Source organism: Zingiber officinale, chromosome 3A (genome assembly GCF_018446385.1).
Source record: "Zingiber officinale cultivar Zhangliang chromosome 3A, Zo_v1.1, whole genome shotgun sequence".
Classification (NCBI taxonomy): Eukaryota; Viridiplantae; Streptophyta; class Magnoliopsida; order Zingiberales; family Zingiberaceae; genus Zingiber; species Zingiber officinale.
The window spans coordinates 33985345-34055725 of NC_055990.1; the positions used below are offsets into that span (position 1 = coordinate 33985345).

The 70381-nt window shown below is 40.6% G+C and overlaps 6 protein-coding genes across 10 annotated transcripts; 2 read left to right on the forward strand and 4 right to left on the reverse strand.

The window, feature by feature from the left end:
* Window positions 1-1771: 1771 nt before the first annotated feature.
* Window positions 1772-4489, reverse strand: LOC122050335. The gene is made up of 3 exons (XM_042611250.1): window positions 4116-4489; window positions 3743-4022; window positions 1772-3667 (listed from the first exon to the last, which is right to left on the reverse strand). Exons 1-3 carry the CDS (start codon window positions 4487-4489, stop codon window positions 1772-1774), a joined length of 2550 nt encoding a protein of 849 aa, XP_042467184.1.
* Window positions 4490-21998: 17509 nt separating this feature from the next.
* LOC122051703 (heparanase-like protein 1) lies at window positions 21999-24943 on the forward strand. Of its 4 annotated transcripts, none has more exons than XM_042612932.1 (10): window positions 21999-22119; window positions 22216-22263; window positions 22531-22745; window positions 22840-22876; window positions 22965-23148; window positions 23345-23493; window positions 23573-23806; window positions 23914-24103; window positions 24170-24295; window positions 24359-24943. In XM_042612932.1, the coding sequence occupies exons 3-10, from the start codon at window positions 22533-22535 to the stop codon at window positions 24807-24809; spliced, it is 1584 nt and encodes a 527-aa protein (XP_042468866.1). In that variant the 5' UTR covers window positions 21999-22119; window positions 22216-22263; window positions 22531-22532; the 3' UTR covers window positions 24810-24943. The 4 variants fall into 4 exon arrangements, with proteins under 4 accessions (XP_042468866.1, XP_042468863.1, XP_042468864.1 ...); XM_042612929.1 differs by having other exon boundaries at window positions 22000-22119; window positions 22355-22745; XM_042612930.1 differs by having other exon boundaries at window positions 22000-22119; window positions 22358-22745.
* A 112-nt stretch (window positions 24944-25055) lies between these two features.
* On the reverse strand, window positions 25056-35525 carry LOC122051702 (probable galacturonosyltransferase 13). The gene is made up of 6 exons (XM_042612928.1): window positions 34917-35525; window positions 33251-33309; window positions 32995-33150; window positions 29587-30174; window positions 27807-28109; window positions 25056-25913 (listed from the first exon to the last, which is right to left on the reverse strand). Exons 1-6 carry the CDS (start codon window positions 35125-35127, stop codon window positions 25614-25616), a joined length of 1617 nt encoding a protein of 538 aa, XP_042468862.1. The 5' UTR covers window positions 35128-35525; the 3' UTR covers window positions 25056-25613.
* Window positions 35526-38068: 2543 nt separating this feature from the next.
* Window positions 38069-40963, forward strand: LOC122051704 (exocyst complex component EXO70E2-like). The gene is made up of 2 exons (XM_042612933.1): window positions 38069-38495; window positions 38586-40963. Exon 2 carries the CDS (start codon window positions 38827-38829, stop codon window positions 40699-40701), a length of 1875 nt encoding a protein of 624 aa, XP_042468867.1. The 5' UTR covers window positions 38069-38495; window positions 38586-38826; the 3' UTR covers window positions 40702-40963.
* A 458-nt stretch (window positions 40964-41421) lies between these two features.
* On the reverse strand, window positions 41422-42726 carry LOC122051706 (presenilin-like protein At2g29900). The gene has a single exon (XM_042612937.1). The coding sequence runs from the start codon at window positions 42678-42680 to the stop codon at window positions 41472-41474; it is 1209 nt and encodes a 402-aa protein (XP_042468871.1). The 5' UTR covers window positions 42681-42726; the 3' UTR covers window positions 41422-41471.
* A 282-nt stretch (window positions 42727-43008) lies between these two features.
* Window positions 43009-47580, reverse strand: LOC122051705. Of its 2 annotated transcripts, XM_042612936.1 has the most exons (4): window positions 47470-47580; window positions 46344-47342; window positions 44152-44522; window positions 43009-43816 (listed from the first exon to the last, which is right to left on the reverse strand). In XM_042612936.1, the coding sequence occupies exons 2-4, from the start codon at window positions 47050-47052 to the stop codon at window positions 43067-43069; spliced, it is 1830 nt and encodes a 609-aa protein (XP_042468870.1). In that variant the 5' UTR covers window positions 47053-47342; window positions 47470-47580; the 3' UTR covers window positions 43009-43066. The 2 variants fall into 2 exon arrangements, with proteins under 2 accessions (XP_042468870.1, XP_042468869.1); XM_042612935.1 differs by having other exon boundaries at window positions 46344-47574.
* Between the last annotated feature and the right edge of the window lie 22801 nt (window positions 47581-70381).

Sequence of the window (70381 nt, forward strand, 5' to 3'; positions counted from 1 at the left end):
GCTCCTCCGGGTGTATTAGCAAACAGCTACACTAAGCAGATTACCGGCGTGAGTTTTTCTTATAGCTTCCATACCGCTTAATTTGGCCTTGTTTCTGATCTCTTTTCAATCACGACTTTCGCAGTTTTGGGTGGACGGTCTGGTTATGAGCCAGAGGCTCGCCTTTGTGGAGGATGAGTTGAAGCGGCTGAAGGAAACCCCCGGCCAGTCGGGTACCACTCATGGTCTGAATGATACTCAGGTGGCTCAGCTGCAGGCTGACTTAGCCAAGAGTGAAGAGCTGCTGGCCGCCGAGTGGGGTAAGAGCGCCGAGTAGGTCGGGTATATTGACCAACTCAAGATAGAGATTTCCACCTTCAAGGGCAAAATCACCCTGGCCACCAACCGCAAGCAAAGGGTTATTGAGGATCTGGAGAAGAAAAATGTGGAAGCCCGGGCTCTCGAGCAGAAGTTAAAGTAGACAGAAGACAAGCTGAAAAATGTTGAAGGTCTGTTGATGTCCGAACGGCAAGCTCACGAGTCTGAAGAGGCCACTTTGAGAAGTCAGCTATCCGACAAGGACGCCGATCTTGCGGTGGTGAAGGCAGATTTAGAGAGCGCCCGATCGGCCTTGGAGGCCTATAAGGAAAGCGAGCCCAGCCGATTCGAAGAGATGAAGTTGGCTTATATCCGGTCTGACACCTTCGTGGATAAGTTCGTTGCCCGAGTTCTCCGACTCTTCGGCTGCATCGTGGACAACATTTTCGATCAACTCAAGAAGAAGGGGCATCTGCCTGCCGATCTACCAGGCTCCACAATTGATCGCGACCAGCTTAATGACTCTATCCCCGACGATGCCCTGACTTATTTGGAGTGAACCTTTTAAAGCGTTTCTGTTCGCTTGGTTTGTTAAGTGCTTCTTTCAGTCGTACTAGTCGGCCATCGTGTGTACCCGGTTGGCCTAAAGTTTTAAGACGTAACTTGCTTCTGTCTTATCTTTGACAATTTTCCTCAATATTTTGATCGTCCTTGAATATGATTAGGCGATCATCTTGTTCTTACTTGTCGCTAGATCATACGAGAGTTTAAGGTCGCCGCTCGACCGTCGATGACGTGAGGGTTTAAGGTCGCCACTCGACCGTCGATGACGCGTTTGATAAGAAGGAGTTAGGAGAGATCCCATTGTTTTCTTCCTGTGTCCAAGGAAATATATATTTATGCAAGTGTACATGAATTCACTCGCTCACCTCTCAGCCGACTCTGTAAGGTTGGAGGTGGTTTGCGCTCCACGGTCTCTCCAGCTTCCTTCCCTCCGCGTCCTCCAAGTAGTATGCACCCGACCGCAACCTTTCTGCTACTTTGAATGGGCCCGTCCATGGGGCTTCCAACTTTTTGACATCTCCGACCGGCTTGACCCTTTTCCAGACTAGGTCGCCCACCTAGAAAGATCTGGAGATTACCCGACGATTGTAGTTTTGCCGGATCCTTTGTCTGTATGCTGTCAGCCGAGCGGCCGCTTTATCGCGCGTCTCATTGACCATGTCGAGCTCCAACCGTCGTCTTTCCCCATTTTCTTCGTCGTAGTGAAGCACCCGATCGGACTCAATCCCGACCTCGACCGGGACGACCGGTCCCCCTCCATTTACTAAATGGAATGGCGTGAAGCTAGTCCCTTCCTTGGGAGTCGTCCGTAGCGCCCATAACACACTGGGCAGCTCGTCCACCCAGCTGCCCCCATGTGATCGAGCCGAGCGCACAATGCCTTGAGGATTTCTCGATTGGTGACTTCAGCCTATCCATTGCTCTGAGGGTAGGCCATGGAGGTAAAAGCTTGCTGTATGTCGTAACCCACGCACCATTTCCCCAACTCTTGGCCCGTGAACTGTCTCCCATTATCTGAGACAAGTCGGTGTGGTATGCCGAACCGGCATATAATGTTCTGCCATAAAAACTTCTTGACCATGCTTTCCGTTATTCTTGCCAGCAGTTCGGCCTCCACCCATTTTGAAAAATATTCAACGGCCACCAGTAGGAACTTTCTCTGACCATTCGCCATAGGAAAAGGGCCGACTATGTACATTCCCCACTGGTCGAATGGGCACGCAACAGTGGACACTTTCATTTCAGAGGTCGGTCGGTGGGTCAGATTGCTGTACTTTTGGTAGGATAAGCAAGTAGCTACCAACTTGTTCGCATCTTTCTGGAGTGTTGGCCAAAAATATCCTGCTAGGATAACTTTCTTTGCTAGTGATCGCCCACTCGGGTGCCCTCCGTAAGAGCCCTGATGTACTTCTTGAAGGATATATTTAGCGTCCTCAGCACCCACACATTTGAGCAGAGGGCGTGAGAAAGCTTTTTTATACAATTGCTCACCCACCGGGGTGAACCGAGCGGCTCTCCTTCTTAAGATCCGGTCGACTTCGTGACCTCCTGGCAAGGCTCCTGACTGGAGAAACCTAATGATGAGTGTCCTCCAGTCTTTCGGAAGTGGTATCTCTCCTGATCGGTCAACGTGAGCCATTAGAGAGACCTGCTCAATGGGGGAAGTGGTGATGATCGGCGTCATCGCGCTAGCCAGCTTTGCCAGTTCGTCTGTCGCTTGGTTCTCCGATCGAGGAATTTTGTAAATAACAACCTCTTGGAAATTCGCCTTGAGCTTTTTGAAGGCGTCCGCATATAACCTGAGCCGAGCGCTATTAATCTCGAACGTTCTGTTCAGCTGTTGGGCCGCCAACTGAGAATCCGAATGTAAGAGCACCTTGGTGGCCCCGACGTGCCGAGCGGCTTGGAGGTCAGCTATGAGTGCTTCGTACTCGGCCTCGTTGTTGGTGGCTCGGTATTCCAATCGAATGGATAGATGCATTCGGTCTTCTTTTAGGGATATAAGCAGGATGCCTATTCCACTACCTGGTCGGGCGGACGAACCATCCACGTATACCCTCCATGTGGACTCTGGCTCAGGGTCCAGTACTTCTGTGATGAAATCCGCCAACGCCTGTGCTCTTATAGCCGATCGGGGTCGGTATTGGATGTCGAACTCATTGAGCTCAGTGGTCCATTTGATTAACCGGCCAGACGGTTCAGGGTTGAGCAGGACACGACCCAAGGCGCTATTGGTCATCACAATTATAGAGTGAGCCAAGAAATAGGGTCGAAGTCTCCAGGCGGCGAGAATCAAGGCGTAAGCAAGCTTCTCAAGACCTGTATAGTGAGACTCAGCATCTTTCAGCATGTGGCTCAAAAAATACATTGTTTGTTGCTTTCCCCCTTTCTCAGTGATTAACGCTGAACCGATAGCATGCTCAGTCGATGATAAATAAATTAAAAGCGGCTCCCCCACAGCTGGCTTGGCTAAGATGGGCAAGGAGCTGAGATATTGTTTGAGTTCCTCGAACGCCTTGTCACACTCACCATCCCACTGGAACTTGGTCGCTTGCCTCAGAATCTTGAAAAATGTCAGGCTCCGATCAGCTGATTTAGATATAAACCTTGATAGCGTCGTGATCCTTCCAGTCAGTCTTTGTACTTCCTTCAGGTTGCGAGGCGGTGCCATGTCTTGCAGAGCATTTACTTTACTGGGGTTCGCTTCGATTCCCCGTTCGGTGACTATATAGCCCAAAAATCGTCCCCCTTTAGCGCCAAACAGGCACTTGGTTGGCTTGAGCTTGATTCCGTAATTTCGCAGCATCTGTCATGTTTCTTCCACATCTGCACATAGATCGACAGATCGGAGTGACTTAATAAGTATATCGTCAACATATACCTCCAAATTCCATCTGATCTGTTTCCGGAACACCTTGTTCATCATTCTTTGATAGGTAGCGCCTGCGTTCTTTAATCCGAACGGCATGACCTTATAACAGAACGTCCCGTCAGCCGTGACGAAACTGATTTTCTCCTGGTCTTCGCGCGCGAGTGGCACCTGGTGATAGCCTTGATAGGCATCGAGCATGCAGATCAGCTCGTATCCGGCCGTCGAGTCGACCATCTGGTCTATCCTTGGCAGCAGGTAAGAGTCCTTGGGGCAGGCCTTGTTTAAATCCCTGAAATCGATGCACTCTCACTATTTATTACCTGGCTTGGAAACCAACACTACGTTGGCGAGCCAGGTTGGAAATTGAATTTCCTTGATGTGCCTGGCCTCTAATAGCTTTTCTACCTCGGCCCGGATAATTAGATCTTGCTCAACGCTAAAGTCGTACTTCCTTTGCTTGACCGGTCGGGCGTCTGGCCGAATGTGCAGCTCATGCAGTGCCACACTTGGATCGACCCCGGGCAGCTCGTGCGCCGACCAGGCAAACACATCGTGGTTCCTTTGAAGGCAGGCGACCAGCTCCTCCTTTTGCGGGCCGGTCAGATCGGATGCTATAAAAGTAGTAGCCTTAGGCCGACTCGGATGTATTTGTACCTCCTCCTTGTTGTCGTATACCAGTGGGGGCGGCTTTTCTCTGATGGCGTTTACTTCCAATCGGGGGCATTTCTTGGTGGCTTTAGCGTCCGCCTTGACCATCTCCACATAACACCGCCGGGCCGCCACCTGGTCTCCTCGAACTTTGCCTACCAGATTCCCCACCGGGAATTTGATCTTCTAGCAGTAGGTCGATACCACCTCTCGAAATTCGTTTAGGGTCAGTCGGCCCAATATCACGTTGTACGCCGAGGGCGCATCTACCACGATAAAATTCGTGGTGCGCGTCCTAATTAGGGGCTCCTCTCCAAACGAGACGGCTAGCCTCGTCTGCCCAATTGGTGAGACTTCATTGCTGGTGAAGCCGTACAGTGGTGTTGCCATGGGCAGGAGTTCAGCCCGATCAATCTGCAATAAATCAAATGCTTGTTTGAAAATAATGTTTACCGAACTCCCTGTGTCGATGAAAGTCCGGCGTATGGTGTAATTTGCGATCACCGCCTTGATGATCAGTGCGTCATCATGAGGGATCTCTATCCCTTCCAAGTCTTTAGGGACGAAGTTGATCTCGGGCCCCTCTGCCTTTTCCTTGCTGCATCCTACTGTGTAGATGGTCAGCTACCGCGCGTAGCCCTTCCAGGCTCGGTTGGAATCTCGCCCAATCGGGCCACCTGAGATCATCCCAATTTCTCCACGGGAGGCGTTCCTTTTGTTCTCCTCTTCTCGCGCCGCATGTCTGTTCCGATCGGCCGAGGCGCGAGTAGGCTTCTTTCTCGGGGATGGTGTTCCCGTGGCTCATGAGCCTTTCAACCCTTGGTTTTTCGGTCGGTTCGACGCTCGGGCTTCCGATCCGGCGTGGGCGACCGACGTCTATACTCCTTTGGCGCGGGTCGATGCACATTAGGGTCGCCTCGACACTCCCACATGTTGTGCGTCCCTGATTGATGGAACTTACAGAACATCGGGGGTCCACTTTTTGCCTTTCTTGAGTTGGGTGGCCTCCAAATGGACTGCATGCATTCTCGGCTCCGGATACGATTGCGACCCTATGGCCCGAGGACCGATTAGAGGCTAGTGGTTGCTAGGTCTCCTCCGATCGGCCATAAGTTGGGGTTCGACAGGCGCCTCTTTCCTTCGGGCTACTTGTGCTTCTTCCACGTTGATGTATTCCGTGGCCTTCTTTTGGAGATGAGCGAAATCTTTCGGGGATCTGCGAATGAGGGATCGAAAGAACTCACCCTCTACGAGCCCTTGAGTGAAAGCGTTCACCAGCACTTCCGATGAGACTGCTGGTATGTCCATCGCCATTTGGTTAAATCGTTGGATGTACGCCTTGAGTGCTTCTCGGGGACCTTGCTTCAGTGAAAACAAGTTGACGCTCGTTTTCTGATGTCGGCGGCTACTCGCGAAGTGGTGCAGGAAAGTGACTCGGAAATCCTTGAAGCTACGTATGGACCCGGTCGGTAACTTGGTGAACCACCGTTGAGATGGTCCTGAAAGCGTTGTCAAGAATACCCTGCACTTCACTCCATCGGTGTACTAGTGCAGAGTGGACGTGTTGTCGAACTTGGCCAAGTGATCATCTGGATCGGCGCTCCCATTGTACTCCCCAATCGCCAATGGGGTGTAGTGGCGAGGTAAGGGGTCCTCCACGATTCCTCGCGAGAACTGGACGTTGATCCTGTTGGTGCAACCTTAGGTCAAGGTTGACCTGGTTGACCCGACTCGAGTTGACGTGATTCGAGTTGTATTTTGATGTTTGACTTGGGAAGATTGTCGGTGCAACCTTAGGTCAAGGTTGACCTAGTTGTGTTGCATGTTGATGTTTGACACTCGTGAGAGAGTTCTATTCTTGATGTGGGACAAGAATAGATGTTTGGGAGATTATTGGTGCAACCGTAGGTCAAGGTTGACCTGGTTGACCTGATTCGGGAAAAGTCCAAGTATGGAGACTTGGCACGGAAAAGTCCAAGCAGGGAGCTTGGCACTGGAAAAGTCCAAGTATGGAGACTTGGCACGGAAAAGTCCAAGCAGGGAGCTTGGCACGCGAAAAGTCCAAGTATGGAGACTTGGCACTGGAAAAGTCCAAGTATGGAGACTTGGCACTGGGAAAGTCCAAACAGGGAGTTTGGCACGGGGAAAAGTCCTGGTGAGTGAAGCCAGGCAGTCGGGAAATCCTGGTGAGTGAATCCAGGTGAAAATCCTAGTGAGTGAAGCTAGGTGAAGGTGAAAGTCCTGGTGAGTGAAGCCAGGCATTCGGGAAAATCCTGGTGAGTGAAGCCAGGTGAAAATCCTAGTGAGTGAAGCTAGGTGAATGAGAAAGTCCTAACTGGGATGTTAGGCAGTGTGGAAATCCTGGTGAGTGAAGCCAGGTGAAAGTCCTGGTGAGTGAAGCCAGGCAAGGGAAAATCCAGATGGATCAGGGATGATCGGACTTCTGGTGTTGGAAAGTCCAAGTAGGTCAAGGGAGTGATCGGATACTTGGCACGAAGAGGAAAATCCAGATGGATCAGGGATGATTGGATATCTGGTGTGGAAAAGTCTAAGTGGGTCAAAGGGATTGACCGGACACTTAGCGGGGAGTGCTAGCAGGTCAAGGGAGTGACCGGATGCTAGGCATGATGTACCAACAGGTCAAGGTTGACCGGATGTTGGTGTGGAAGTCTTAGGTTTAGGGCTGAGAAGTTTGGATCGGACTGCAGACCGATCCAATGATACATGGCTCATCTGATCGGTCTGGTGACCGATCAGTGACCGATCAGTATGCTACTGATGGTTATCTGATCGGTCTGGTGACCGATCAGATACCGAGAAGTTTTCTTGATCGATCGGTCCGTGACCGATCGATTAACAGAGGCGAAAGAAGGCGCCGATCGATCCACGCATCGATCAAGGCCATGTCTGATCGGCGTGGACCGATCGAGACGCAGCATCGCGAGAAGGGAAAGGAAGGATCGGCGTGAACCGATCACCTCCTCTGATCGGTCCACGCCGATCGAGACGATCCACCTTCTCCGATCGGTCTCGCATCGATCGAGTTCTAGCTGCGACGCAACGCTAGTTTCTTCATTTTTCTTCTTGGCGGTATAAAGGTGCTACTTCTTCTTCCTTCTGGAAGTTCTCTCCTGCCTGAAGCTTCTGCTTCTTCTGGTGCTCCGAGCTTTGCTGAGCTCAACCGCTGCTGAAGCTTCGCGTGAGCTTCCCCGACAGTTTTCTCGACTGGCTTGCTGTTGCATCTGTCCGTGGAGTTGCTACTTCATCCGGGACCCCAGTCGACGAGAAGGCAAGCTTGTTTGTTTTACATTCATTTTGTTCTTGCTATTCTCTTGTACTCTTAGCTTGCTGTTGCAAGTGATTGTGGCGAGGTTTCTCCACCCACAAGGAGTTGATATTAGCCGGTTCTCCGGGGACTCATCCACCGACGGATTGATAGGGCTCGTCCACCTTACGGACACGCCGAGGAGTAGGAGTATCATCTCCGAACCTCGTTACATCCTTGCGTTGAGGTTTGATTTCTTCTCCTGTTTTCTTTCTACATTTAGTTTCCACTGCGCTAACCTAATCGTAGGAAGAAAGCGAAAGATTGGGGTCGGCTATTCACACCCCCCTCTCTAGCCGTACGAAGGATCCTAACAAGTGGTATCAGAGCGAGGTCGCTCTTCATCGGATCAACACCCGTGGGAGCAAAGCTAGAGATGGATCTCTATGGAGAAGACATCACCATTCAACCCTTCTACGAGTCTCACGACAACTTCACATATTGGAAGGTAAGGATGATGTATTTTCTTAGAACTAATATGTTAAATTGGTTTTGTGTACAAGAAGGGTTTTCCCCTCCGATGGATGAGGAAGGAAAACCTATCAAGAAGAAGGAGTGGACGAAAGAGCAAATCCGACAATCCAAAATCAATGACGAGGTAACAAAAATTATTGAATTTTCTTTACCTAATAATGTTTTGTGCAAGATAGATAGGTACAACAATGCCAAGGAGTTGTGGAACAACTTGGCCAAACTCCATGAGGAGAGCTCCACTTCAAGCCATGAAGAGGAGCCTAGTGAGCCAAGTAGCTCACATCATGGAAGAAGCGAATTGGGAGTTGAGGGCTACTCAACATCCAAGGAAGAAGAGGAGGAGAGTTCTTCTTCAAGTTCGGAACAAGAAGAAGAAGCTTCTACCTCCGGGAGGGATGAAGAAGAGAGCTCGCATCCACCCTCAACCCTAGGTAACTCAAGCAATTTAAGTTCAATTAAATTACATATTATGTGCTTTGAGTGTAGGGAACGTGGACATTACAAGAGTAAATGTCCAAAGAGGGTAAGAAAGACTCCACCGGCGCCAAAGGTCAAGGAAGCCGGAGTCCCGAAACGCAAGGGCAAGGAGCACATCGTGTGCTTCCAATGCAAGCAAAGGGGACACTATAGGAGCCATTGTTCAAGGGGGAGGCAACCTCATAAGGGCAAGAGACCGGGCACATCGATAGGGGGAGCTAAGGCAAACCCTAAGGTATCTTTTAAGGCTCATTCGTGCAATTCTAGTAGGATACATGCTAGTAATTTTATTGCATTAGTCAATAATGATAAGCATGTTAACACTAGAAATCAATACATGTGCTTAGGTGCTAAACATGTCAACCTAGATAGGGATACTACTAGGAATGCTAACCCTAGGATTAACACTTCTAAGGTTAAGGAAAACCTAGGTAGAAACCCTAAATCAACTAGACACATGCCTAGGAACACCTCAAGAAAGAATGACAAATCAAAACTTGAGGTATTAGAGAAAGAAAATCAAGCCTTAAGGTCAAGACTTGACTCTCTAGAAAAGGCTCTTAAGGATTTGACTCTAGGGTCTAGGGGTCAAAAACCCAAGTCCAAGGACAAGAAAGGTTTGGGTCACAAACCTAAGTCCCAATTGGTCAAGCCCACCTATCATAATGTTCCATTCGATTATGGAACAAAACCTAGGGCTAGGAAGACCACTACCAAAGTCACAAGGGAAGTCACCCCTATAGTTGACCTTGATGAGACCTAAATGACCAAGGCTTTAAAGCCTAAGAGGGTCATTAGGAGGGTTGCTAGGGAAGTTATCCCTAGTGAATATTTAGTGAACCCAATGAGCTCTAATAGGTATTGGGTTCCTAGGAGCATCTTCTCTACCCCATAGATGGGTTAGAGAGTGTCAACTCCAATAAGAAGGGTAGTTAACCCAACTTTGAGGAAATTGACACTCAAGGAGCATTTTCAAGGTGTTTGGGAACCTTTGAAAATGAAATGGAATAATCTTTGTCATTCACTCCTTGGAAGAGTAAGTTGTGCCAAAGTGAGAATATATTAATCTTACTTTAAATTGACACAATTTTGAAAAACCTAGAGAAATATCAAATTGGGATTTTGATATTCTCTTAGGTAATCAAGGCAATCCGGGCCTTAACTTAGAAGTGCTACTCTTGTAGAATTTTAAATGGTATAAATCAAACAAGAGATCAAGAAATGCCAACTTGGGTTTTGACATTTTCTTGGAGCACTTTGGGCAATCTAGGATTAGAATTTAAGTTAGCTAAGTGATTAAGGATACTTAGATAGGTAGTCTAGGTATTTTATTTGTGTTAACTTACCATGGTTGTTTGCCATATGCCATGTCATGACACCATATTTAGTTTATGATCATTTGAAATGTCATGATAATGCTTAGGTTATTATATGTCATGCTTTATTTAAGTTTTCAAGCTTTATGCCATGACATCATGACATTGGCACATGTTTTTACTTATGATATCATTTATGCCATGTCATCATCTCTTGCATTAATAATCAATGAAATTGATTTAAGGATAAAAACACATTTTGATATTGAGATCAAAGTGTAGTTTAGAAAATGCATGAGAACTTAGCCTAAGTTGACCTTAACCCATATCTCACATCAAATTGACTTGAATGTGGTTTGATACACCTTAGATGTGTGTGAGATATTAGGATCATGAGTTAGGATCAAGGTGCATAGTTCTTGTACCTAGATGAGCCTAATTCAAGAAATGGAGGATCATAGGGAAAGCTTGTGTACAAGTCATGTAGATCTAGCCCTAAGATTATGGTCCTAAATTCAAATGGTTTTAAAAGTATTTTAAAATTGATTTGAAAAACCTTGATGAAGCTTTCCTAGTGATAGCATTCATCATTGAACATTGTGATACAAAGTTGAGTTAAACTTAAACTATTTCAAAATTTTTGAACTTTGTATCAAGATTGAAAAATGGAAACTATTTTCATAGAAAATTATTTTTCCGTGATAGACTATGGTATGAGGAGTGTATCCTCAAAATTTTACGATTTTTGGAATTTTCTGGAATTTATTAGGAGTTTCTGAATTTCCGGAAAGGAAATAAGAAATCTCTGATTTCAGAGTGTGGATCGGTCACCGGACCGATCCAGGGAAGTTCTGATCGGTTTGGTGACTGATCAGTAACGATCCAGTGCGATCAGTGAAGCGTGGATCGGTCTGGGGACCGATCCAGGGGGATTCTGATCGGTCTGGGGACCGATCAGGGCGTGCCGAATTTCTGATTTTTCAGCTGGTGTCTGAAATTTCAGTTATGGAAGTGGTGTTTTTGGATTTCTAAAGGTTTGGAACTCTCTAAGACATTGTTGGTGCAATGGTCAAGGGGGAGTTGACCTTGAGGGGAAGTTTTACCTAATTGTCAAGGGGGAGTTGACTTTTAGGGGGAGTTTTTACTCCAAAAGACTTTTAAGGATTAGTGATATGAGATTATCACTAAGTTGATTGTTGAGTTTAGTATCAAGGAGGAAATTAAGAGTTTCAAATGAAAGGTATGGGACTTTCATTAGGAAGAAACTCTTGACCTTGATACCCTCCTTGTTCTTTTTGATGTGTGTCAAAAAGGGGAGAGTGTTCATTGGAGAATTATCAGAGAACCCAAGTTAGGTTATCGGGTTAACCTAAGTTAGGGAAAGAATGTCAAGGAATGTTCAAGGAAGAACATTGGAATTCTTTTTGATGTGTGTCAAAAAGGGGGAGAATTATTGGAGAACCCAAGTTAGGTTATCGGGTTAACCTAAGGGGAGAATGTCCAGAGAATGTTCAAGGAAAGAACATTGGACATTGGAAGATGATTGAAAACCTAAGTTAGGTTATCGGGTTAACCTAACTTGATTATGGTTTTGTCAAACATCAAAAAGGGGGAGATTGTTGGTGCAACCTTAGGTCAAGGTTGACCTGGTTGACCCGACTCGAGTTGACGTGACTCGAGTTGTATTTTGATGTTTGACTTGGGAAGATTGTCGGTGCAACCTTAGGTCAAGGTTGACCTAGTTGTGTTGCATGTTGATGTTTGACACTCGTGAGAGAGTTCTATTCTTGATGTGGGACAAGAATAGATGTTTGGGAGATTATTGGTGCAACCGTAGGTCAAGGTTGACCTGGTTGACCTGATTCGGGAAAAGTCCAAGTATGGAGACTTGGCACGGAAAAGTCCAAGCAGGGAGCTTGGCACTGGAAAAGTCCAAGTATGGAGACTTGGCACGGAAAAGTCCAAGCAGGGAGCTTGGCACGCGAAAAGTCCAAGTATGGAGACTTGGCACGGGAAAAGTATGGAGACTTGGCACTGGGAAAGTCCAAACAGGGAGTTTGGCACGGGGAAAAGTCCTGGTGAGTGAAGCCAGGCAGTCGGGAAATCCTGGTGAGTGAATCCAGGTGAAAATCCTAGTGAGTGAAGCTAGGTGAAGGTGAAAGTCCTGGTGAGTGAAGCCAGGCATTCGGGAAAATCCTGGTGAGTGAAGCCAGGTGAAAATCCTAGTGAGTGAAGCTAGGTGAATGAGAAAGTCCTAACTGGGATGTTAGGCAGTGTGGAAATCCTGGTGAGTGAAGCCAGGTGGAAAGTCCTGGTGAGTGAAGCCGGGCAAGGGAAAATCCAGATGGATCAGGGATGATCGGACTTCTGGTGTTGGAAAGTCCAAGTAGGTCAAGGGAGTGATCGGATACTTGGCACGAAGAGGAAAATCCAGATGGATCAGGGATGATTGGATATCTGGTGTGGAAAAGTCTAAGTGGGTCAAAGGGATTGACCGGACACTTAGCGGGGAGTGCTAGCAGGTCAAGGGAGTGACTGGATGCTAGGCATGATGTACCAACAGGTCAAGGTTGACCGGATGTTGGTGTGGAAGTCTTAGGTTTAGGGCTGAGAAGTTTGGATCGGACTGCAGACCGATCCAATGATACATGGCTCATCTGATCGGTCTAGTGACCGATCAGTGACCGATCGATATCTCGATGGTTATCGATCGATCGGTGACCGATCGAGATAGAACAGCTCTGTTGATTCTTGATCGATCCGTGACCGATGGCGAACGAGGCGAAAGAAGGCGGTGATCGATCCACGGGCCGTCGAGCCGTATCTGATCGATGCGTGGACCGATCGAGACGAGCATCGCGAGAAGGGAAAGGAAGGATCGATGCGTGAACGATCCACCTCCTCTCGATCGGTCCACGGACCGATCGAGGCGATCCACCTCTCCACGATCGGTGCGGGCCGATCGAGTTCTAGTTGCGACGCGGCTAGTTTCTTCATTGTTTCTTCTTGGCGGTATAAAGGGGAGGGCTTCTGGGTTTTCTTCTTCTTCCTTAAGTTCTCTCCTGCAAGCTTACGCTATACGGTGCTCCGAGCTTTCTGAGCTCAACCGCCTGAAGCTTCGCGTGAGCTTCCCGACAGTTTTCTCGACTGGCCTTGTTGCATCTGTCCGTGGAGTTGCTACTTCATCCGGGACCTCAGTCGACGAGAAGGCAAGCTTGTTTGTTTTACATTCATTTTGTTCTTGCTATTCTCTTGTACTCTTAGCTTGCTGTTGCAAGTGATTGTGGCGAGGTTTCTCCACCCACAAGGAGTTGATATTAGCCGGTTCTCCGGGGACTCATCCACCGACGGATTGATAGGGCTCATCCACCTTACGGACACGCCGAGGAGTAGGAGTATCATCTCCGAACCTCGTACATCGCTGTGTTAAGGTTTGATTTTCTTCTCCTGTTTTCTTTCTACTTTGTATTTCCGCTGCGCTAACCTAATCGTAGGAAGAAACGAGAAAGATTGGGGTCGGCTATTCACACCCCCCTCTCTAGCCGTACGAAGGATCCTAACAGATCCTCTCGGGCGAGTCCCCAACTTGTGGCGCTTTTCCCTTCCTCGCATCCCTTTCGAGTGCCTCATCCGACGAGGAACCTCGGTCTCGGCGGGCTCTGCCTCCTTCATCTGAGGGTGTTCTAAACAATACTCGGTGAAAAGGAATCAACGCGTTTGGTACTGGCACGGTCGTGTCTGATCTCTTGCCTATGCCTGGGTGGGCTATGACCAGGATCTCCAGGCTGATCGGATCCCGAGATGGTTGGCTCCTATGTTGGTCGGTCGGCTAGCATTCGCTGCAGTTGTTCCATTGCTTTTGCCACTCCGGCTTGGATCAACCTCTCCAACTCTTCCGTCGTCAGCGTTACGGTCGTTGATCGTTCGGTGTCTTCTATCCTTTGCTTCTGGGTTCAGGTTGAAGTTCCCACAGACGACGCCAATTTGATCCTGCCCTGAAGTTGAGTAGACGGCCACCGGGTAATACCATGACGTGGGTCTTCGCCTGCGATGAAAGTGTTCCGCTCCTGCAATCACAAGTCATTAGTGCCAAGCCGAGAAGGGGTTTCCGGCGACGACCCTCCGATGATCAAGTCACACAACAGTCGAAGAATAAAACAGTAAGTAAAGAGGTGAATAGTGATGTCTCAAAGACGTCTGCGCGTACCTCCGCGGATGGCCACCTCTCCCCTTATATACAGCCTCGGCGGGCTGACTGCACACTTCCCGGGCAGATGTGCATTCACAAAATTTCCCCAAAAGCTAATATCGAGAAAGTTCCCTGACGTCTTACTATAACGGGGCGAACGCATCTCTGTCAAGGCGGCGAAATCTTCTCCCGTACGATTTTCTGTCCATCAGCGCCGCCGGCCAGCGACATTGACTCCCAAAAAGATGTTGGAACGTATCCCCTGTCTAATTTGTCGGCCGCTAGTCTGATTGAACTTCCCTTGATCGTGCTGACCAGCCAGTTCCCTGACCCCTTACAAATATACCAGATCCGAACGGCACGAATGACTTTGGTTTCAGTGCGCTGCGGGCTAACCCAACCCTTCTTGAATTCTTCCGGTCGATCGGCGAATTCTTCCGGCCGATCGGCCTGTATGGACTTCCGATCGGCTAGTCCTTTAGCTGGCCACATCTTGGTTTTGACGTTCACTTGAGCGTTGTACTTCCTGGGAGGGGGGCCCTCCTAGATTATCACCGGATCACTTGATTTCCAGGAATCGAAGCTCGTCATTGTTAATGGTGGAGTCATCCTTGTGTCGAATCCGAGTCCATATTGGAATTCCATCTTGAAGTTGAGCTCTTGATGAAGTCTTTCACTTGATGAAATTGCTTCAACTTCTTCACCCTCTAGCTTCCTGCCCCTTCCGGCGATGATTCCGGCGAAGAGCGACCTCGCTCTGATACCACTTGTAGGGTCGAAATATGCTAGAGGAGAGGGGGGGGTTAATAGCTCATCACACGCTCGTTGCTTGCTTCTTGGTGATGATGTGCAGCGGAATGAACAAGAAACAAACTTACAACGCTAACACAAGAGATTTACTTGATATCCACCTTAAGAAGAGGTGATTAATCCAAGGATCCATACGCGACACACACTCTACTAATCAAAACACTCCTTCTCGGTCGTAGCCGGAGGCAGAGAAGCCTCGTACAAACTCACACAATGATATACAACACCCACAAGAAAAAAATACAAAAGATACAAATGAAAACTCTTTCTTTTTACTTACTTGTTGCTTGTTGTTGCCTCTTGAACCTTGGAAGTATGACTACACTTGTCTCTAAGAGCCTTCAAGAACTGGCTGTGAAAGTATGGAGAAGCTCACTGAGATCGCACTGTAGTCGCTGGAGAGGAATGCGCGAAGAAGACGCTCGCCAACGGCTATAACCTGTGCAATGGTCAGATCTCAATCGATTGAATGACTCTCAATCAATTGGGGAGACTTTGAATCGATCGACTGATTGATTCAGAGCGCCTCTGTGCTCTTTGGAAAACGCCTGAATTAATTGCCTGATCGATTCAGCCTCTATTCCGTGATTTTCAGCTTTTCAATCGATTGGCTGATCGATTGAAAGTTCAATCGATCAACTGATCGATTCAGAAGCTCACTATTCGCTCAGAAACTCTCCCAATCGAATGACCAATCGATTGGGGAAGTTTTGATCGATTACCAAATCTATCAAGAAGGTTTTTGCATAAAATCACGTCAACCAATCGATTGGTTGATCGATTGAACCCCCAATCGATTGGGAAATCAATTGGCAAGCAGAAAACTGCGTAGAGCTTGAAATGAACTGTTAGGATCTTCGGATCGCGGCTAGAGAGGGGGGGGGTGTGAATAGCCGACCCCAAATTCACGTTTCTTTCTACAATTTTAGTTAGCGCAGCGGAAATAAAAGATAGAAACGAAACAGGAGAATATCAAACCTCAAATGCGACGATATAACGAGGTTCGGAGATGATACTCCTACTCCTCGGCGTGTCCGTAAGGTGAACGAATCCTATCAATCCGTCGGTGGATGAGACCCCGGAAAACCGGCTAATAAAAACTCCTTCTGGGTGGAGAAACCTCGCCACAATCTCTCTTGCAACAGCAAGATCGGAGTACAAAGATAAAGCAAGAAGCCAAGAACAATATGAATGTAAAAACACTAGTTTGCTTGCCTTCTCGTCGACTGGTGATGAAGCAACCACTTCACGGATGCCAACAACAGCAGCAACTGATCAGTTGGAGTCTAGCCGAGGGAAGCTCACACGAAGCTTCAGCAGTGGAGAGCTCAACAAAGCTCAGATCGCAGGAGCAAGAAGAAGTCACCCATCATCTAGAGGCCCTCCACCTCTTGATTTATATGAACCTGTGAAGAAGAAGACACAGACACAGAAATCTAGCCGTTGTGACTCAACGGCTAGACCTGGACCGATCAGGCTCCACCCTGATCAATCCAGGACGGATCTGATCGGTCAGGGGACCGATCAGGCCCTAGGCTGATCAGTCCCCAGACCGATTCCAACTCTCACAGAGAGTTGGTTGTAGAGCCCTGATTAGTCTGTGGACCGATTAGGCCATAGGTGGATCGGTCCACCGACCGATCCCTCCTATTCCTTCTCCCAATCTGTTTGGTTACTGATCGATCACCAGACCGATCAGATACCCATAGTATCACTGGATCGGTCAGCAGACCGATCCAATTTCCCAGCCTTAAACCCTAAAGCCTTCCTGATCTAGAGAACGAGCTACCGAGCCCTCTCTGACCTAGTCCGGAGAACGAGCTACCGAGCCCTCTCCGACTTCCATGTCTGGTCCAGAGAACGAGCTACCGAGCCCTCTCTGACCTAGTCTAGAGAACGAGCTACCGAGCCCTCTCTGACCTAGTCTGGAGAACGAGCTACCGAGCCCTCTCCGACTCCATCCAGTTCAGAGAACGAGCTACCGAGCCCTCTCCGACTTCCCATGCCAAGCTTCCATACTTGGACTTTTCTCCGTGCCCAGCTCCCTGCTTGGACTTTTCCGTGCCAAGTCTCCATACTTGGACTTTTCCCGTGCCAAGCTCCCTACTTGGACCTTTCCGTGCCAAGTCTCCATACTTGGACTTTTCCGTAATCAGGTCAACTCAAGTCGGGTCAACTAGGTCAACCTTGACCAAAGGTTGCACCCACAATCCTCCAAGTTCCTATTCTTGTCAAACATCAAAATATAACTTCACCATTCTTGTCAAACATCAAAATATAACTTCTCCATTCTTGTCAAACATCAAAATATACCTCGAGTCAGGTCAACTCGAGTCAGGTCATCCAGGTCAACCTTGACCTAAGGTTGCACCAACATGAACTTCATTTTGCATCTAAGATCACCTCATTTCGATATTCGAGTCAAAAGTTATGACCTTCGGAAGTTTACTACGTTCGAATTTCCTAGTTCCATACCAACTCCCTATTGGACTTACGACCGCTAAGTGTTTGGTCAACTTTTGACCCATCAGGACTTCCTCTTTGCCAACTTCTCATTGGACTTCTGATCATCAAGTGCGGTCCTCCTTGACACACTTAAATTTCTCCATGACTCACTTGGACTTCCTTCCACCAGATGTTCGGTCACCTTTGACCCATCTGGATTTTCTTGTGTCAAGTATCCAGTCAATCCTTTGACCTACTTGGACTTCTCAATACCAGGTGTCCGGTCAATCTTGACCCACCTGGATTTCCACGTGCCTGCTTCACTCACCAGGTCTTTCCATCTGCCTAGCTTCACTCACTAGGACTTCTCATATGCCTGGCTTCATTCACTAGGACTTTCACCTACCTTCACTCACTAGGATTTTCACCTGGCTTCACTCACCAGGATTTTTCCACTACGCCACTTCATTCACTGGGGCTTTCACCTGCCTAGCTTCACTCATTAGGTCTTTCCACTGCCCGGCTTCATTCACTGGGACTTTCACTTGCCTGGCTTCACTCACTAGGACTTTCACCTAGTTTCACCTACTAGGATTTTCCAACTGCCTAGCTTCACTCACTAGGTCTTTCACCTGGCTTCACTCATTTCCCATCTGCCTAACCTTTAGTTAGGACTTTTCCACTCAAGTATCCAGTCAACCCTTTCACCTACTTGACTCTTCTTCATATCTAACTGGTCAACCTTGACCAGAGGAGAATTATATCAATAATCTCCCAAAACGGACAATTGCATCTGCAGTTTTCATGTATTGTCAAATTTCGAAACCCAAACATCAAGACTCAAGCTTGAGCCAACTCAAGCTTAATCAACTAGGTCAATCTTAACCAAAAGGATATTGCACCAACATTCACATCCTCCCCCTCCTCTAGCTCCCAGAGTATCATACCAACAAAATAACGATCCGAATAGTAGGATCGTATGATCCTACGATCTAGAAGTACTAAATAATTGATCTAAAATTGATTGGATTAGGTTTTTATAGTGGAATTGGAGCAACATCATTGGGACTAAGATCGTACAGAATCGATGGTAACGATACGATTCTATGATTCTACATTTTGAGAGATCATAATTTTTCACTCAGATTAAATTACGGAACACACAATATATCAAATCAAAATTCGTTTAATGCTCTACATTTATTATTGGGTGTAACTCATAATCACCCACTCTTAGGTCCAAACAAATCTTTTAAAATTTTTTCAGAGGTTTTAAACAATTTTATAATTATGTTAAGATTTTAAAATCATTTAAAATATTTATTTAGTTGAAATTATAAAAAATTATTTTTGATATTCATGTTTAAATGAACTAAATTAATATTCAATCTTACCTATCTGATCTTGATCGATCCAGTTCTACAATCCATCTCAAATTTATATACACATCATTTCTATAAAAATTATACGCTGACCCCATATACTATCATCTATAAAGAAATAATGTCATCATATGATTCGTTCGCCCCTAACGTCTCCGTCAATCCGTCCCTAGGTCAACACGGAGGAGGTAAATCACGGATGACTACTAGCTATTAGTACAAATGGCTAAGACATGAAGAGATTATACTCAATTATACCGAATTTTGATCTCAAGACTTCATATAATAACACTTCATATATTAACTATCGCATCATTCCGAAGGAACAAATTTATACGTAGATCATGATCCTATCAAGTATGCCCATGAGTACCATCGTTGTTTATTATTAATTAAATACGTGGAATCGAAGAAAGGGAAGAATGGGTTGGAAGACTGCGACGTGGCCACTGGTTTTGTATCCGAGCCAGGGTCGGCAGCTGCTGGTTTCTCCGCTCACATGCACACGCGACGCTTGTCGTTTGCTCCAAGTTGCTAACTCGATTTAGTTCATCAAACAATTAAATTCTTTTTATCAAAAAAATAAAATAATAAATTGAACCCAGATATAAACAAAAATAAAAAGAAAAAAAAGATAAATATATAAATATTAAAATCCAAAAGAAACTACGTCCTGGAGAACCCGGTTTCGCAGTGCAAACCGGCCTATATAAACCCGCCCATGCCTGTTCTCCCTCTCTCTAATTATTCGGAATCTTTGTTTGTTTTTTCTTTTTTAAAAAAACACACGTATTGAATCATTTTGTGCCGCCATGGATTCCTCCTCTTTAGGCGACGGGACGACGACGCAGCTCCCGGCCGTCACCAGCTGCCTCCGCCTGAAGCGGCAGGAAGCCGAGCGGCGGCCGTCGGCGTCGTTCGACAAGGAGGAGGTGCTCCGGCGGATCCGCCGCCAGAAGCGGATCAACCAGTTCCAGAACGCTCTACGGCCGCCGGAATCAGCCACCGGCGGAGAAGCCGACGCGTGGCTAGAGGATGCTTTCTCGTCCCCTTAATTATCATATAGATTATAATTAAATTACTAGTTTGATAGTGTCTCGTACCATCATTAATAATTAATTAATTCCGCGCACGCATCCACTATATAATTACATATTAATTTATGCAGTTTTGCGTCTGCTTGAGTTTGTTGTTCTTCACTCTCCAGTTTCCTCAAACGTTTTAAATTATTTTGAAAGCCTAAAATTACTTCATTTTTACTAGGAGATTATTTATTGTACGAGCCTCCTCGACTGTTTCGAATAAAGTACTTAAGTTTTTTTTAAAAAAAAAAACAAAAATGAAATTAAAATGTCATGGAAATCTTGGTTATTTACAATTTAAAAATGACTATTAATAATCAAGAATAATCGAGCATTAATTAAGTATATAAGGTGAGTTCCTAACTTTTATCTTTTCATTTTCACTCATATTCCAAATTAAATAATTAACGTTTCTTTAAAAAAAACAAAAGGGAATTTCTATCCAATATTTTATTCCAAGAATACCCTTACTTTCACATCATTATTATAGCTATTACTACTGTAACATACAAAAACGAGAATGCCCTTCCTTTCAAAGTTATTGTAATAATTACAACTAGGTACTATAACATACAGAAATTACTAAGTAGCTATTATAGTACTACAATAGTATTATATTATATTAAATGTTACACATAGCAGTTAATATTTTTAGTAGCAGTTAGTTTTCAAGTGATTTTGATCAATTTAAATTAATTTTGATGAAATTTAAATAAATTAGTAAAGAATATTTTAATATAATAATTTTAAAATTTATGATTTAGAATTTAAATGAACATTCCTTTACTATTTATATAATTTAGGACGTCATTTAATTTTTGTTCATTTTTATCCAAATAAATATCCCTCTGTCCCACGCAGAAAACGACAACCGATTTGTGAGAAACACGTGACGAAGGTGGAAACCAAAAGAGTGATTCACCTATAGGACAATAGGGATCGGTCTGTGGACCGATCCACTTATAGGCTGATCGGTCCACAGACCGATCAGAAGCCTCCCAGACCGATCAGGATAGAGATCGGTACACGTGCTTTTCTCCTTCAGAAAAATAAGGAGATCGGTCTGTGGACCGATCCACCTATGGCATGATCGGTCCACAGACCGATCAGGGCTCTGCAAGGGCCGATCGGCCTAGGGGCTGATCGGTCTGGGGATCGATCAGCCCCTAGGCCGATCGGCCCTGAGCCCTGATTTCCGCTTTCGTCACGTGTTTCTCACGAGTCGGTTGTCGTTTTCTGCGTGGGACAGAGGGACAGGGAGAGTTTCGGGACAGAAGATTTGATCTCGTCAAAGTGATAGGCTCTCATACCATGCGGTGAATGGATTGGGCCTTATTTGACATTAAAACCCAATGGGCTCATATTGGACGGTGCCCAAGAGCCGAATATGGGCCCAAAAGTATTTGTCTCCTTTTCCCCAAATAAAACTAATAAACCAAATAACACTCTTAGGATAAAGATCATAAACATCACAACAAAAGATCATAAACATCACAACAAAGTTTTCTTGGGACGGTCTAGTGACTAGCACATGAAATATTATCACCATGAGATCTAGGGTTTGAATCTCGATAAATCCGAAATAAATATCTCCCTTATGTGTTAGTCATTATTCAAAGGTTAATAGTTGTCCGTGATTTATCTCTTTTGTGTTGGCCCTGAAACGAATTGACGGGGACGCTAAAGGCTGTCGAAGCCTTTCCATAACAATCTTTATGTCTCTAAAATGAGATCCTTTGAAGCACGAATTAGAGTTTTGCCTTTAAAATGGAGTACCCAATAGAGAAAGACTCTGTTGGATCAGACAGACCTGCTTTCACCAAGAAAATTATTGAAAAGTGATTATTACTTTTTATTTATTATTATTATTATTATTTTCAAATGGAAAGTGAAACCTTTAGATAAAGGTGTGACAGATCTTTCTTCCTCCAACAATAATTGCTTAGCTGAGGTTGTTGGTCCACTTACCCCTGTGGAAAAAAGGACCCACTCAACCTACCTTTCATCTTCCACAATAAAGCACAAAAGGATATGACAAATGATTTTGCCACTTTACTTGTCCCATGGCTGGTGCCAACTTACCTTATGTAACTCCAAAGTTGCCCAACTACTCTCCCAGTGCAATTATTAATACAATATATACAGGAATCAATCACAGACTCCCACTGCAATTTTTAATGCAATATATACAAGAATCACAGCTTTGTCCAATCCAATTTGCTCTGTGGTAACCTGAAGGTATTGCCATTATTTTTTCTACTATTAATGAAGATAGAGGAGAACAGTAGAGATATGTACTGAAAGATTTTTTTATTATTTATTATTGTGTCATAGAACAGCAAGTGTGGGAGAAAGGAATCCAATCCTCTGCGAGTTCACAAGGTGCATGTCTCTCTTCACATTGTGTTAATTCTTAGAACCCTAGTTCTTTGCCTTTTGTTTTGGTGCAATTCAGTGAGTTTCTTGTTGCCAGAAGCTCTTCTTTTAGGTTTACAGAGGTGGAAGTTGCTGTACTTTTGATGCTCGAGATGCAAACTAGAATTTCTTTTGCATACTTTTGTATCGCCTTACAATGTATGATCCAAAGCATAAATTCTTGTAACTGAATATTCAATTAACTGTTCTTCCCTTGCGTTGGGGGGGTTAAAGGAATGAAGTCTCGGTTCCTTTTGTTGCCTCTGTTCCTCCATTTCATCATTCAAGCTACATCTCAAGAACACTCCGATGTGACGATCGTAGTGAAGGGATCTGCTCTAGTGGCCGAAACCAGTGATAGTTTTGTTTGCGCAACTCTCGATTGGTGGCCTCGCGAGAAGTGTAACTATGATCAGTGTCCATGGGGAGAATCTTCAGTCCTGAACCTGGTAAGTTCCCTTTTAGGCAGTGACAAATTTGTTTTAGTGTGGTTTTAGAACAATTGTAACAACTACTTTGGCTCCATGGTTTGTTCTTGACCAGGACTTGACTCATCCCTTTCTTGCAAAATCCGTTGGAGGTAATCAACCCCTTACTCTTCTTCTAGTTTTCAAATCATAATGCTCGCGATCGATCCATCATGATCATTTCCTTCTCGTCGAATTCAGCTTTTAGTCCATTGCGGATACGAATTGGAGGTTCATTGCAAGATCAAGTTGTGTATGGCTTTCCGAATCCGGGGAGTCGATGTCTTCCCTTTTCGAAGATGATTGGTGGTCTCTTTGGTTTTTCTAAAGGATGTTTGAGCATGGCAAGGTGGGATGAGCTAAACCATCTATTTCAGAAGGCAGGGTAAGTTCCTTGCTATATGTCAATAGGTTAAATGGAAGCTTGAATTTGGGGAACAAAGCTTTAGGATTAAAAGTTTTAAAGATAAATAGAACATTAATAAGAAAAAGTATTAAAGATAAGATAGATCAATATGAAATCTCTACTTGTATGTAAGTAAGAGTTTTAGGTATTGAACTGATTTGTATTGCGGTTGTAGAGCTGTTATCACATTTGGTCTAAATGCACTATACGGGAGGCACCGCGCGCAAGGCGATAAGTGGGCAGGAGCTTGGAACTCTAGCAATGCTCAAGAGCTCATTAAGTACTCCATATCGAAAGGATACAATGTTGATTCATGGGAATTCGGTAAGATCTTTCTCTACATCCCTAAGATTTGATCGTCAAGAAGACTCACTTGAATCATCATTGATTATGAAAACATCAGGCAATGAGTTGAGCGGGCAAGGTATCGGTGCGAGTGTCAGTGTTGAGCAATATGCCAAAGATTTGATCGAGCTCAAAGCTATCATGAAAGAGTCGTACAAATACAAAGGTTCGGTGGCAAAATTGGTCGCTCCCGGAGGTTTCTTTGATCAGCAATGGTATGCTCAGCTCCTGCGGGACTCTGGTTCAGGCACGATCGATGCCATGACACATCATATTTACAATCTAGGTGCAGGTGAGATGGAAAACATACTTCAAAGTACACAATTCATAATCCGTAGTTTTCCCGCCGCTCGTTGCAATTCAAAAAAATACTAGAAAAGATTTTGGAAACTTTTGCAGGTAATGATTCTCACATACAAGTAAAGATTATGGATCCACAGTACCTGAGTAGGGAAGCGGACACATTCAGAATTCTTCAACTCACTATCGAGAGGAATGGACCGTGGTCCTCTGCTTGGGTCGGCGAAGCTGGAGGTGCATTCAACAGTGGCAATCGGTTCGTGTCCAATAAATTTCTCAACAGCTTCTGGTAGGTCTACATTGCATCCCTTGCTTCGAGTGTAACTATTTGATTTGCTGAAGACGGGCAATTCAGGTACTTGGATCAACTTGGCATGGCATCGAAGTACAACACCAAGGTTTATTGCAGACAGACGTTGATAGGAGGGAACTATGGTCTCCTCGATTTGAATACTTTCGTTCCAAATCCTGATTACTATAGGTAAGACCTCATTATCACAAAAAATGGTTTTGTTATTTTGACCGTATGGTTGATTCTTATCAGTGCCCTACTATGGCATCGACTAATGGGGAAAGGAGTGCTTTCTATCGATGTCGGTGGTTCGTCATACTTGAGAGCCTATGCCCATTGCACGAAAGGAAAAGAAGGCATCTCTGTGCTGCTGATTAATCTAAGCAAATTCACCAGGTTCAGTGTGAGTGCCCTCAATGTTCTCCATGTCGAAGACGACGACGACGACGACTCCGACTCCGACTCCATCAAAGCATCAGTGGAGTTTGGAAACAGAGAAGAGTATCATCTCACAGCAAAAGATGGCAACCATTTGAGCCAAACTGTGTTGTTGAATGGCACTCCATTGGAGCTTACTGAAGAGGGAGGCATTCCACCTCTGAATCCTGTGAATGCTATTGCTAAATCGCCTATTGATGTGGCTCCCTTGTCCATTGCCTTTGTTGTCTTCCCCAACTTGGATGCAAAAGCTTGCTTGAGATAATGCAACCATAAATTGTAGTAAATAGCAGCTAATTACTTTGTCAAATTGTTGTTGTCCAACTCCATATTCATGGAATGAGTTGGATAAGTTTCTCATGCTTTTAAGAAGACATATTACTTTGTCAATTGGTGATTTGACTTGCATTAGTTTACCTGTCTGTAGTTAACAAAATGGGGGAGAAAAGATTAAAAAAAAACACAGGGAGATGAAAGACACAATTGAACTTATTATGAATAAGAATCTGCGTGAAAGAATTAACTGCACATTCCAATATCTTGTGAATTTTAAGACATTTGCTAGAGTTGCCCAATATTCGAAGGGATTGAGATGTTTGAAGTAAACATCCCATGGCCTCTAAATTTAGAGGTCGAATAAAGAACTGGAAAGGGTCTGAGTAAATTAATAAATAAAGCCAAAATAAACTTTTCAAAGGGGGAAAAAGAAAAATAAACACAAAATCTGCATGCCTCCAGGATAATTATCTGTTCAGTATATACTGGTCATGCAACTGGATGCTCCACCTCCACCAAACAAGGAGCAGATTGTTTGTTCCAGACCGGGAATACACCGTCCAGCATACTGCGAAGAATTACCTTTAAGAAGCTCGATACTGAATACTATTTATCTTAGAATGAATGTAATGTTCAGTGATGCCGGAACAGCAGCCTGAAAAGGAGTCTGGGAGGTGCATCCCATTTTTTTGACTGCACCACTATGCAACAAAAATTCGTTTAGATATTTGAGTGAAAAAATGTGCACCAGTTGAGGATTGTAACTCCTTCCCTCTATTTTCAAGCAGTCCAGTTATCTAAGCGTTATTGAGGGCTCCAAGATATGACAATTCCTTATGAACTCATTGGAATAGTTTACATGCCGCGTCCAAAAGGGCTGCAAATGCTTATATCCGATCTCCAGCCAGGGCTTGCACTGCCCATTGTAGTGGATCACAGCGGCCGTCTTCACGCTGTCAAGGTCAGTCTTTTCCTGATAGCCCAGACCTAACAAATGCCAGGATGATTCAATAGGATGTACATGACCTCTGAATGCAATTAGAGCCGGTGGCAACGTTCCCAGCTTCCATAGTGTCAGATTTGACTTCAAATTCTGCAGAAGCCAGTTACGCAAGCAAGTACAGTTAGGGAAACGACTTCGACTGAATCATCTAGGAGGGTATGAAAATAAAAAACAAACGAACAAAAGATCAGTTACAAGTTGAGTTTTCTTATGCATGGGTTCAAAAAAAAAAAAAAAAATTCACCAATAGAAATAAGGTGCAATAAGAATCTGTGGACCTATCCGTGACAAAAAGTCAAAAGGCAATACACTTAGTATGGGCCTAGAGTTATAGGCAATGATATAGTCTCAAGTAAAAATTTGGAGCCTATCTTTAACCAAGGTACATTAAACTGTAACGATATCCATAGAATTTTACAAATATTCCATTTGCCATTGGTGTAATGGATATAAAGAAAGTTGAAAAGTATATGATGAATATTTGTTGAAAACGATGAAGACTAAAAAGCAACAATAATATAATTAGATCAAAGGCATCAATCCTGTATATTCTTCCAGATGAAATTTCATATTCTAGTTACAACTTACAGAACTGCGAGTCTTATTTCATGTATGCTTTTTTAAGATGAATAGACTGGGTTTAAAGATGAATCTGATCGTTAGTTCCTCAAAAACTTCATAATAAACAAATATTATGGGTATTGCTAAATAGATCATATTCCTCCATATATAAGAAGACCTCATCATGGGTTAACCCAAGTCATTTAATTTTTTTTGCTTTTAAATTGTCTTTTCGGTGTCCCTCGTATTCTCGCACATCTAGCTGTAATAGATCAACCAACTAGTTTTGAAATCACATGATCATTTTTCCAATATGTTTGTGCCACATCAACATATTTTGTCTCAATATGTCTACCAGAACTGCAACCAGCTGCTCAATTATGGAATCATTTAAAAAAAACAAATTCTCCTAATAAGCTCATAAATCAATTCAACACGATACAAAGCATTGTTGGTCATACTATTCCTCCCTCATGCGTTAGTCACTCTTCCAACGGTTAGTAGCCACATGTGATTTACCTCATCAATGTTGGCCTGGGACAGGTTGGCGGGAGCACTGGAGGCGAGCGAATCGCCTTTTGGCACCATTGTTGGTCATACTATTGTCTTAGAACTGTACTTTTAACAAAGCACAATACCATGGCATGAACTTCAAAGTCCTCTCCATTTTAACTACCTAGCAGTTATCCTATAAGTTCTTAGATAGAGAGCAAAGATGTATAATTGAACTTCCACTTAAAAGAGGTAGCAGATTGTTTGATTGGCTCCATGAACAAGAATCTAGAACATTATCCTGAAAAATAACTGGTTAATAGGCACCAAAGTTTCAAACCCAAACAAACCCCATTTCCATTGGAAAATTGTAAATACTTGTGACAGTTTTATACTTTTATCTTGCTTCAGAAACATATTGTCAAATACATTCCTATAGTATTCAAGATGCAAGTTAGTAGAATTGAAGGCAAGCAAACATCATTCTATTATGTAGGATCATAACAGAGGTTTCAAGAACAATAATATTCAAGGAAGGTTCCAACCAAATCCTGGAAAAATTAGTTGAAACCAAAACAGGTAGTAGGAGAGTCATGATATTTGGTATCACATTCAGCGTGTCAAATGGCTACACAAGACATTCAATCTTGCTGCCAATCAATGATATGACATCTGTAATCAGAGTGATGCTATACCAGAAAACTAAGAACAAATCCAACGTGCCAAAAAAACTAATTTAGTTAATTTTTTAAGAAGGGAAAGAGCAATTGGAGTATCAAATAATTTAACATTAAAACATTATATTACATGCAAATTGGAGAAGTTTAACAACAAATAAATGGTAAGAATCTTTTATAGTTCTCTCTAGAAGGAAAATTTAGCACATTCATTAGGATGGAAAATGAGATGCCAACTGAGGTTAGACATTACCTCCTTTACCCAAAAATGGTATGTTTCCCGTATATTAGTCTTCCTCCAGGCATTCAAGTCAAAAATATTCATCCCATATGCCCAAGCACATTCATCAGGATCCAATTTATTGGCAATGAGGGGATGCGAGAAGTTGAAATATGTCCTGAACCTTTTACCCATCACCCATGAATCTTCACCTTTGCAAGTTAGGACAGCACCATTTACTTTCCCAGAAAGATCAATTTCCCATAATGGTGACAAGTCATGCTGAACAACAACATCGTCATCTAGAAACACCACCTTGTTGAGGTTGGGGAACAACTGTTTTAAAATTCAGAATGATCACATTATTGCCACAATTCAGGAAACCATTTATGAAGAATACAATTTTGTGCATCAATAGGGGAATGACATGATAATCAAAACCTGACTTAATTGGACAACAAGATGTCTTCTCATGGCCATTCATGAGGTCACAAACATGAACATTAATATAAGACAAACTACTGAAACAATCTCAGAAAATTAGGACAAACATGAAGGGGGAAAAAACAATCCTGCAACAGCTTATGTCAACACAGATCATTTTTATCTTTTATGAGTCTTATGACCATTGTAGACATGTCTCAACTAATATTCTAAGCATAGTAACAGCTTTCGCAACCATAGCATTAAAAAGTCAAAGTCATGTGTATGTGAAAAAACATGTTTGGTGGGGGAAAATACATTTTAATGTAAGACTAACATGGATGTTACTGGTTAATATTGAATATACATCTAACCTTACATGATTTCTGTTAATCACGCTTCACATATGGTACAAAACATATTTGAATCCACTAAAGAGTTTCCATGTAATATAAAAACAACCATTTCTGTTTATAACCTATATATCTGAATCTGGGTAACCAAAACTCAGTTTTAATTACCTTCACACAGCTGCCATTTTCCTAGACTTGAATCTTAAACAAATTAGTTACTATCTGGGGCAATGTGTTTCATTCATATTCTTCTACACTCCAATTTTTTTTTTACTTCAACTAAACATCAACAAAAACTCATTAGGTGGACATTTTTTTTATTTGGTCACTGGTTCACCCTATGTTTTAAGAAGATTTTGACACAAAAAGTTCAAGAAGGATTCATTGGCTGTTCAAATAAGGTTGCCATGTGTCTAATTCAGGCCTTCCAAAAGAATATCAGAATTATTTAAATAAAACTAATTTTTTTAGGGAGGTGCAAAAACACACATACGTATATAATATGCTTGTGGTAATTTATTAAATATTAATGGATGCATTTCAGGAATAAAACAACTGAAAGTCATGGTCTTTGGGGAAACTAAGCATCTACAAGGATGAAAATCTGTGTAGAGCTCATGTGACAAGAAACATTGAATCATACATTTTCCAACTTTATTCTCCCAACCTTATTTTGAAGGATGAAAATCTTGAATGACAGTAACAGCTTGCTATATTAACTTTATCTGATTAAGTTTATAATATGACAATTGAAGTAATATGGGTTAAATCAATGGGTTAACTTCATCTTGAAGGATGATGCACCTAATAACATGGATAATGTATAATAACCTAAGCCAGAAAAGTGCTTAAGATGAAGGTCTGGACCCTATGAGCTGATTCTCTACTCCATACTCCACAGCATAGCAGACAGATTGATAACAAAAGTAGCAGATAACAAAATTCCTCTTACATGTTTGCAACAACATAATTTCTGTGAAATTTTCTTTAATAGTAGAGATGGTATCGTGAGACAAAATGTTTAGTGACTAAAATACCTCAGCCAGGTAGATGCGCAGATGGTTGAGCAAAGAAATATATTTAGGACTTCTAGCTTGCAATTTAGATGCAAAAACCCTAGGAGTATCAGTATCATCGGCTCCCACGATATGATTCCCATGATAGTGATTTCTGACACCATTGTGATTTTCAATAGCTTCAAGAACAGGTACATTTTCTCTTGTTAACCAGCCAAACTGGTGAACACCTCTCACCTCAACAATAGCAAAGGGGAGAGTATTCAATGCAAACCATGAATGCATTCCAGGATAGGTCTTCTTGTCAGTTATGACATGAAAGACTACTCTTTCTGGATTTAGTGAAGATGCAACAACTGAGTTGACCACTACAGAGGCTGCAAGAATGTTATCGGTGGCTACAACAAAATGATGGTAAGCGTTATCAGCAAGCAATGGTAGCAGCTCAGGTGGTGGCAACTGTTTACGTGCTTGTGCATTGGATGAATACTCATCAGCAAGTCGTAATGAGAGACAATGTAAGCCTTTCGGAATAGACGTTGCTGCATAGTGTTTATGCAGTTGCTCTGCTAGTTTAGATCTTTTCAACTCCCTGTCCATGCTTTCCATCTGCACAGAACATGGCAAGTGATAAGAATAAACCTCCATAAATATTGACTCAATGAATTTTATATAAAAATGGTTGATGATCATGATGTGCAGTTAAAAGAAAAATCCTATAGTTTTAACCTAAAATTTTAACTTAAAACATGAAATTCATTTTTCTTCCTTTTATGGTTTGTCAATTATCGATAAGGACATTACCATGCACACAACTTGTGATACAAGATAATTCAAAGTTTCCGACCAATCTGCTGCTCCTAATCAATTCACCAAAAGCTCACATAATTGGACATGAACAATTGTTTTTGACAAATAGACACACTATAATCTGTTGAAAGAGAAAATGCACATAGTAGATTTTAGTAGTAATGGCTAACACAATTTCTAGAACCACAGACTAGAAACCATGAGCATAAGAGTGTAGCTTCTGCTGATCCTGATACTCTGACTCACCAATGATATTATATTTGATGTCACTGCTTTTATAATTGCTTGAATCATTTCAAAAAATTTCTTAAACTGCAAATATATAGGTGAAGTTTTTCATCATAGTGTCTCTAGCCCCTCCTGAACAATCTCTTTAAATGTTGGATATTTTGAGTGTGAGAGTTTGGAAGAAACAGAATTAAGCAAGAAGATGTTAGGGTTTAAAAGTCTTTAAACAACTCAAATTAAACAAAACAATTAGCCTAATTAGACCTTGAGGTTGGACTGAACAATATAGGTTGGTAACAATTGGCATTTAAGCATCTCTCCCGGCATTTACAAGACAAAATGTCAGTAAACCATGCAGCACCACAGTGAAATGCAAGTCCCTTATAGATCAGCAGACTGTCTCTGATCATTGACTGTGATTCTAATCCAAGATCAGAACACCCCTAGCTGCATGGAAAGAAATACTTAATGAAGTTCACAACAACCCCTATCCATCATTTTTTGTTTTAATTTTTGTTTGTTATAACTTAAAATAAGTAAAATACAATTGCTATAATTGAATTGGTGTGGGCCATGTAGTCATGTTTTGTAATTCTATACTGTAAAAGTAGAAACATATCAGTTTGAACAAAACCAATTCTCATCTCTGTACCAGTATTTGTATCAATACATACCAGCTATATTGCCTGATTCCAACCTATGCTTTGCTATAAGTTCAAAAGAAACTCATCTTTTCAAATATATGCATCAATCCCAGGTACTTCTAGCATTAAAACTGCTTAAAATACACCATATTCATTTTGGTATTAGTAAGAACTGCTAAAGAGGAGTCTCTGTTATTGGACTTTGAATAGCCTGATGGCCCTGATCACATATGTTATGGATTTGCTAGAAGTAGTAAAAATAAAATTAAAAAAAAATTAAAGCCAGTAGAAATGAAGAAAAATAAAAATTTAGGCTGCGAATTGTTTTTTAAACAACCTTTTTCTCTTATGAATTTAAGGAAGATTTAAAACTTCTCTTGGTTTTGAGCCTTTGATATTTTAAACACCAGAACTGTAAAGATAACATATCTATTTAGGTTTTCGACTTCAGCCAATATCACTTCCGTATGGTGATGATGTTTGAATTTTTGTATGGCAAACATTGCGAAATTTAAATATACAAATGACTACTACAAAATTATTATACATGGATCCTAACTGATGGTAGTCTAAAATGAGAACAGATGATTCATTATCACACCAAAAGGTTGCGAGCATTACAGATTCAATGATCATAAACATTTATCATTACCAAGTGTGTTGGTCCAGACTAGTTTATCATTATCCACAATCAAATTTAGTCCCAACTATTTTGTTCCTAACACATGGATCACATCCCAACTTCGGAATATATGCATTATGCAATGCTACACGGCTACTAATATTCAAATCTCTTAAACCATGTTAATTACATCAATGAACTTTCCTTGGTCCCCTCTATTCCTTCAACTTCAACTTGAAACAAAACAAATCTGCTTGCCTAACTAAAGAATCCATTAGTCATTTTTTAACATGTTCATGTCATCCTACCCTATTTTTTTTCTAATTCTACTATCTATTCAAGTTAAACCTAACAACTCCAGGATAATATTTGTGAATCTTTTTTCTATTAAAATCATGCATTCATCTTAGCATTGACACTTCTGCTACCTTGACTTTTTGCACCACTTCTTATAAAATATGATGGATTGTGCTAAAATTCCAAAAATTTCCTTTTATCCTAAGGGAAACATGATAATAAGATAAAACTTAAAAAGCTCTTTTCATTTCTCACCTTGTATATTTCTATCAATATCTCCCTTTTAAATAGTGTTCCAATTTTGACCAATAAATGCCCCAATGTGAGACTATAGGATAAAGGTTCGGTTGTTGTTCTTGTTGTATCTTCTTTTTGAATTATTCAAGGTATTTTATAGAAATTCCAGAAAATCCATCCATTTATATTCAAGTAGTTAATTTTCTACTTAACTTGAAATTTTGAGGTTCTGAAATTTCTCTCCACAATTCAAGCTTTGAGCTTAAACTCTACTATATCAAGAAGATTTATCTTGAATATAATCGGTAAACACAAGATTAGTCTCAATTCTTTGAGAATGGCCAAGTATTTGAAACTTAATTGAAAAGAAACGGATGTGAAATTATAATTTGGCTACAGAATAATATCCTTATAGACCCAACAACTGGAAATAGCAACTCCATAAAGTTCAGAGAACCTGTAGCAAACAAGAACTAGAGCGTCTCTAGGTAATTCAACTTATGAAGATTGCAACATGGTGAATATTTTTTTTCTTATAAACTACCATAATGGGCTTCTGGGATGAGCATAAAAGATAAGTAAACAGCATACCGTCGCCTTCAACCTTGTAGCAAATGTCTTGGCATCATCCTGGCTATTCTTCATGTCCGAAAGAAACTCACTGAAAGATTCTGGCAATTTTAAGCCAGCTGAAATTTCCTCAGAGTTTACTTGTTCAATTAACTTGTATATATCTTTAACAAGTTTCTGCATATGCACTTAGTTGATTAAATGTAGGATTTTATTTTCATGCAAGAAAATAATCTGTTAATCATGAACTTAAATAGCAAAGAAGAAAAAATATTACCTCGGAACCATCACCACCCCGACCAAGAAACTTTGGACCTAGTCGTCTTCCCAAACAATCTGAAACAAATAAAGAAAGATTCAAACCCTGCATTGAATTTATGCCTTCTGGCAAGATGATGTTACATTCAAAAGGTAAAGACAGTCAGATACTCTAATTATAACTATTTTGTAAAATATTCACATTCATTAACTTGTACAACATGCTTGTGGAATACTCCAGAGCAATCTAACATGAAAAGTAGTATAGAAAGTTCAAAGAGAAGGTCATAGGAAAACTATAACCTAATAAAACTACACAAAAGGAGACAAACTAAATGCATGAGGGTGAAAATGCCTCTAGAAGTTAAATAAGCAAATTTTCCAGAACAAAGAATCAATAAATTCAATTGAAGCATTTCCATAAGTAATCTCAGTTGTCATGGTGCTCTTGCTTATTCAAAGATTTGAAGTTATTATTACACAACTGCTTTATAAAGAGCAGCAAACTCAAGGAAGAGCAAAGGAAGCATAGAAAGACAGTACAAATGATGAAACAAAAAAATATACGAAAAAATAGTAGTAATCCGACAATCTTGGCACATGCTTTGATCACCCAAACATCCTTATCCACCACAACTCACTGCTAACAAGTTATCAGAGTCTCCAAGTTGAATATTGCTTCGAGCAACCTTAGAGAAAGCTTATATAAGTAGCAATGCTTCAAACAAAAAGAACCATGCAAATATTGATGACTAAAAAAACAAGGAAAATACTAAACATGAAAACTACTTAAGATCACGACATATATGTGGGAAGTTAGAAAGTAGTTATAAATTTCTTCAAGGTGAGTTCCTGAGAAGATAAGTATTTTGAACATAACTAAGATCTTCATAACAATACAAGCAGGAGCAAATTATATGCAGGTTTTTGTTTACTCAATCACTGATCATACAAAAGAGGCAGGTACAGCAATGTGAGGAAACATTTAAAGGAAATTCGCAAACAGTTAACAAATTGTGCAGAGGGTGTTTACACACAAAAAAACTGATCTACATTGTGGTGAATTGACCCAATAAACAAAAGAAAGAGGAAAGGAATGGGATACCTCTGCTCTAACAATTGGAGAGAAGTACAAATACCAGCATATTATGTACATGCACAACTGCTGAACTGTATTTGACCATATAGGTAGAAATTAAGAACACATCTAGATAGGATGAATATTTTTTACGTACTTATGACGAAAAAGAAAAGGACACCTTTCCCCATCAAAATTAGATAGAGGGCGACATGGAAATACAATCAAGTAGATCGAGTTCAGAAAAAGTCTAAACGTTTCACACAATGACGCTAAAGTTTGACCAAAAATGGAATCATACAGCATCCTAGACGGTGGAGCTATATTGAATCCTAGATCTAGAATAAAGAAACGGGATGGATAATTTGTCAAATAACTGATTGAAGGAAAAGAAGCAAGAAAATATGTGAATCCAACAGATGAAAGTCAAATTAATAATCAACGGATTTGAATCGAAAAATGCAGCAATTCACCCAAACAAAAAATTCGAATCGCATGTTTTAGTAACTATAAATGAAAAAAGATCGAATCTTGCAACGAGTAATAACACGAGAAAATACAGATTACAAGCATTTGGAGATCCAGAATAAATGTAGCCCGAACCTACCCAAGGAGGAGCACTTGTTTACGCCCTCGAGGGTGACGACGGCGGTGAGAATGAAGACGAAAGGTAGCAGAAAGGCGAGGATGAGAATGGTGTGGAAGAGGGTCCGGTAGGAGAAGTGACGGGCCGCGACCTTCACCTTCATCAAGTCCAGAAACCCATTGCTGCTCGATATCGTTATGCTTCTCATGCTAGGCGAAAACCTAATCTGCATCGTGGACACTGCGCCAGCAGCGACTCGCCGCCGGTCCTCACCACTGCGGCGTCGCCGTGGCGGCGCCGGCCAGAACAGACTCCGATCCCACAGCACCTCCAAGCAAAAGGCCACGCCACACTAACAAATCGCGAGGACAGCAGGAGAACGAATCAACAGCGCGTCGAGAGGCGGAGATCGGGCACCGGGAGCTGAAAGATCGGGTGCTGGTGGCGCTCATGTGTCAGCATCGAGATTGCGATCGAAATCGCGAGGAAAACGTTCAGAATTCCCGTTCTCGTGGGCTTCGATCTGGCACAAATGATTCGAACGTGGGAACTGTTTCGTGATTCGATCTTCCGCCAGATTCAACGAAGAGAGAGAGAGACAGAGAGATCGATGCAGATCCTCGAAGCAAATGCTAGATTTGTTACTCGTTTGTGAATTTTCTTTTATTATTCTATTATTTATTTTTTTTAAAAAAAAACATCTTTTTTCCTCTTAATTCGATTATTTTTTTTTAAAAAAAATCCAGGACAACATAAATCACAAAAAAGAAAATATTTTAAGCTCATAATTAAATAAACCATCTATAAATATTTCAAAGAAAATGAAATGTGAAGAAAAATTATAAGCTTAATATAATGAATATATATATATATATCAAAGAAAATGAAATGGGAAGAAAAATTATAAGCTTAATATAATGAACAAAATATATATATATATATATATATATATATATATATATATATATATATAAAAGTTAGTAGATATTAGTAATTATTGTAATGGAAGATTTTAAATTATTTGCAGATCGATGCAGATTATTGTAATGAAAAATAATCGAACTAATTGTATGTCATGTTATTTAACTCATCATTACATAAGTCATCAAGTTTGAGTTCTTTATTAGTGGTGTGTTTTGTTATCTTATTTATTTCTTCTATATATTATCACTATCTAATTTATACAATTTATAAGAATTTAAAATAGTTTATACAGCATCTAGCATTTTTCCCAATTAATAAGATACTATTTCAGTCACCGACAGGGATGGCAATCACTCATTATTCAGTTTAAGCTCCTTTATGGTCAAAAATATAATATAAGATGTGGACAAATACGATTTAGAAATATATTTAAATTAAACTCAAATTTAACTGTCTTCAGTCATGTGCTTGAAACCACAAAGAGATAATTAAAGAAACCTATGAATTAATTTTAATGAGAAAGATATATGGAATTATATAATTGTTCTTGTTTTTGATCTAAATTGCTTAACTTACTTTAATGTCTAATCCAACTGAATTGATTAACTTGTCTAAGTTGGTCATTATGTCTAGCTCATCTAGTTGTTTAGATTGCCCAATTAAGCCAAGCAATTGACAAATCAGGAAGGTAGGGTTGATAAAAACTCCTTATAAAGTGATCCGGCAGAAAGATAGAGCCCCCACCCGGCAGAGGGTCTTAGGCCACGTGTGACGTCAAAGTCAATAGTTAAAGTAAAAGTCAGCGGTCATCACTTCAGATCGGCTCGACTCGGGTCCGAGCTCCCAACGTCCGGCGGGTGACTAGCTCGGCTTAACAGCAGGGGACGAGGACTAAGCGGTTTTCATCTCGGCCGAGCGGGAACCATGGCCATCAAGGTTCTCCCGTTCGCTCGGGCAGCGCCCGGGCCGCCGTAGGATTGGCTGAGCAGATGTCCCGCTCGATCGACCGCGACATTAGCCGAACGGTTCTTCCATTCGGCTTGGGACAAGACAAAAGGAGCATGTAACTCTATCTTCCTCGAGACAAGCGTCGTAGACAGACAATATGGTCGGCGGCTGGATCAGACAGAGAATCATACGACGGAAATTTCCACTGTCATGTCAAGGATATGCTTGTACTATTGAGGTATGACGTCAGACACGCTTTTTTGACACACTCATTACAGGTATGCTTTGAGAAACATGCACGTCTCGATAAGCGTGCACACGCCTTCAGGGAGCCCTATATAAGGACCCCCCAGACCCCAACGGAGGTATGCGCTATTCATTACTGTAGCTATAGTTCTCGTCATTCTCTTCCGATTTCTTGCCGCCGGAAGCTGACTTGAGCATCGGAGGGCCACCGCCGGGAACCCCTTCCCGGCTCAGTTTTGTGCTTGCAGGTTCTCGCTAGAGGTCTACATCACTCAGAGGGTCACGCGGAGTCAGCGAGAGCACCACGTCTCCAGTGACCATCGGCTTAGTATTCGGACAGGATCATAAAGCATTCAATTATACTCACATTGTTATCTTATGTCTGTATTAAATTATGAACCTATGAGTCAGTTATATGAACATGATAAATTTATATTATAATAATTATGAAATCATAATTATTATAGTTATAATTTTATAGTAGTTATATGAATATTATTGAACAAAATAAGTACATATTATATTTACTATAAAATTATAACGGTTATAGTTATGATAATAATTACGAAATTATAATTACTGCAACTTAGATTTATTCTCGGATGAAATGCTAGTAAAATATATAATTTTTAAAAACACATCTCTATTTTTTATTGTATTGAAAAAACTTACAGTTTTGTGATGTATATAAGCATTATTTTCCATATATTATTTTTCATTGTATTAAAAAAATTATGTATAAGTAAGTAATTTGTACACACGTCCGTTTCTGGTGATCAATCAACTGCGGGACCCATTAAATTCGGTAGAACGGTGGGGACTACGAGTCGTGGGCTCCTTTTAGTACTTGACCGCAAATGCTCATAGTCAAAGTCATCCGGTCCACACCCGCTCTCCAGTATCGTCCGTGGAGAATCCGACGGCTCTTATCGCGTAGGAAAAGACGAACGGTTTTAAAGAGTGTTTGCAACAGCATCCAACGGTCAGATCTCGCATTTGCACCAGCGGCCGTGCTTTGAGCTGCGTTCTCCGTTAAAGTCCTGCTGTTCCACTTCCTCAGAAAACATCTTGACATCACAACTACCTTTCTTATTATTGGCGGCTCGAACAGTCCCCACAATCCCGTTTAATTAAAAGCAAGGTATCTCCACGAGTGAATCGGAGAATCAATTCTTGCAGGCATTTTGACGTCAATGCTACGGCAGGCCGCCATGGCCCATGGGAAGACGAAGAAGACGAAGCCGAGGAAGGGAGAGAGGCACCCGGAATTCTACTACTTTCCTCCGAGCATAGTTGTCATCAGGTTTCCTTCCTCAAGCAGATCGAGGAAAGGGGTGGAATTTGAGCCCTCGACTAGGGTTTCTATAAACAAATCCCTCATCTTCCCGTCTTCTGGTGGATGCTGACTCGAAATCTGGGTGCTCTCTGCTTCTCGTCTTCGTTGGATCGATGAAGAGGGTGTTTTGAGTTGGAAATCATCCGGTAAGTATCTTCCCTTTTGGCTCTTTTCGTTCTTATTCATAGTCCTGCACTTTCTTGCTTTAATTTTGTGGTTTTTGTCTGGTTCTTCAGAAAACTAGGTTGAATATTTATAAAGGAAAACAGAAAACCAGGAAGACCAATACTTTGTGGTGTTTTGTTAGGTCGTTGGTGTCTGTTCTTCATGCACAATTTCCATAAAGATTCCTTCTGTTAGGGTTCGTCATTGATTTGGGGGGTTTCTTCCCAAGTTGATTCACCTGAGGTTCAATATCTCAATTATCTGAACTCCCAACAGTTTGTAAATTACACAGAAGCATCTCTGCATCATCCTATGGCTGGTTGTGTGTATTTAGGAGCTTCTCAGGTGGAAGGCAGGCATGTTGTGCAGGAAGAGACAGAGAACCTATTTAGTGGTGTGGTAGAAATGCTTGCAGTAGATCTTGGTGTTCGGTTCTCCAACTTGACAACTGCAGAAGAAGTATCACTATGCGATATTGAAGAGCAGTTGAAAGGATTACACAACAAGATCCTCAATTGGGAATCTGAGAAGTCACTGATATCAGACTTGGTTCGAGATGTGGATGTAATCCGGGAGCTTAGCGAAGTTCTTGGACTACTACAATCGAGCAGTGAAAATGAAAAGCACAATGAACTCCTCACTTTTGCCCAAAACATTCTTCAGATGGGAATGGTCAGACTTGAGGATGAGTTTGTGGAGCTTTTAGATCAATGTTACCAGCCATTAGAACCTGGTAACATCTCATTTCATTCTGCAGAAGATGATAGCATGGACTTCTCAAGCAGCTCGTTTGGTGAGGAATCAGTTGACGGTGCACCCTGCCGTGATGCTGTTAGAGAGGCTGACAAAGTTAGGATTGCTCCAATCCAACATGGTCTGATTTCTAATATTGTTTCCATTGCCAATCTGATGTTTCGATCCAACTATGATAAAGAATGTTGTCAGGCTTATGTGATAAGCAGGAAATGTGCTCTCGAGGAATGCCTGTCGGTTCTTCAAATTGAGAGACTCAACATTGAAGACGTGCTCAAAATGGAGTGGGAAGTCTTGAGTAGCATGATAAAGAAGTTGATCCCAGCGTTGTGTTCTTTCATTTGGGTCTGTGTTGCCAGAGAAAGACAACTCTGTGATCTTGTCTTTGAGCAACATCCAAGCTCAGTCGGAGAGTCTTGCTTCCTCGATATCACAAAGAGTTCTGTCCTTCAACTTCTCAGCATTGTCATGGCCATAGCCATTTCACCTACAACCCCAGAGATGTTATTCCAGACACTCAATACATACGAGGCTCTAAAAGATCTTCTTGTGGACATGGAGCAGTTCTTCCCAGAAGACAAAGGTTCAAATGTTTTGACAGAATGCAGTGAAGTTTCAGCGAGATTAGAAGAATCTGTGAGGAGGACCCTAGAGGAGTTCAAATATAAGATTCGATCAAACATTTCATCCACTGCATTTGCTAGAGGTGACATCCATCACCTTACAAAATATGTAATGAACTACATAAAGGCCCTTTCTGCATACAGTGAGACCCTCAATTTGATTCTTGAAGGCCCTCATGAGAATGACCATTCACTGTCAGGAGACGGTGAACAGACTTCTTCCCCTCTGGCTTGGCATCTGAAGATAGTGACTGCAATTCTGGAAGAAAACATCGATTGTAAATCCCGACTTTACCAAGATGACTCGCTGAAAAATATCTTCATCATGAATAATGTCTGTTATATGGTTGACAAAGTTAAGGGTTCTGAGCTAAGAAGCTTCTTGGGCGACGAATGGATTCGTGCGCACATTGGGAAGTTTCGAATGCATGCATGGAATTATGAGAGGAATGCATGGTCTTCTGTCATCTCTTTTCTAAGGGAAGAGGGGATTTGCAAGCATAATTCTAGCACTCCTATTTTGTCAGTTCTTAAGGACAGATTCAAAGGCTTCAACCTTGCATTTGAGGAGGCTTACAAGGCGCAGACTTCATGGATAATTCCTAATAAAAAACTCTGCGAAGATCTGAAGATCTCTCTTTCTGCCCAATTGATACAACCATATCGAATGTTTGAAGGTAGGTACGCCACCCATCTGGACAATGATAGACACCGGGAAAGATACCTCAAGTACACGTCAAACGACTTGGAAGAATTTTTGCTCGATCTTTTTGAAGGTTCCCCCAAGTCATTGCAGAGTCGACGAAAGTGATGAACTTTTTCCTATGCAATTGCAGGATATGTTATCAAATGCCTGCTGATAGAAGTTGCCCTTCTAGTCTTTCCAATTCTTAGAAATCATTCATATTCCTTTTACACTTTTGTAAATGTATGTTGGCGTATAGCCATTCTCCATGTAATATCTATATCAACTTGCTGTTGTCTTCGCCAATAGCAAGCATCACTGGTGCTCCTTTTCCTTGCCGCTCCAGTTCTCCATCGAAGAAGGCTCTCAATAACTTAACTTAGTTAAACATGATATGTTCTATATTTTTCATGAAGATAGAGATATTAGTTTTTCATGAAGATAAACTTCTTTCATAGGAAGGAGAAACTATCAAAATTTGCATTTATTTTTCCAGTGTGAAACTGACTTAATGTTGTTTTATGAACGCTTTCATTAACTTAAGCAATTCTTGATATCCCTCACCGTGAATAGAAGCCTTGTACAATCATGCTTGTTCTTGCTTTTGGTCATGGCAATGCCTCAACAAAGAAAGGCACTTATTATTTGTTACTAATGCAGCAAAGTAAGGATCTAGCAAGCAGCGAGGCATACTTCAAGCAAGATTTGAGTGAAGCCCCAAATTTCAATTATGAAAATCACTTTAAAGTGGACTATAGCTCATCAAGGCTCAATACCAAATGCAAACTTTGTGGGATCATCCAAAAGTATCATTGTGCAGAAATTTATCATTGCATAGAACATACATTTGCAAACAAGTTTCAGTTGTTTCCTTTTCAACAACAATTCCGTATATGTTAGAACATCAAAAGATTTGTTGAACATTGGACCATAAACACTTCCAATGAATACCTTGTCAAGAGATAGAAGAGTATACCAAGAGCAATGGATACTGGAAGAGCCGGCAATGCCTTGCGGTAAACTGCCAAAAGTAACAAAGTGATAGCAAGCCCGGCCATGATGGCGAGATAACAAGCGTATACTGTCATGAAATCATATAGTGCTGCTCTACCGACTAGAACGCTGTAAAATATGAAATCCCCCAGCCCCAGCTTGATTGCTCCTGAAGAACCTAATCCAATTCCTTCTGCATCTTCTTCTCTGCGCCTTTCCAATTGCGGCGGTAGCAATGGGGCCGTCACTGCTGAAACAGCTGCATCTTCTTCAGCAACGACCAGATTTGCTTCCTGTGATTGTGGATTTGGATTTCCAGCTTCCAGACCATTTAAGTTTGAACTAGAATTAGTAGCAGTATCCCTCCTTTCTCTCCACAGCCTCCTTCCAGCCCCCGGTTGATTCTGCTCCACTGGCCTTGCCTCGTAAACTAATGCAGGTAATTCTTCATCTCTGGAGATTGCCAGCTCCACCAGAAGCCTCAAGGGCCCGCCAGGTAACAGAACAGCAGCCAGGTCGTACAAGGACATCGCGACCAGAAGAGCCCAGGTGGTCCACTCCGGTAGAAGCGTAAACCAGTAGGCCACGAGCACCCCTATCGTCACCAAGTACCCCTGGTTAACCAAGATCGGAACTTTCGACAAGAACACCGCCATAACTCCAACGACGGAGAAATTGAGCAAGAGGAGCGAGAAGGTGACTACATCAATGGGTACGTAGAACCTCGCGATGAGAAACAGAAAGATCTGTCCGCCAAGTAAGCCGAGGACGACGAAGGAGGAGAAGGCCATGTACGACTTCAGGAACCGCATGCATCGGAAGTAGAAGAGGAGGACGAGGAGGAAGGTGAGGACCGTGATGACGACGACGAAGACGAGGGAGTTGAGGAGGGCGCCTTCCAGTTTGTCCCAAAAGGAATCGGAGGCTTCCTCAGAGTAGGCGATGGTAGCGATGGAGGTAACGGCGCTTCCCCCGTCGCCGCCAGCGTGGAGAGAGGTGACAAGGAGGACAACAAGGAGCATGCAGGCGGAAACAGGAGCGACGATGCGGACGATCTCCTCGCCCAAGCTTTCGAGGACGCCGGGGTTCGAATTAGGGTTTCCATCTGCCATCGCTGGAGCCGAAAGGAGGCGCAGAGACCTTTTTTGGGTCTCCTCCGGATCCAAAGAGCTAAAAATAAAATACCAACTTCTTAAAGTCATCTAAAAGAAAATTAAAACTAATTTTAAAATTTAATTAATGCTTATAAATTTTAACAAAATTAATTAAAATCCAACTGGTAGATGATAATTAAATTGTTGGATTAGTCAGTGAGCGACCAACATCATACATGTAAATTTGATGAATAGATTTTTATCACTAATTTATGTTTTAATTTGTTTGATTAAAATAGATTCAAAAATTCTTCCAAAAGAGTTCATTCTGTTCTTTGTGCAAAGAAAATTGAACAACTAGTTGTACGAATGCACCACATCACTAGAAAAATTGGACCTTTAGGTTAATCATCCATGGAAAATAGCATTCTTTGAACATGTTGCACAGCAGGTGATCCCTGCCTAGTTTTCTCTAAAATCTGTTCAATTAAAATCTTCATTTCATCCTCGTCTTCATTGTCGCCGTCGTTATCATACTCATCATCAATCTCATCTCGGTAGAATGATCCCTTGTTCTTCAACTTCTGATCCCCCATCGATTCTCTCCCGCTAAATTTTGGTTCATCCATTTGCCCTATCAAATTCTTGTCAGATGAATGCAAGTAATGCGAGCGTTGGTCTCCCGAGTAAGTTGTGGTTGGCTGGTTCTGCTCCATGTTCGTCGCCTGCACAAACTCTTCGTAAACTTCATCGTATGCATCCAAGGCTTCCCCGGTGAGGTTCAAGCAAAATGGCCGGACCAAGGCAAAGTTTCCTGCAGTGCCAGTTGGGCTATCCAGATTCGAGGAAGATCCCATGTCGCTGCTGGAGAAGGCTCTGTGAGTGAGAAGGTGATCTGATTCTAGCAACTGGAGCTGTTTCTGTGTTTGATGAAGTGCAGTCTCTAGTTCTTTAATCCGTTCTTGGAGCCTGAGTTGAATTACTTCATGCAGACGTAAGCTCAGCTCGCACGGTGAAACTGAATAGTTTGCATCGCGTATCAGGTTCAGCGAGGAGCTTCTGCTGTCGTTTGCACTAGTCGACTGGTCCTCAAAGACCCTGCCAGGGAGTTTCTCTCCTTTTAGTTCTCCATCTGCTAGTAGGTCTGGATGAAGCTGCAACAAGAAGTTTTACAATATAAACCATAATTTGAAAGGTTAGATTTTATAAGATAAATTCTGATCTATAAAACTTATAATTTAATAACAAAAGCTGAAAAAAAAATACTATATATCAGTTCCTCCTGAACCCATAATTTCAATTTCATTTCAGTTTGGTTTGGTTTTTAGAAAAATTAATATAGGAAAACAATTTCAGTTTGTCAAATTTGGTTAACTGCAGCACAACATATTAAGAAAGTTTGAACAAATATGGAAAAGTGCAAGTTATATATAAATATCTACTTTTAGTTCAAAAAATTCACAAGAACTAGAAAACATATTTGATTTACCTCATCAAGCTCTGACATTTTTCCAGACTTCATGCTTATTTCTAATTTCTCTAGCTCAATCTCAAGCTCCGCTTCTATTTCACTCCTTGATGCTTCTGCAGGCGAGTGTATCTGGTTATTCTTACCCTTCACGGCTAATTCTAACTCAGAATTGACATCACTTGGTTTCTCATGCCCACAAGCTTCATGAGCCAATTCTTTTACAATTACAGTATCTTTCATCTCCAATTCCTCTTGCAAATCCTGAACCAAGTTTTCTGAACTCTTCAGCTTGTCTTTTAAATTATCTATTTCTTTTTCATTGGATAGTATAGCCGATATTATTCCAAAGCTAACTCCAACAGAGAAGACATGTAACACATCAACCGAGTCTGAAACAAAAGTTGTACAGCTCATTAATGAACAGGATATTTTCATAAACTTAATTGAGAAATTAATGAGAATTTGACACATAAAACTAAGCAACTTATGACTCAATTCAGTATGACTAACATGTAGAGAGAAATAACACAAATCATTTCATTGACATGCCACACAGAATGGTACGCCCAATGAAGATGACATGGCAATGATACATCCACGACACGGAATTCAGTTCCTCCATATTAAATGTGGCATATCCAAATGGATGACACCTAGGCCGTGCAAATGTCATGCCATTGATAACACGTTGATGAATTGGTACGAGTACATCGTGTGAAGCAACAGAAACAAGGAAAGAAAACAATCATCTTGACTAGGACTTTAACAATAAATGTTTTTGGTCTTGATGGATGTTCATAAGATGTACGAACCAGATGCAGGACATTCAATCATTATATGTACAGATCATAGATTTGTAAAAACTACACGCACATGAGAGTTGGATAAAAACAAAGCAGTCACGACATCTTAAACAATCCTAACTTAAAAATATCTCATCTCCAGAAACTCCAATGTTTAAATGTAATTTCTATTCTCATGTGTGATGGTATGTGAATCAAGATATTATCAAGATAAGAATCCCACCAAAATTGAACCTTAGTCCAATTAAACAAGACCAAAAAAAAACAAACAGAGTGGTCAATACATGTTTCTCGCCTACCTCTCACATTTTGTATCCTTATTAAAATTTTTTATAAATATAAAATCTAATAATTGTCTTTGAACATGCACATACCCTCATAACCAAGCTTCTCATTATGTTGTTGAGATCCACATTTTGTTAACAAAATTTAACTTAGTAATGATGTTAAGTACAGTAGATGCAGATCAACATTAAATCTAACCAAAGCAAACAGAGAAGAGAACTCAACTTCAGTCCTTTTGGATTGGTGAAGAAGAGGAGATTAGTTTTGAATTGAGTCCATCACCTTGCAGTAATTTTGACAACATAAGAACATTAATTGAATCATGCATCTCCATGGAAACCTTCTCTTGTGTCTATCATACTTTCCAAAATGTCTAAAATTAAGGAATACGCTCTTGGTACAAAAAGAAAGCCAAATGTGACAATCAAAATATTCTAATCAAGGATCCTTTAATCTTTAAGGTATCTATGACACACTAGTTTAGTCTCACATGGAGTTGTGGGTTAATCAAAAAGGTTTATAAGCACACACTGAAAGCAAACTACTATTAAGATTGACTTGAAGAATTTTTGGGCTTCTAATTGAGCCTAACAAAGTTAAGGAGATAGTTCTCACATGTAAGCATACTGTACCCCACACCACTAGGAGGGAGTAAATCAGGAAACCGAAGCTAGTCATCACATGGAAGGGTAATTCCTCGGTCTTTGCTAGGATTCGTTCCTTGCTCAATTAGGCATACTGTGACATAAGTGATATCAGAGCAAATGGACTTTCCTTTCAATGTAGCCGATCAGTCATATAAAGATACCCTTTAATATCTTCAACAAATTTAGACCTTTTCACATTAATGACATTAAATATAACATTTTCCAAGAGTGAATTTTATTTGACACCTTTAATAATTGTGTAACCCTTTCTTCTCTTCTCTGTTGTCACAATACTAACTTTTCTTGTCTAAATACTCAAGGCTACTTGCCATCTTACTTAACTCTAAAAGCCTTATAGTCCAATTCAGTCTAAACCATCCAACATATGTGAAAAGGAAGAGGAACAACATATGTAAACAAATCACATCAGTTTCAACCCAAAACACTACTATTAGGAAAATGGTGGCAATAGTACCTTTGCGATGGATAAGCCTCCGTGGTCTCCTGGTGTTGGAAGGACCTAATTTATCAGGCAGTATGTCTCTGCTCTTTCTTTTTGGTGTCCTCAATCCAGGAAGAGGAGAAACCCCAGATATATTCTCCATATTTGTGTTGTCTATACCACTATCAAAATTCACGTCTACATGATCATAACTATTTTTTCTGATTATCTTGTTTCCATCAGTAACAACAAGTGGCCTCATGCTTGATAAAGTGGAAGAAGAACTGAAATCAAACTCTTTAAACTCAAAATTTTCATTGTAAAGGTGAGGAATGAGGCAGTTTTCCAAGGAAGAAAGAGGTTTATTTGACTTGCAGCGAGAAGACCTGTTTCTTAGCGAGCTTTGACCTCTACCACTTTTATAACTCAGATTGACATTCCTTGGCGAGCTCTCTGCAAGTGAGTTATTACTGAAAACATCCATTTCAGACCCCATTTTCTCAAAATGATCACCATTAGCCTTCGTCATTTCCTTGTCCTTTAGGTAGCTTCCTTTTCTGAAAATCCATGGCTGCAAGCTGAGAATTGATCCATGGTTACTGACATACTCCCCAGGATTCATCAAGCAATCTCCATTAACAAGATCATCAACAGAAGAACGTTCTTCATCTCGTTTAGAAGCTAATTTCTGAAAACTACTGCATCCAGAATTAACTATCTTCTCATTGACCTGCTTGCCCATTTATGTGACTAGCTTGATTTCCTTGCCCAACTTAAAAAATAATATTAGAATCCCTCTTTTCTTTCACAATGCCGAAATAAATAAAGAACACTTGGTATTTACAGAGGACTTCGGCGTGCAGATATAAACTCACTGATTTAGACCCCCAAAACAAGAGAAACCCTCGGGTACCTCAAGACTCAAGTTACATGCAGCAGGCTCTCCAAGAAAGGGTCGGATCTTTAACAAGGGAAACCAAGACTTGTCAAATCCGACGCCAAATCTCCCACTTCCACCACCAAACCTGCGATCTAAGAGGCAAAAGAAAACCGCAAAGGGAGAAAAAAAAATGGGAAACGTCAAAGGAGGTAAGCTACGATCATGCTCGATAGGAACATAAGACGAGAAGAGCGTGACGCATGCGGCCGGGATTCCTACCCCGAGGGCGAAGATCCTCACCCTTCCGTCGAATCCGAACGGGGAATCACAAACCAAACCTAAGACGAGAGCATCTTGAATCGATATTCTTCCCTCTTTTAATTCGATTTCAATTTTCGCTTTTGTTTTCTTTTTGATATAATTTTTAATAGGGTCCCACCGGTAGGGACACTCATACGTTGCGCGTTCGTTACGGAGGTAAACATTTGGGTACGAAGAAAAGGTACGAAAGCAAATTTAAAATCCAATCTTCCATTTGAAACTCTGAACGGCATTTTATTATAAAATCGGAGCATTTTTTTAAATCTAAATTATTAATCGATTGACTACTTAATTAAAAGTAATATCAATCAATTGATTCGAGTAGTTATCATCAAATATTTTTAATAATATTTTTTGTTAAAAATATTTAAGTTATAGAGACCTCAAATTTGTATTTGACATTTGCAACACTAAGTTCCAAATAAATATTCATTTTTCATATTTTAATGCATTCCAAATAAATATTATTACACTTAGAATTAAGATGTATATACTCACTTTTCTAGATTTTTAGTTTTATATGATTTTGGCTTATTAACTAATTAATGAATATGACTTTGAATTTGATACTTAAAGATATAATACTCTCCTTTGCAGTAAAAAATGATTATATTCATTTGTATGTCCTTTATAATTTTTATAATTCGTCTTTAAATTATGTAAGAGGAGATAAATTATAAGATCAATTTATAGTATGCTGCCAAGTAACTAATGGATGAAAGAGATTTTTTTTCATAGGATATGTGCTCATCAGGAGTTGATCCATTGTCCTAGTATAGCAAGCTTACTACCCTCTAGCCAATTGGACATCCCTTGGAGACTACCCTTCTAACTCAGTAAACCTAATCTATCTAAAATTGGGAAAGATTGTGTACTAGGTAAATGATTTTGATGTTGAGTGTGCGAAAACTTTGAGCGGGAAGTAGAGGGTGCTGAGCGATCCTACATGTCAAAAAAGGAAAATAGAGAGAAGAAAACATCATCAACCGAGCTAGGGAAGAGTCTACGACACTCAAGTCAAACAAGTGGTCGAGAGGAAAAAAAATGCAGTGAACAGTAGAAAGGAACAGTGGGCTCTGAGTGTGTAATGTTCCATACCTGTGTCATTAGGAGGAGACCCTTTATATAATGTCAAATTTTCTCTATGCACTAATATCGATGTATTTCTAAAAAAGGACCAACCATTTTGACACTCTAACACCTTTCCAAAAATAGACCCACCTCCTCTACACTTTGCAGGGTAGAAGTTTCCATTATAAAATGATGTACGTGGATTATATACACTTTTATGCATACTTTGACGCACATTCACATACTTTATTTACGCTTGATCTGTGCATTTCTATACCTCTTATCATATTTTTTAGCATAATTACTTTTATTTATCGAAGATCTACTGTTTGTGTATTTTTCTGTTGACAAGAGTCACTTTTGAGGCGAAAATAACGCTCGTAGATGATTCGGAGAACAAACGAAGAGAATGGGCTTGGCCGTGTGAAGTTCATGTTGGTACCCCCAAGGTTGTTTTGATGTGATCAAACAAGTTAAGTTAGGTCATGTTGTGTTTAACCTTGTGTCTAACCTTGTGTCTAAGTGTGCAGGAGTTTAGGAGCACAAGAAGTCGAGCAAAAGACATAGATTGCGAGAAGGACGACACAAGAGAGAGCCGACAGGCTCGATGCGTTTGAGGGACGAGGTGCTGCAGAAGAGTATGCAGGCGGATGAGGAGGCGCGCGGCGTTTCCGAGGGACGAGAAACCGGATTGGAAGGTTGCTCGAGAAAGCTGGAAGTTGGGTTCGGGTGAGCCCTATTCCGGATGGCCGAAATCACCCAAGTGAGCGGAGCCGGAATGGAAGACCCAGACCGAGACGAGTAGAACCAGAACAAAGGGCCCGAACCGAAAAAGTCAACTATGTTGACTTTGTGGGTCTAGGCGCCCGGAACCTGATTTTTATCATGTTCGACGTGGACGTTGACCGACGCATCGAGAATAGAATTCTATCCCACTCTAGGCGCCTGGAATCCTTCCAGGCGCCCCGACCAAGACTATAAATACAGCCTTAGTCCAAAAACTAAAAAACAACAAGCATATTGAGTAACAACACTTGTACGCTTTCAGTTTTCATTTAGCTTCTTCTTTTCTGAGCTTTCACTGCTGTAAAGAGACTTCTCCGCCTGAAGGAGATATTAGTGCGTTCCACTTCTTTGGATAACCTCCCCAGTTGTAACCAAGTAAAACTTCGGTACCTTTGTCTTTCAGTTCATTTCTTATTTTTATGCAAGTATTCTTTTAAATCCAAAAAAAGTTCATTTTTGTTTGTATTTATGCAGGGGTTATTCATCCCCCTCTATCCGAGTAACGGGTCCTAACAAGTGGTATCAGAGTCAGGACGTTTCAGGAGCATCTCGCATCAATTTTCTTCCCTCTTTTAATTCGATTTCAATTTTCTCTTTTGTTTTCTTTTTGATATAATATTTTAATAGGGTCCCACCGGTAGGGACACTCATACGTTGGGCGTTCGTTACGGAGGTAAACATTTGGGTACGAAATCAAATTTAAAATCCAATCTTCCATTTGAAACTCTGAACGACATTTTAGTATAAAATCGGAGCATTTTTTTAAAATCTAAATTATTAATCGATTGACTACTTAATTAAAAGTAATATCAGTCAATTGATTCAAGTAGTTATCATCAAATATTTTTAATAATATTTTTTGTTAAAAATATTTAAGTTATACAGACCTCAAATTTGTATTTGACATTTGCAATACCAGAGTTCCAAATAAATATTCATTTTTCATATTTTCATTTTCATGCATTCCAAATAAATATTATTACACTTAGAATTAAGATATATATACTCATTTTTCTATATTTTTATTTTTATATAATTTTGGCTTATTAACTAATTAATGAATATGACTTTCAATTTGATACTTAGACATATAATACTCTCCCTTAGTTACGGTAAAAAGTGATTATGTTCATTTTTAATATTCTTTATAATTTGTCTTTAAATTATATAAAAGGAGGTAAATTATAAGATCAGTTTATAACCGGCCGTCAAGTGACTAGTGGATGAGAGGGATTTTTTTTTCATAGGGTATGCGCTCACCAGGAATTGATCCATTGTCCTAGTATAGTAAGCTTACTACTCTCTAGCCAATTGGACATCCCTTGGAGACTATCCTTCTAGCTCAATAAACCTAATCTATGTGACTCGATTCCATTGATCCTATCTAAAATCGGGAAAGATTGTGTGCTAGGTAAATGACTTCAATGTTGACTATGCAAAAACTTTCAGCGGGAAGTAGAAGACGCTAAGCGATCCTATATGTCAAAAAAGAGAAATAGAGAGAAGAAAACATTAGCAACCGGGCTAGAGAAGAGTCTCCAACACTCAAGTCAAACAAGTGGCCGAGAGGACAAAGAATGCAGTGAACAATGAGCTCTGAGTGTGTAATGTTCCATACTTGTGTCATTAGGAGGAGACCCTTTATATAGTGTCAATTTTTCTCTGTGCGCTAATATCGATGTATTTCCAAAAAAGGACCGACCATTTTGACACTCTAACACCTTTCTAAAAATTGGCCCACCTCCTCTGCACTTTGAAGAGTAGAAGCTTTCATTATAAAATGATGTGAGTAGATTATATACACTTTTATACATACTTTGACGCATATTCACATACTTTATTTGCGCTTGATCTATGCATTTCTATACATCTTATCATATTTTTAGCATAATTATTTTTCTTTATCAGAGATTTGCTCTTTGTGTGTTTTTCTGTTGACAGGAGTCACTTTTGAGGCGAAAACGACGCTCATAGATGATTCGGAGAACAAACGAAGACAAAGGGCTTGGCCGTGTGAAGTTCACACGGCGGTGCCATTTATCAGAGGTGGAGAAGACTCTAGCCGTGTGATTCTACGTGGTCGTGCCAAGAAGCAAAGAAGAAGATGGCCTCGGCCATGTGGATCCACACGACTGTGTGGCCTTCCAGAGGATGAGCAAACTTTAGCCATGTGGAATCCACACGACCATGTGGATCGTCCAGAGACTAAACAGAACATGATCGTGTGAATCCACATGATTGTGCCAACTAACCCGAGGCCAAGCAGAGAGTGGCCATGTGGATGCCACACCGCTGTGGCACGGGCCATGCCAGGCTCGTGCCCAATACTATTTAAGGGGATTTCTTCCCCTTTCAAAGGGGAGGAAGGTTATCCCTTTGGAAGATCCATCTCGGTGTCAATATATATTTTCCCCGCTCTCCATTTGACGATTCAAGGCCATTTTCATCATCTCATCGACTCTAGAAGCAAAGGATTAGATACGAAGATCAGTCAATGCAATTGGATAAGCTTCTTCTCCCTTCCTCTTCTAGTTAGATTTTGACGCTTTCAATTCTTATGTCTTTGGATTCTTCCCTTTGTGCCATGGAGTAAATCTATTGTTCTAGGATTAAGAGAGTAATTGTGATATGAATTGATATAAGAACTCAAGAATATGCGAATTTCTTATTTATATGACATTACCATGTCTTGTATCTATTTGATCTTATATTCATGTATTGTGCTTGAGCTTAATTCTCATGTTTGATTGAATGTTTGTGAAGAATTGTTAATCCCATAGGGAAAATATCCTAGATTGTATGACCAAGGGTCCCTAATAACATGGGTAACCTGTGTCCAGACATCTAGGACATTACCTTGAAAGGAGAAGCAATTCCCACAAGGAAGTAGAGAATTAGACGTAATTGTTATCTCTCTCTCTATGGTTATTGAGTATAAGTGCGTTCTTCTGATTTATGACCGAGGAGCCCTAGTGACAGGGGTAATCCATTACCAGACTTCATAAGAACCATATCCATTTAATAGCATATGGTATGGATCCAAATAGCATTCTGGCTTGACCATTGCAAGGAAGAGACAGTAATGAATCTAGTGTTAATACCCCAAGGTAGTTTTGATATGATCAACCAAGTCAGGTTAGGTCATGTTAATTTTTAACCCTGTGTCTAAGTGTGCAGGAACTTAGGAGCACAAGAAGTCGACCAAAAGACGCAGCTAGCGAGAAGGATGACACGGGAGAGAACAGACGGGCTCATTGCATCCGAGGGACAAAGTGCTGCGGAAGAGTACGCGGGCGGACGAGAAGGAGGCGCGTGACATTTCCGAGGGATGAGAAGTCGGGGCAGAAGCTTGCTCGAAGGCCGGAAGTTGGGTTCGGGTGAGCCCTATTCTGGATGGTCGAGATCACCTAAGCGAGCGGAGCTAGAGCGAAAGACCCGGACAAAGGCGAGTGGAACCGGAGCGGAAGATCGGGACTGAAAGTCAATAGGAAGTTGACTTTCTTGGTCCAGGCACCCGGACCCAGCCTGGGCGCCCGGACTCGCCAGACTTTGGGCGCTCGAACCCTTCCGGGCGCTCAGACCCGAATTGTTATTCGGATTGCATCAACTGCGATCTGTTACGACGAGGATAAAGTGTTATCCTCCCAGGCACCTGGAACCCTTCCAGGTGCCCAACCAAGGCTATAAATACAACCCTGGTTCTAGAAGCTAAAACAGAACACTTGTAAACAACTTTTTCTATCTAGCTTTGCTTTTTGAATGCTTTAATTGCTGTAAAGAGGCTTCTCTGCCTGAAGGAGAATTTAGTACGCTTTTCAACTTCCTTGGATTAACAACCTCCCCGGTTGTAACCAAGTAAAATCCTTCGTGCCTCTTCTTGTTAATTTTACTTTCTTAATTTTTATGCAATTGTTTAATTAAGCTATAACGTCCGAGGAAGGTTCAATTTTTTTGCAGGGCTATTAACACCCCTTTAGCCAGTCGTCACCTGTCCTAACAATTGGTATCAAAGCCAAGTTTGCTTCAGGAGGACTAACCGCTGAATGAAGCACACGAGATGGTCGGACCGAGCATCTATCCACCAAAATCTGAGGAAAAATTCCCGAGTTGGAAGAAAAAAATGGAGATATTTTTTAAGACAGACTTTGAACTATTAATAATGATTAAATATGGTTTTGTCACCCCGAAAGACAAAGAAGAATATCAGTGGACAAAGAAGGAGCAAGCCGACTTCGTGGCAAACGACAAAGCAAAGTTTCATCTGCTTAGCATTTTACAACCTCAAGAAGACAACCTTATTGGAGCCTACGAGTCAGCCAAGGAGCTCTGGGAGAAATTTCTAGAACTACATAAATAGACCTCGGAGGCAAAACTAGCGAGATGGGACCTGCTCTGGAACCAGATCAGCAACCTCCTGCTAGAAGAAGGCGAAACCATCGCACACCTCCACTCAAGAATCAAAGAGCTCATCACCGGACTCACGAATTTCAAAGAAAAGGTAACCAATTGAGATTCGCTAAGGTACATGCTCAACTCATTTCCTAGGACTCCAGAATGGTCAACCTTAGTAGATGCGTACTTTATCTCTAAGAATTTAGAGGTAAGTACTTTAGAAGAACTTTTTTCAACCTTTGAAATTCATGAGTCAAGATGTGCAGGTCTAAAAAGGAAATCGAGGTAAAACATTGCCTTAAAAGCAAAAATGGACAAACCAGATTTTGAGGCATCACTAGACGATGACGAAACGACATTAATGGTAAGGAAATTTTAAAAATTATTTAAATCTAATAAACTTAATCAAGTGCAGAGTATAAAGAGAAAAAGAAAGATAAGATGCTACCACTATAATGAAGAAAGACACATAAAAGATAATTGCCCAAAATTGAAGGACAAGGACAAGGACAAGGAAAAGAACAAGTAACTAGCCCGGCCCAAGCATAATCTAAAGGTAACGTGGGATGACACATCATCCGAATCAGAGATCGAAGAAATCACCGGACTTGTGCTAGTGGCAAATCACCAAGAAAACGAAGATGAAGCAAGCTCCTCCGAAATGAGCATCGAGAGCATCGATGAAAGGGGAGCGACATCAGAAGAAAGCAGCACTTCAGGGGAGCTTCAGATTGTAGGATCGACAAGGTAAGTCAGGTACAGTCTCTTCCTCTTGACAAGTCATTTCAAAAATTACTGTAGATTAGAAAAAGAAAATAAAAAGTTAAAATCAACCTTAGCTATGTCTTGTCGATTAGAAGATCTCGACAAAATCAAAACTGAAAATGAAAAATTGAAAAATGAGAATACAAATTTAAAGGATCAAATAGAAAATCTGAAATATTCTACATGTTTAAATTTGTCTGCTTCAACTTTTAGGAACTATAAAGGATTAAATTGGTAATTTAGATATTACAAAAGGAAAATTAGAAAATTACTTAGAAAATGTATTCCTTGGAAGTTTTTAATTAATCATGTAGGAAGGAACCTATTTTGGATTCCAAAATCACATTTAGACTATTTTTTTAAGGGCTTTCAAAAAGAAAATTAAATGTTTAAAATTCTTTAAGAGATTTTGTGTAGAAGTGGTTGATGCTCCAATAACCAAGAAGACCTAGTGCATCGCCACAACCTGGAAGTCAATTACTAAATTTAATTGATTTACTGTTAAGTAATTAGTGGTTATAAGAATGTTTTAAAATGTATGTCAAAATTTTTAGAAATTATTTAAAAGTTAACTTTTCGAGAACTTTTTTACTTAACTGTAAGAAAATTTTCACATGTTAAAATTGTCTAAATATTAAAGATTTTTTAGAATTTTTTTTCCACATATGAAATTTATATGAAATCTTTTTTTTTTGCCTTAAATATGCTAAAATTTTCATATCCCTAAGACTTTTTATCATTGTTAAGTAGCATTTTTTTACCCCATTTTTAATGTGATCAAAAGGGGGAGTAATGAAGATTGAGTCTAGTGGGGGATAGTACAATTGTTAAAAATTTTGTACTTGCAATTTTATTTTTTTTATATATAACTATTATTTGAATAACTATTATTTACAAAAAAAAATTTGCAAAAATTATAATTATTTATTTATGGTTTACCCTAACTTAACTTGGGTTTACTCACATAAAAAAGAGGGAGATTGTTAATATCTCAAGGTAGTTTTGATGTGATCAACCAAAGCAGGTTAGGTCCTGTTAGTTTTTAACCCTGTGTCTAAGTGTGCAAGAACTTAAAAGCACAGAAAGTCGAGCAAAAGACACAGCTAGTGAGAAGGACGGCACGGAAGAGAGTCGATGACTTGGTGCATCTGAGAGATGAAGTGCTGTGGAAGAGAACGCGGGCGGACGAGAAGGAGGCACGCGGCGTTTCCGAGGGACGAGAAGTCGAAGCGGAATCTTACTCGAAGGCCGGAAGTTGGGTTCGGATGAGCCCTATTCTGGATGGTCGAGATCACCCAAACGAGCGAAGCCGGAGCAGAAGACCTGGACCAAGGTGAGCAGAATCGGAGGGAAAGACCGAGACCAAAAGTCAACAAGAAGTTGACTTTCTTGGTCCGGGCGCTCGGACTCGCCAGACTCTAGGCGCCCGGAACCCTTTCGGGTGCTTAGACCCTAATTGTTATCCGAATCACGTCAAACATGATCCGTTGTGACGGGGATAAAGTTTTATCCTCCCAGGCGCCTAGAACCCTTCCAAACACCCCGACCAGGGCTATAAACGCAACCCTAGTTCCAGAAGCTAAAATAAAACACTTGTAAACAACTTCTTCTGTCTAGCTTTGCTTTTTGAATGCTTTAATTGTTGTAAAGAGGCTTCTCCGCTTGAAAGAGAATTTAGTACGCTTTTCAACTTCCTTGGATTAACAACCTCTCCGATTGTAACCAAGTAAATCCTTCGTGCCTCTTCTTGTTAATTTTACTTTCTTAATTTTTATGCAAGTGTTTAATTAAGATATAATGTCCGAGGAAGGTTCAATTTTTTTGCAGGGCCATTAACACCCCTCTAGCCATCCGTCACCGGTCCTAACATCTATCTTCCTGCAAGTGCATGGGAATTGAGGATAGACAATTGGTGAACCATGATACATTGATAAACATCACAATGAAATAGAACCCCTAGAGCATCTCCCAAATCAAGTCTCTCACACACACTCTCTCTCTTTCCTTTTCTCAATCTTATTTCTCTTTACTTAGAACGTGACTCTCAACCGCCAATTGTTTAGCTAATTCTTCATAAGAAATCACTAGTGCTTATATCCTGTCCCTGTGGGTTCAATAATTTTTTATATTACTGACGACGTAGCCATGCACTTGTGACCCATAACAAGTTTTTGACATCATTATCGGAGACTGCGCTTATAACATTAGTAATAATTATTCAAGTTAGTCTAAACTTGTTTACTTTCTCATATTATGAATATTTTGTAGTTCTATTTTTGTAGATACATCTGTTGGATCAAGACGCGCTAGAAGGGGGGTGAATAGCGCTCGTGGCTTTCACTCGGTTCGGAATCGTAAATCGTTCGATTAAACACTTGAGTAACGCAGCGGAATAAAAGAGCAAAACAATACAAACACGAGGGTATTTACTTCGTTCGGAGCCGAGCTTGACTCCTACTCAAAGGCTTGCGATCATTGATCGCTTACCGTGGGCAACAACTAATAGCTTAAATAGAATTAAAAGTGAAGTACAATAATCAATAAGAAATGATTAAATTATACCGACGACAATATGAATAACTGAAGATTCGGAGCTCCAGGTTGTCGGGGGGTCGTCGCAGTACTTCGGGATCGTGTCATTAGCAGCTAGTCGCAGAAGGATTGCTTGGAGTGAGTTGTTGAGAGCTGTTGGTCAAGGCCCTCTTGTAAAGGGTGTTCAAGGCGCCTTGAAAGCCATCCAAGGTGCCTCCATGCTGGCCGAATCACACGCTGAGATAAGGTTGAACTGGTCGAACCTTATCAGGTTCAAGGCGCCTTCTTTGCTCTCCAAGGCGCCTTCATCCACCAGTCCAAGGCACCTTGAGCTTCCTTCAAGGTGCCTCTAAGCCTGCTTCGCAACCAACTCATCTTTTGCACCCGAGGTGCCTCCAAGCTCCATAGAGGCGTCTCGGACACTGTTTATCCGAGGCTTAACCTTGTTCTTTCATACCTGCAAGACATGTTAGATCCAAAACACAAACATATCCTGTAAAACAAAAGTTAGCACCTATAATATCATAAATATGAAGTTTGACAGTCATCATACTGTCCGGGTCTGACTTCGGATTTCCGACCGAAAACCCTAGGTCGACCCGACGCCTACTGTTCCCTCTACGGGGAACGCGTCCTCACCTACTCCACTCAGGAGATTTACTTGTTGCCAGTGCGATCATCTAGATCGACTGGACTTTTGCTCGGTGCTCGATGCTTCCGGACTTTTTGCTGGACTTCCGCTTCCCGGTTGGTCCAGTCTTTCACCTGGTTCGTGACACCAGTGTAGGACCGTTGGGCCGGCTAGGAGGGGGTTGTTGGATATCCTGCTAACACAAAAAGAAACCAACCCTCCTCGAACTCTTTAAGCTAAAACTTGCATAAATAAACTAAGCAGTAAATTAAAAGCATAAAGAAAAAGCGAGGCAAAAGTATTTACTTGGTTACAACCGATGTGGTTGTTAATCCAAGGAAGATTAAGCTCAATAAAACTCCTTCAGGCGGAGAAGCCTCGTACAGCAATGTAGTGCAGAAAACAGAAGCTTAGACTAAAAGAGAGCGTGCAAGCACTGGATTTACAATCAGTGAGTTCATTGAAAAGCTTCTGGACCAAGGCTATATTTATAGCCTTGGTCGCGGCGCCTGGAAGGGTTCCGGGCGCCCTGGAGGGGATAAAATTTATCCCCCAATGTTCAGATCGAGTCAAAACTTGATCTAGTCAACTTTACTGCTCAGGGCACCCCGGAGGGCTCCGGGGCGCCCGGAGCAAGTCAACAACGTTGACTTTTTCGCCTTCGGTTCAGCTCGTCTCGGTCCGGGTCTTGTTCGCTCCGGCTCCGCTAGCTTGGGTGATCTCGGCCATCCGGAATAGAGCTCACCCGAACCCAAGTTCCAGCCTTCTCCTCGAGCAGCCTTCCTTCCCGGTTTCTCGTCCCTCGAACGCCGCGCACGTTCTTCTCGTCCACCGGTGTACTCTTCCGCGGTCACCTCGTCTCTCGGACGCACCGAGCCCGTCGGCTCTCTCCCCGTGCCGTCCTTCTCGCTAGCCGCGTCTTCCGCTCAACTTCCTGTGTTCCTAAGCTCCTGCACACTTAGACACAAGGGTTAAACAAATGCAGGACCTAACTTAACTTGTTGATCACACTAAAACAACCTTGGGGTTCCAACAATCTCCCCCTTTTTGGTGTGATCAACCCAAGTTAAGCTAGGGTTATAGATAGACATAGAAAAAACAATTTATTGCAATAACATGCAACATGATAGAAAAAATTGAATTTCAAAAATTTCAAATTTAATTTTCAATTTTCTACCTCCTCCTAGACTTATACTTTCCCTTCTCCCCCTTTGATCACAATAAAAATGGGGTTTAAAAAAAACAATCTAAGGGTTTGACACTTAGAAAAATTATAGAAATATATTTTAATGTTTTTTGGAGAAAAAATATTTCCAAGTTAAACAAAATTTCTAAGTCAAATAATGACTCTTGAAAAATTTCTAAGTTTTCACCAGAAATAAATCTTTCTAAGCCCAAAAATTTATGCAAGAAAACTTTAAAAAATTGATAGCATTAAAAAAATTTTCTATGCATTTATTTATTTATTTTATACTGATACTTATATCAGCAAGTTTTAAATTTCCATTTCAATTTTTCATAACTTCTCAAATTACACTTTTTTAAATTTAAAGCCACAGATATTAAACATGCAATAATTTGTATCATGTTAATTTCTATTATTTTTTGAATTGCAACTTCACAAAAATATTCAAATAGCATAGATTCTAACTTGATAAAATTTTTCGACAATATAAAAAATTCTTTCGGCAATGTGCAAAATTCGTTCGAAAGAATATTCTGTAATTTGCAAGAATTTTTTAACAACAAAAATTCTAATTTACAGGAATCTATTAACAATAGATTTCTTAATCCGAAACACCTTTTCAGTGACTCAATTTCTAAATCGCAAAATTCTTTCGAGAGAGTAATTTATAATTCGAAAAATTCTTCTAATTTGCATAATTCTTTTGTCAAAATATTTTTTAATTTGTAAATTTCTTTTGATAATATTTCTAATTTGCAAGACAAATTTGATAATTGATTTTCTAATTCAAAAAACTTTTTCGATAATTCAATTTTTAAATCGTAAAAATCTTCAGGCAATTTTTCTATTGAATTAACCGGTTGTTTAGAGGGTAGAGACCATACCTTACTTACCTCGTTGGCCGTTGGTTCTCCCCCTGTTGAATTAATTTCTTCCGAAGATTCTCCCCCTTCATCGATCTCGGGATGTACTTCGGCTGTTGGGGCTGTCTCGATAATTTCTTCCGTCTCGGATTCTTCTGATGACGGCTCGATGTCTATTGAGGGGACGACTTCAATCAATTCTTCGTAGAGTTTTAAGAACTTTTCCCAAAGTTCTTTTGCGCTGTTGTATTCGGCAACTCTATCAAAGTCTTCGTTTGGTATTACGGTTAAAATGTGAAACTCTGCCCGACCATTTGCCATTGACTCGTCACGTTGCTTCTTGTTCCATAGGCGTAGATCGAGTTCTTCTCCATTCGTTGTCTTTGGTGCTTCATAACCTGTTTTCATTATTAGAGAAATATCAATATCAGAGTTAAGAAATACCATCATTTGTTGCTTCCAAGAAGCAAGCTCCCCCTCGAATGCTGGTGGGTAGTCGCTAGCTCCGGCCATTGTTTTGTTGCTTCAGACGGCGGTTAGTCCTTCTGAGGTGTCTCGGCTCTGATACCACTTGTAGGACCGTTGGGCCGGCTAAGAGGGGGTTGTTGGATATCCTGCTAACACAAAAAGAAACCAACCCTCCTCGAACTCTTTAAACTAACACTTGCATAAATAAACTAAGCAGTAAATTAAAAGCATAAAGAAAAAGCGAGGCAAAAGTATTTACTTGGTTACAACCGATGTGGTTGTTAATCCAAGGAAGATTAAGCTCAATAAAACTCCTTCAGGCGGAGAAGCCTCGTACAATAATGTAGTGCAGAAAACAGAAGCTTAGACTAAAAGAGAGCGTGCAAGCACTGGATTTACAATCAGTGAGTTCATTGAAAAGCTTCTGGACCAAGGCTATATTTATAGCCTTGGTCGGGGCGCCTGGAAGGGTTCCGGGCGCCCTGGGGGGGGATAAAATTTATCTCCCAATGTTCAGATCGAGTCAAAACTCGATCTGGTCAACTTTACTGCTCAGGGCGCCCCGGAGGGTTCCGGGCGCCCCGGAGGGCTCCGGGCGCCCCAGAGCCCAAAGTCAACAACGTTGACTTTTTCGCCTCCAGTTCAGCTCGTCTCGATCCGGGTCTTGTTCGCTCCGGCTCCGCTAGCTTGGGTGATCTCGGCCATCCGGAATAGGGCTCACCCGAACCCAAGTTCCAGCCTTCTCCTCGAGCAGCCTTCCTTACCGGTTTCTCGTCCCTCGAATGTCGCGCACGTTCTTCTCGTCCACCGGTGTACTCTTCCGCAGTCACCTCGTCCCTCGGACGCACCGAGCCCGTCGGCTCTCTCCCCGTGCCGTCCTTCTCGCTAGCCGCGTCTTCCGCTCGACTTCCTGTGTTCCTAAGCTCCTGCACACTTAGACACAAGGGTTAAACAAACGCAGGACCTAACTTAACTTGTTGATCACACTAAAACAACCTTGGGGTTCCAACAACCAGGACTTTCCACCTAGGGTTACCCCCCTAGGACTTTTGCCTGAAGCACTCGACCCACCAAGACTTTCCGCATAGGGTTACCACCCCCTATGACCTAGGGTTACCACCCCCTAGGGTTTTTCTCCACCTAGGGTTACCGCCCCTTATGACCTAAGGTTACCACCCCTTAGGATTTTCACCTGCCTAACCATAGTTAGGACTTTTCTGAAACACTCAATCAAGCACGTTAGATCACAACAAACCTTAACTTTGAATCCTTTACCATTATCAAAACTCAGGTTCGATCGTCGGATGCTTCCCGCACCAACAATCTCCCCCTTTTTGATTATGACAACCCAAATTCAAAGTTAAGTAAAACAAATGCATAACTATATTAACAGGTTTTAAGTGAGCAAGCTTAAGTATATAAATTCAAATAAAAGCATAACTTAAGCTAGCACTTAAACTTTGTGACGCTCCCCCTTAATACAGGGCTTCCTTTTTGAATTTTTACTTTTGAATTTCCTACTCTCCCCTTTGCCATTTATCAAAAAATAAGCCAGTTGAAAGCAAGTTTTAAGTTTTTAGAAAAAATAGATTTAGTCTTTGAAAGAAAAAAATGCTTGTGTATTACTTAGCTTATAATTAAATTTTACTGAAAAAAATTGTTAGTTAAGGGAAAAAGAGGACTTAAAAAGGAATATTTTTCTCCTAAGTTAAAAAGGCTAATATATGGATGACTTTAGCCTCTTTTTAAACTTAGTTGTTTTTAGAAAAAAATTTTGTTTAAAAAAAATTTTGAAGTCTCATTTTACTTAGAAAAAAATCTTTTGAAAATCATGAGTTAAATTTTGCAAGTAAAGAAATATGCTTTTAATACTTTTAGCTAAGTATAGAATGAATCTAAGAGGTAACATAGAAAAGTATTTTAGCACTTAGAGTTAAAATTTATAAAGGTGACTAAGTTTGAGAAAGTTTGAAAGTTGCTATATGAGTCACTTAGCTAAGCCTTTTGCAAACATTGAATTTTGAAAATATAGCTTAAGTTAAAAAGGTACTTAGCTTAATTTGAATAAAACAATACTTATTTTTGAAAAAATAGGAGTAAGAACTTGTTAATTTTTAGGACGAAGAGGGAGTAACTAAATTTTTAAGTTAGGTTATTTAATCAAATTTAGTTGGTCCTTAAGTCCAAGCATGAGTCAAGTTAAGTAGCAATCAAATTATCTAATTGGTTTTGATCAGGTATCAGAGCCCTAAAGTACAAGCATGCTTAATCTTAATATTTCCATTTCCTTCACCAACTGTCTAACCTTTAGCTACTTGCTGATTTCCTAGAGGGCAGCAGCTTTCACTTGGTTAGTCAAGTTAAGTCATTTAGTCCAGTTAGATTTGACTAAGGCTGGAAGACTTGACTTGATTACTGTTAATAAAGTATTTAACGCCCAGACTCATATTGATGTACAGAAATAAGCATTCTTGAGTCCAGGCTGTTCCCTATGCATCTCACACCATTCTATGTTTTTCAAACACAAGCAAAGTATACCTAGGTGTTTGTGAGATGCTCTGGCTTAAATATAGGGGAACAGGATTTCTAGGGTAAAGTCTAGGCTAAGTCCAATAGTTGAAAATTCTAAGAAAATGGGATTTTAAAATCATTATTTTTCCTAGATTTTGAAAAGAATAAGAGAATGAGAATTTTGAAAATTAATATCTATTCTACCTAGTGCATTCCTATTTGTCTTCTAAGTGCACTGAACTCAAGTTCAGGTAAGGGTTTTGTGAAAATGTCAGCTAGGTTTGATTTGGACTCAATATAGTTGAGTGCAAATTCACCTTTAGTTACATGATCCCTTACAAAGTGATGTTTTACCTCTATGTGTTTAGTCCTAGAGTGGTGAATTGGATTTTTAGTTAGATTAATTGAGCTTATATTATCAATTAAGATTTTTGTATTTTTGTATTCTAATTCATAGTCTTTTAAGGTATGCATCATCCACAAAAGTTGAGAGGCACACTCTCCTAGGGCTATGTATTCAGCTTCAGTTGTGGATAGAGCAACACAATGTTATTTTTTGCTTGACCAACTTACTAGGCACTGACTTAGGATTTGGCAGCTACTACTTGTACTTTTTCTGTCTAATTTGCACCCAGGATAGTCTGAGTCAGAATAGCCAAATAGGTCAAATGTGCTAGTTCTAGGGTACCAAAGTCCTATATTAAGGGTGTCTTTTATATATCTAAGTATTCTTTTAACATATGTTAGATGTGATTCTTTTGCACAAGATTGGTATCTTGCGCACATACCAACTGCAAATATTATATCTGGTCGACTTGCAGTTAGGTAGAGTAGGCTTCCTATTATACTTCTATAGTATTTTGGGTCTACTGATTTACCTTCTGGGTCCGAGTCAATGTTGATGTTAGTGGCCATTGGGGTATTTATGATTTTAGAATGTTCCATGCCAAATTTTTTAATTAATTCTTTAGCATATTTAGTTTGGTAAATGTAGATTCCATCTTTCATTTGTTTAATTTGTAAACCTAAGAAAAAATTTAGTTCTCCAACCATACTCATTTCAAACTCATTTTCCATTAATTTAACGAATTCTTTTAGAAATTTAGAGTTAGTTGAGCTGAAAATTATATCATCAACATAGATTTGGGCTATGAATATGTCTTTTTCTATAGTTTTTACAAATAAAGTTGGATCTATGTGACCTTGGTTAAAGCCTTTGGATGTTAAGTAATTAGATAGTCGTTCATACCATACTCTAGGAGCTTATTTAAGTCCATATAAGGCCTTTTTCAATTTAAATACATGATTAGGATAGTCTAGGTCCTCAAATCCTGGGGGTTGGTTTACATAGACCTCTTCCTTAATGAATCCATTTAGGAACGCAAATTTTACATCCATTTGGTATAACTTAAACCCTTTATGTGCTGCATAGGCTAACAACATTCTAATGGATTCAAGTCTAGCTACTGGTGCATAGGTTTCATCGTAGTCTAAACCCTCAATTTAACTAAATCCTTTGGCTACTAGTCTAGCCTTGTTTCTAACTATTTCACCCTGATCATCCAATTTGTTCCTAAATACCCATTTGGTGTCAATTATGGACTTATCTATGGGTTTAGGTACAAGTTCCCAGACTTGGTTTCTTTCGAATTGTGCTAGCTCTTCCTGCATAGCAATAATCCAGTCTGGGTCGGGTAGGGCTTCTTCTATAGTCTTAGGCTCAATCTTTGAAATAAGGGCAATCTGACTCAGGTTCCTATACGAGGATCTAGTTCTGACTCCTAGGTTTGGATCATCCAAAATTTAGTCAGGTGGGTGAGAGGTACTTGCTCTAGTTGGTCTTATATTTGGGTCAGAAATTGGTTCCTCTAGTTTATTAGTGTTGGGATGAATTTCATCGTCTTCAATAATTCTTGGATTAATGTCAACATTTTCATTTAAGTTAGGTAGAATATTTTCTTCATCAAATATTATATTAGTTATTTCTTCAACTTTTAGGGTATTTTGGTTATAGACTCTATAGGCCCTACTGGTTGTGGAGTACCTTAAAAATATTCCTTGGTTTGATTTGGGTGTAAATTTTCCTAAGTAATCTTTAGTATTTAAAATATGAACTTTACATCCAAAAACTTTTAAATAATTTAGGTTGGGAATTTTATTATAATACATTTCATAAGGAGTTTTATTGTGATATTTGTTAATTAGAATTCTATTTTGAATATAATTTGCTGTATTTATGGCTTCGACCCAAAATTGATGATTTAAGTTATATTCATTTAACATGATTCTAGCGGCTTCTTGTAGGGTTCTATTTACTAGACCATTTTGTTGGGGGGTTCTAGGACATGAAAATTCATGTTGGTATCCATTGATTTTACAGAATTGGGTAAACCTATGATTTTCAAATTCCCCCCCATGATCACTTCTTATTCTTTTAATTTTAGTATCTTTTTCATTTTCTGTTAATTTGCAAAAATTAATGAACTCTTCAAAAGTTTCATCTTTTGTTTTTAGAAATTTTACCCAGGTGAACCTAGAGTAGTCATCAATTATAACTAAGCAATACTAGTTCTTGCTGAGTGACTTGGCTCCATGTGAATCAAATAGGTTAAGATGAAGGAGCTCAAGTAAAGAATTAGTTCTCTCTAGATTAGTTGATTTGTGCGTTGACTTGGTTTGTTTTCCTTGTTGACAAGCATTACAGATTGATTTTTCAATAAATTTTAACTTGGGCAAACCTTTAACTAGTCCATTTTGACTCATTTTTTAAATGAGTCTAGTGTGAGTGTGACCCAGTCTTCTGTGCCACAACTCAGTTTCCTCTTCTTGTGTTAGAAAACACTTTATTGAGGAAGTGCGTAGATCAATTGAGTACATATTATTTTTCCTAAGCCCCTTAAGTGTGATTTCAAGGTTTTCAATATTTTTAACTAAACAACTAGATTTGTCAAAGGTAACTAAGTATCCATTATCACACAGTTGGCTTATACTTACAAGATTAAAATTGAAGTTTTCAACTAATAGAACTTTTCGAATAATAAAATCGGAACTAAGTTCGATGTTACCTCTTCCGATTACCTTAAGTTTGCTGTCGTTGCCGAATGCAACAGACCCTAAATTCTTTAGTTTGAGCTTTGTGAACTTTAGTTTATCTCTAGTCATGTGTCTGGAGCATCCACTATCTAACATCCACTGATCCAATTCTTTATGTTCCTACACATAAATTGTTTGAATTGGACTCTATTTGATAAAAAGAAAATGAAGTGATTAAGTTTGAGTTTGTATTTGTTGAAACAAAGATCTAACTTTAGGTTTATTTTGAATATTTATTTTACGTTAATTTGAAAAATAATTTTAAGTTTATTAGTTTAAAAAAATGATTAAAAGACTTTTTCAGATTAAGTTTTAAAATATTTTTAAAAGAAATTAAGTTGTAAAAGATTTAAAATGATTTAAAAAGATTTTTCAAATAATTTTGAAAATAAGTTTTAAAAGATTTTAAAAATGTTTTTAAAAGATTTTTCAAATAATTTTGAAAATAAGTTTTAAAGATTTTTAAAATGATTTTTAAAAGATTTTTCAAATAATTTTGAAATTAAGTTTTAAAAGATTTTAAAAGATTTTTAAATGATTTTTCAAATAATTTTGAAAATAAGTTTTAAAAGATTTTTTAAATGATTTTTAAAAGATTTTTCAAATAATTTTGAAATTAAGTTTTAAAAGATTTTTAAATGATTTTTAAATGATTTTGAAATTAAGTTTTAAAAGATTTTTAAATGATTTTGAAATTAAGTTTTAAAAGATTTTTTAAAATGATTTTTCAAATAATTTTGAAATTAAGTTTTAAATGATTTTTAAATGATTTTTAAAATAATTTTGAAATTAATTTCATTTGAAAAAATAATATTAATTATGAATCTAATTTTGAATTTGAATTAATTATAGTTACGAGTTTAATTTTGAATTTGAATTTTAAATTCCTTAGTCATCTCACCCGATCTAAATTTTCAATCAGGTATTCCTATAATTGTTGTGAGATAAATTGAGGTTCAATTTTAGGGTTTAGTTTAACTTTGTGTTAGATTCAAGTTTAGCTTTGGGTTCAACAAGTAAGCGTTCTTTGGATAAACTTCTGGGCTATGGTGAGTCACAATGACATCATTAAAGTAACCATGCTTTCGAGGTTTTCCAAATAGTCCTACCCATTGAACTTAATATAAAATCTTGGTCTAACTAGTTAGGATCCATAAAGGGTAGCTTTGGTCAGTTCCACTTAGCCAAATGCACCAGGTCGAAGCCATATCTTCCTAGACATGTGATGACTAAGTTTCCCCAACGTACTATCATCCAATACTTCACCAGTACCGTGAGTCAAGTTAAACCTAACTCTTTTTAATCTAACCCTATTTACCCTGCCAGGTAGGTAAAGTTCGGTTACCTTGTCAGGTAGATTAAGTTGGGTTACCCAGTCGGGTAGTTTAGTTGGGGCTGTCAACTATTCTAGATCCTCCTTCTATTTTTTTATTTGATTTAAGTTAAATTTGAATTAATTTTCAATTGAATTTAAATTTAATTTCAAAATTTTAATTTAATTTTTAATTAAGTTCGTTTTATTAATATCATTTTTCTTTTTGCTCCCCCTGGATCATAGCCTCGATATGGTCTGTCGAGGTAGTGTATTTGATCTTTCGGGATCCAATATTGACCAAGTCCAACTTGATTAATCAATTTGGACTTGGGGACCCATGCTTGGACTGTTTTTCTATTTGTTCTTTCTACAAGAGATAAGTAAGATTTATATTTTCTTTTTGGTTTAAATCCTAGACCAGTTTTATTGTAAATGACTCTTTGTGTCCCAAGAATTAGGTCAAGATTCTTGGAACTTAAAGAAAACCATTCTAGTGTTTTCTCCAGATCCTTGACTTGAGTTTTCAGGCTGGAATCTCTTCCTCAAGTTTTTGGGCTTGAGTTGAGTTTCCAGTCTGAACTGGTTCAGTCAAAGATTCAGAGTTAGTTACTTTTTTAAGGACTTTTATTTCTTTTAGAAGTGACTTAATTTTAAGATTCGATTCAGCTAACTTTCGCAATAAATAATTAACCAGATTATTAAGTCTAGAAATACTCACAGCGGGGTCTGGCCCTTTGGAAACGGATATGGATCCGTGGCTTCGCTCGGACTCGGCCTCTAAATCGCTCTCACTCTCGGACTCGTCGATCTGGTCTCGGGCCATCAATGCGAGGAGACTCGTCTGATCGAGTTCATCGTCGGAATCTTCTTCTGAGGATTCGTCCCACGTCGCCTTCAGGGCCTTCTTCTTTCGCTTCTTTGCATCCTTCAGACTTGGGCAGTTGGCCTTGATGTGCCCCTTCTGGTTGCACCCGTAGCAAATAACCTCGAACTTACCCTTCGAACTCGGTTGAACCTCCTTGGATTGTACTGCCTTCTTTAGATCTCTCTTGTTGAAGTCCTTCTTCTTCTTGTAGAGCTTCTTTATGAGGTTTACGAGCTCGGTTGTTAATTCATCATTTTCATTGTCTGAGTCGGGTTCTTCTTCCGACTCCGGTTCAGTTCTTCGTCATGATCTCGGTTCGCGTGTTCGACTGGTACCTGCAACCAAAGCAACCCCCTTCTCGGTTGGTTGTGCATTAGTCTGCTCGTGAAGTTCGAATTCCGAAAACAATTCATCTAATTTAATACAAGATAGATCCTTAGAGACTTTGTAGGCATCTACCATTGATGCCCACAATGTACTCCTCGGAAACGAGTTAAGAGCGTACCTGATGATGTCCCTGTTTTCTACCTTCTGCCCGATTGTGTGGAGAGAGTTTAGGATGTCTTGAATTCTTGCGTGAAGTTGGTTGGCCGTCTCGTCTTCCTGCATTTTCAAATTATACAATTTATTAAACAAGAGATCTCTCTTGCTTACCTTAGTATCGGAGGTGCCCTCGTGGAGTTCGATCAGTTTCTCCCAGAGCTCTTTTGCTGATGTGAACGGACCAACTCGATTGAGCTCCTCCTTGGTCAGTCCGCACTGGAGGGTGCATGTCACTTTGGCATCAGCTTCCACTTTCTTGATTGTGGTTGGTTCCCATTTTTCGCAGGGTGTCGACTTGCCGTCTTCGTCGGATGGGAGTTGTAGTCCGGTCTTGATTATCATCCACGTATTGAATTGCGTCTTCAAGAATGTTTCCATTCGCCCCTTCCAATATCCGAAGTCTTCTTCGGAGAAAAGTGGGGGGCGAACGGTGCTGAACCCTTCTTGTTGAGCCATTTGTAATATGCAACAACAAAAAGTAAAGAATGTTCCAAGACTAGGCCTTGGATTAGTAGTGTGGGAGATAGAGTTAAAGATTTGCGAACTCGAGTGGTGTTGCACCAGTCTCGAGCAAAATTTGATTTGAAAAATTAATTAGAATATAGCTATTAAGCTAATTCTAATTGACTCCGTAAAAACTGAAAATACCACGAAAAAAATATTTTGAATAGTGGTTGCACTAATTCAAAACGACCCCGCTCTGATACCAATTGTTGGATCGAGACGCGCTAGAGGGGGGTGAATAGCGCTCGTGGCTTTCACTCGGTTCGGAATCGTAAATCGTTCGATTAAACACTTGAGTAACACAGCGGAATAAAAGAGCAAAACAACACAAACACGAGGGTATTTACTTCGTTCGGAGCTGAGCTCGACTCCTACTCGAAGGCCCGCGATCCTTGATCGCTTACCGTGGGCAACAACTAATAGCTCAAATAGAATTACAAGTGAAGTACAATAATCAATAAGAAATGATTAAATTATACCGACGATAATATGAATAACTGAAGATTCGGAGCTCCGGGTCGTCGGGAGGTCGTCGCAGCACTTCGGGATCGTGTCGTTAGCAGCTAGTCGCAGAAGGATTGCTTGGAGTGAGTTGTTGAGAGCTGCTGATCGAGACCCTCTTATAAAGGGTGTTCAAGGCACCTTGAAAGCCATCCAAGGCGCCTCCATGCTGGCCAAGTCACACGCTGAGATAAGGGTTAAACTGGTCGAACCTTATCAGGTTCAAGGCACCTTCTTTGCTCTCCAAGGCGCCTTCATCCACCAGTCCAAGGCGCCTTGAGCTTCCTTTAAGGCACCTCCAAGCCTGCTTGGCAGCTAGCTCATCTTTTGCACCCGAGGCGCCTCCAAGCTCCATGGAGGCGCCTCGGACACTGTTTATCCGAGGCTTAACCTTGTTCTTTCGTACCTGCAAGGCATGTTAGATCCAAAACATAAACATATCTTGCAAAACAAAAGTTAGCACATATAATATCATAAATATGAAGTTTGATAGTCATCGGACTGTCCGGGTCTGACTTCGGATTTTCGACCGAAAACCCTAGGTCGACCCGACGCCTACTGTTCCCTCTACGGGGAACGCGTCCTCACCTACTCCACTCAGGAGATTTACCTGTTGCCAGTGCGATCCTCCAGATCGACTGGACTTTTGCTCGGTGCTCGATGCTTCCGGACTTTCTGCTGGACTTCCGTTTCCCGACTGGTCCAGTCTTTCACCTGGTTCGCGACACTAGGACTTTCCACCTAGGGTTACCCCCCCTAGAACGTTTGCCTGAAGCACTTGACCCACCAAGACTTTCCGCATAGGGTTACCACCCCCATATGACCTAGGGTTACCACCCCCTAG

What these genes read in the sequence shown, in the direction of transcription:
- LOC122050335 (XM_042611250.1), bottom strand. Translation starts at nt 4,489, where the DNA reads ATGGTCAAGGCGGACGCTAAAGCCACCAAGAAATGCCCCCGATTGGAA. An exon ending in GAAAAGCTATTAGAGGCCAG is followed by an intron (nt 4,023 to 4,115) that starts GCACATCAAGGA and finishes CATCGATTTCAG; the next exon opens with GGATTTAAACAAGGCCTGCC. An exon ending in AGATCAGATGGAATTTGGAG is followed by an intron (nt 3,668 to 3,742) that starts GTATATGTTGAC and finishes GAAACATGACAG; the next exon opens with ATGCTGCGAAATTACGGAAT.
- LOC122051703 (XM_042612932.1), top strand. Translation starts at nt 22,533, where the DNA reads ATGAAGTCTCGGTTCCTTTTGTTGCCTCTGTTCCTCCATTTCATCATT. An exon ending in AATCTTCAGTCCTGAACCTG is followed by an intron (nt 22,746 to 22,839) that starts GTAAGTTCCCTT and finishes GTTCTTGACCAG; the next exon opens with GACTTGACTCATCCCTTTCT. An exon ending in CATCTATTTCAGAAGGCAGG is followed by an intron (nt 23,149 to 23,344) that starts GTAAGTTCCTTG and finishes TTGCGGTTGTAG; the next exon opens with AGCTGTTATCACATTTGGTC.
- LOC122051702 (XM_042612928.1), bottom strand. Translation starts at nt 35,127, where the DNA reads ATGCAGATTAGGTTTTCGCCTAGCATGAGAAGCATAACGATATCGAGC. An exon ending in CTACAAGGTTGAAGGCGACG is followed by an intron (nt 30,175 to 32,994) that starts GTATGCTGTTTA and finishes TGTTCTGTGCAG; the next exon opens with ATGGAAAGCATGGACAGGGA. An exon ending in TGCGCATCTACCTGGCTGAG is followed by an intron (nt 28,110 to 29,586) that starts GTATTTTAGTCA and finishes ATTTTAAAACAG; the next exon opens with TTGTTCCCCAACCTCAACAA.
- LOC122051704 (XM_042612933.1), top strand. Translation starts at nt 38,827, where the DNA reads ATGGCTGGTTGTGTGTATTTAGGAGCTTCTCAGGTGGAAGGCAGGCAT.
- LOC122051706 (XM_042612937.1), bottom strand. Translation starts at nt 42,680, where the DNA reads ATGGCAGATGGAAACCCTAATTCGAACCCCGGCGTCCTCGAAAGCTTG.
- LOC122051705 (XM_042612936.1), bottom strand. Translation starts at nt 47,052, where the DNA reads ATGGGCAAGCAGGTCAATGAGAAGATAGTTAATTCTGGATGCAGTAGT. An exon ending in GAGGCTTATCCATCGCAAAG is followed by an intron (nt 44,523 to 46,343) that starts GTACTATTGCCA and finishes CTTTTGTTTCAG; the next exon opens with ACTCGGTTGATGTGTTACAT. An exon ending in AAATGTCAGAGCTTGATGAG is followed by an intron (nt 43,817 to 44,151) that starts GTAAATCAAATA and finishes TTCTTGTTGCAG; the next exon opens with CTTCATCCAGACCTACTAGC.